The following is a 72,089-nucleotide window of genomic DNA, read 5'->3' as shown; positions in this document are numbered from 1 at the left end:
TTTTGCATATTATAAATACACAAATAAAAATAGATATTTAATGAAATAGAGAACTTTCAAGCATTCCTGAAGAAAGTACCAGAATTTAATAGAAAGGCAGACTTTCAAATACAAGATTGAAGAGAATTATAAAATGGCAAATATGAAAGATAATTCATAAGAGACTCAATAAGGTTAAACTGTTTTCATTTCTATATGGGATGATGATACTGGTAATTTCTAAGAACTTTTTCATTATTAGGGTGGTTAGAAGGATTCTACATAGGAAGAGGGTGTGGGAGTGAGTTGGTTATATTGGGATGATGAAAAAAAATGGATAGATGAGAAAGAGGATTACCCTAAGAGAAGGTGGAAGGGAGAGAAAGAATAGGGAAAATTATCTCACATAAAAGAAGTATTCAAAGAAGATCTATATAAATGGGGGGATGTGTGTATGTGTGGGGGTAATAAGCAAGGCTTGAACCCTATTCACATCTATGTTTAAAGTATATACATACACATTAATATACAATATATATGTAATATATAATATATGTGTGTATATGTCTTAGAAATCTATCTTACCAAACAGGGAAGTAGGAAGGGAAGAAATCAAGGGAAAGAGAAGGGAAAGATAAAAAGGAAGGCAGAGAAAAGAAGGCAGAGTTCAGAAGCAAAATAGACTTCAGAGGAGGAATGAGACAAAAAGAGAGAAAAAGAACAAAATTGGATGGAAGTAAATGCACAGTTAGTAACCATAACTGTGAATGGGAATTGAATGAACTCACTCAAAAAATGGAAGCAAATAGTAGAAGGATTAAAAACCAGAATCCAATAATATGTTGTTCATAAGAACATACTTGAAACAGAGAGATACACAGAGCTAAAATAAGGGGCTGGAACAGAAATGATTATGCTTCAGTTGAAATAAAAAAGGGTAGAGGTAGCAATTATGATCTCAAGCAAAGCAAAAAAGTGACCTAATTTAAAAGGACAAGCAGGGAAACTGCATATTTGTAAAAAGGAACCACAGACAATGAAGTAATAACAATACTAAACATATATTCGCCAAGTGTATAGCATCCAAATTCCTGAAGGAAAATTTAAATGAATTACAGACAGAAAAAGACAGTAAAACTAAACTAGTGAGGGACTTCAACTTTCTCCTCAGAGTTAGATAAATCTAATAATAAAATAAATAAGAAAGAAGTCAAGGATATAAGTAGAATTTTAAAAAATTAGATATGATAGACCTCTGGAGAAAACAACACAGAATGGAAATGTTTGATTATGCAGAATGTCCCAAAGATGTCCCATCACACACATATGTTATATGGGACACACACCCAAATAGATACATAAACACACACATGAGGAACATTTTGAGGACTTCTTGGGAGAAACACACATATAAACCCACATTTACATTATATATATATATATAGCATATATATATATATATATAGTATATATACACACACACATACACATAAGTGTGTTCATATATATTTTCCCAGCAAAACAACTTTCTACATTACCATGTTGTAATGCATGCCTCTTCCTGTATTTTATGCCCATAACATACGTGTCAAGAGGTGAGTGTCATGTTTAATTTTTGTTCTTTTGAAATTGTGGTGTATTGTTGCATTGATCAGAATTCTCAAGTCTTTCAAAGTTATTTTTCTATATATTGTATTATTGTTGTGTAAATTACTCTCCTAGTTTGGCTCACTTTTCTTTGCATTTGTTAATAGAGGTCTTCCCAATTTTCTCTGAAACTGTCCATTTCATCATTTCTTCTAGAACAATAACATTCCATTGTATTCATATACCCCCAATTTGTTTAGCCTCTTTCTAAGAAGGAGACTCTCCCTTGGTTTCCAATTTTTAGTTACCGTGAAAAAAAAAATGTCATAAATATGTTTTTGTATATATAGAGAGGCTTATCCCCTTTCTTCAATTTCTCTGGCAATAGGCCTGGTAGTGGTAAAGTGGGGTCAAAGGGTAAACAAAGTTTGGTAACTTTCTCAGCTACTTCCAAATTGTTTTCCAGAATATTTGGACCACGTTACAACCCTATCAAAAGTGCACTAGAGTACCTGTTTTTCCATAGCCCCTCTAATATCTGTCATTTTTCTCTTGTGTCATTTTGCCAATATAATAAGTAAGAGCTAGCACCTTAAAATTGTTTTAATTTGAATTTCTCTAGTTATTAGTCATTTCGCAACAAATTTTTCTTTGGGTCAAATAGTAAGTCCTTCCCTCACTAACAAATCTTTGAGTTTATCAAACATTGTTCTATTGTGTTTGATTTCTTCTGTATGAGATATGTCTAATTTACTTCATTCATTGACCTCTCCTTTTATAATCAGTACCAAATAATTTGAAATATTTACTGTTTGGAAGTCGAGTTTGGGGGCGGCTAGGTGGAGCAGTGAATAGAGCACCAGCCCTGGAATTAGGAGGACCTGAGTTCAAATCCAGCCTCCGACACTTAACACCCACACAAAAAAAACTAGCTGTGTAACCTTGGGCCAGGTACTTAACTCCAATTGCCCTCCAAAAGGCAAAAAAAAAAAAAAAGGAAGTAGAGTTTGATATCTGATATTTGTAAATCCTCTTCCTCTTCTTTTTTTATTACTTGAGATTCTTAACCATTTGTTCCTCATGTGAATTTGATTTTTTTTACACCATAAATATCCTTTTGCAAATGTCTTGGATAAAGGCATAGATACATGTGAATCAAACTTATAGATGACATAAATCTAAAATAAGCAAAAGCAAAATTGTGGGATATAAGCAAAATCTATATGTCACCAGCATTATTAAATAAAATTAACAGAAACTAGCAGAAAGTATTAAAAAGAGAATTTCCTTCAAAATAACTACAGAAGCTATAAAATACTTGGTAGGATAACTTCCAAGATTTACCCAAACACTATATCAATCTAACTAGAAAACACTTTTTTTTCAGAAATACAGACCTAAATATTGAAGAAAATTTAATTTTTCATTGTTAGTTTGAGCCAATATAATAAAATCACTAATAATATCTAAATTAATTTACTTATTCAACACTACACTAAGAAAATTCCCCAAATAATATTTTATGGTGCTAGAAAAAAATAATAATGAAATTCACATGGAGGAAAAAGAATTTCAAGAGTAATAATGAAAAAAAGGAATGGAAAAGAAGCGAATCTATCCATAACAGATATCAAAATGAAGTCAAGAAAGTAATCTTTTAAAATTATTTAGTACTGTTTTTTTTTAAAGAAAGAGGTCAATGAGTAAAAAAGGTTAGATAAACCACATACAGAAGAAAAATAAACACAGTAGCAGAGTATCTGATAAACCCGAAGACCCCAGTCAGTGAGGGAAGGATTCACTACTTGAGAAAAAAAATTGTTGGGAAATGTGGACAACATTCTGGTTGAAATTAAGTCTAGAGCCTGGGATGGGATACCAGTAGCCTCAAGGCCACATGTGGTTCTCTAGGGCTTCAAGTGTATCCCTTTGATTGAATCCAAACTTCACAGAACAAATCCCCTTAATAAAATTATTTGTTCTGTAAAACTTGGACTCAGTCAAAAGGCTGCAATAAGGACCTAGAAGGCCTCATGTGTCCTGGAGATCGAGGGTCCCCAAGCCTGGGATCAATATCTTATAGCATAAACAGTGGTGTCAGACTTAAATAGAAATGAAGGCCATTAAACTGTAATAAGGATTCCTGAGAGCACATATTAACTTTGAAAATTACCTGTTAATATTGTGTTTTTTCATATTTTTATTTATTTTAAAAATATTATCCAATTACATTTTAATCTCGTTCAGACCAGACTCTGGAATGTTATAGGTCACATGCAGCTCACAATCCATGTTTAACATCTCTGTAGTGCACCAAGAAAATCTCCAAATGGATACAAGAGTTAGATATTAAAAGGCCATATGATAAACAAATTAGAGAGGCAAGAAATAAATTGCCCTGTGGATCTATGCATAAGAAGAGTTCATAACTAAGCAAGTGATAGAGTGGCTCTCTCAAGATTAAATGGAAAATTTTTATTATCCAGGATATCCCCAAAGTCTTAGTGCAAATGCTAAGCTTTAACAGCTCAACAGTCTACATATATTATATATGAAATATATAGGTATTGTTCAAATCTACATACATGTCACATATACATATATACATACACATATGTGTGTACACACATTATGTATGCATTACTTAAGCGTAGCTCTGGGCAAACAGACAGTCTCTAGTGGCCAGACCTCCATCTGCTTCAACATAGTCCCAGGCAAACAAGTAGATGCTGTAATGGTAATGGGAGTTTGAAGATCTTCCCTGCCCCTTAATAAGCCTAAAGGAATTTGAAGACCTTCCTTGCTTTGAAAAATACTCTACCCCCTAACAGGCCAAATGTAATCACATGGAGCCTGTGGTGAGAGGAGTTTGCTGAAGAGTAGAGCAGAACCCACAGGAAACTGGGAATCAGAACAGCTAGACACAGTAGGAGGAGAGGATGCCTCCAAGGGAGACAGATAGACTTGTGAGTAAATATTGGTCTTGTGTTGGTTTGTGGGAAGGCTAAAGGATGATGTGGCTCTCTGCTACACTGTGGTGCATTAACTGCTATGGTATTATGATGGATTTGGTTTCCTGGTGTTGGGATTTGGTTTTCTGGTATCTGAATAAATGTTTTACTTCTGTCTTCTATATGGAGAGTTTGTTATATTTTGTGATTGAGCACCATGAAGGTGTATTTGTAGTGACCATTGGCACTATGAATATTACCTCAGCACTACAGATGCCAACCCTATAGATACTTAAGCAAATAGGCAATCACCAGCACCAGGCCCCTGCCACATACTTCAGTTTAGCCCCAGGGAAATTAAGTAACACCAGCCTCAGCACATGCCAGACACCAACACTAGGACCCTGGCTCAGCACATAATAAGCTGCTAGATCCCTACAGCCTCCAGCAGCACCCCCTTCCCAATCCACCTTTCAGCACAGCACCAGACATCTGTGGACCTCAGGATGACATCAGTTTAGCAGTAGGTAAACAGCCAGTGCCTGCAGTCCCCGGCACAAGAAGCCTGAGATAGTGCCCCTTCTACCCTGGAAGCAAAGCTCAAACTTTAAAAAAGGGAAAAAGGCCAAAAAATTGAGCAAAAACAACAACAACAACAAAAGAATCTGACCATAGAAAGTTATTATGGTGACAGGGAAAATCAAGATACAAACTCAGAAGAGAACAATGTCAAAACACCTCTGGACAAAACCCTAAAGAAAAATGGAAGTGGTCTCAATCCCAGAAAGAATTCATGGAAGAGCTCAAAAAAGAGCTTAAAAATCAAATAAGAGAGGTAGAAGAAAAATTCTCAAAACAAATGAGAGTGATGCAAGAGGAAAGTCATTCAGCAGCTTGGAAAAAGAAAACAACTGCTTGAAAAGTAGAATTGGCTAAAAGGAAAAGGAGATACAAAAAATCCACTGAAGAAAACAATTCCTTAGAAAGTACAACTGAACAAATTGAGAAGGAAATTCAAAAGCTGACTGTGGAAAACAACTTCTTAAAAGTTAGAATTGAGCAAGTGGAAGCTAATGACTATGAGACAGTAAGAATCAATCAAGTTGGGGTGGCTAGGTGGCCCAGTGAATAGAGAGTCGGCCCTGAAGTCGGGAGGACCTGAGTTCAGATCTTGCCTCAAACACTTGACATAATTACTAGCCATGTGACTTTGGGCAAGTCACTTAACCCTAATTGCCCTCCAAAAAAAAAGAATCAATCAAGTTAAGAAGAATGAAAAAATAAAGGAAAATGTCAAATGCCTCAGTGGAAAACAACTGACCTGGAAAACAGATACAGGAGAGACAATATCATTATCATTGGACTACCTGAACATCATAATCAAAAGGAGGATGTGGACAGAATCTTTCAGGAAAATATCAAGTAAAATTGCCTTGATATCTTGGAACCAGAGGACAAAATAGACATTGAAAGGGTCCACCAATCACCTAGGGAAAGAGATCCCAAAATAAAACTCTAAGGAACATCCTAGTCAGATTACAGAAAAATTACAGGAAAACAGGAAAAAATACTGCAGGTGGATAGCAAGAAACAATTCAAATATTGGAAAGTCATGATCAGGGTGACACAAGACTCAGCTACTGCAGCATTAAAGTATCAGCGCTCATGAAACATGATATCCCAGAAGGCAAAGGAGCTAAGACCACAACCAAGAATTACCTATTTTATGAATATAAGTAAAATACTTCAAGGGAAAAATAGTCATTCAATGAAATAGGATTTCAAGCTTTTATAAGGAGAAAAACCAGAACCAAAAAAGAAAAATTTACCTCCAATATCAAGACCCAAGAGAATTATAAACAGGTAAAAAGGGAAAAGGTAACATAAGGTATTCAATGGCACTGAACTTGTTTATCATGGGAAGATGATACTTTTAATTCTTAAAAATTGTATGACTAATAGTACAGCTAGAAGGAATATACATAGACAGAAGGTATGAATATAAGATGAATTTGAGGGAATGGCATAAAAAATAATTAAGGCATGAGAAAGAAGAGTACTCCCCATGTGGAAGGAAGGGAGAGATAGAAGTGTGGGCAATGTGCATCACTTGAACCTTACTCTTATCAGTATTGGCTCAAAGACAGAATAATATTCACAATTAGTTGAATATAGAAATCGATCTTACCCAACAGGAAAGTAGGAGGGGAGAAGATTAAGTAAAAGGTGGAGGGAGTGACAGAAGAGAGGGAAGACTGGGAGAGTCAGTAGACAGAAGCAAAACATGGTTGAGGAGGGAAAGGGTAAAAGGAGAGAGAAAACAGACTGGAGGAAAAATAGTTTGGAGGGAAATACAGAGTTGGTAATCATAACTGTCAATGGGACTAGGAAGAACTCTGTCATAAAAATGGAAGGGGATAGCAGAGGGCAGCAAAAACCATAATCTTACAACCTGTTTACAAGAAACACACTTGAAGCAGAGAGACACACTTAGAGTAAAGGTAAGGGGTTGGAGCAGAATTCCTTATGCTTCAACTGAAGTTAAAAATGCAGGGATAGTAATCCTGATCTCAGACAAAGAAAAAGCAAAAATAGACCTAATTAAAAGAGATAAGAAAGGAAACTTAATCTTACTAAAAGGTACCATAGGCAATGAAGTAATAGCAATACTAAACATACATGCACTAAATGGTATAGCATCCAAATTCTTACAGGAGAAGTTAAGTGAGTTACAGGTTCATGACCAAACAAGAGATAGAGAGCATTACAAATGTTAAAAATAAAAAGATAATTTTGATTATATTAAATTTAAAAGATTTTGCACAAACAAAACTAATGTAACTAAGATTAGAAGGGAAACAATTGGGAAACAATCTTTATAGCAAGTATTTCTGACAAAGACCTCATTTCTCAAGCATATAGAATACTGAGTCAAATTTATAAGAATACAAGCCATCCTCCAATTGATAAATGTCAAAGGATATACAGGAAGTTTTCAGACAAAGAAATCAAAGTTAAAGTTATCTGTAGGCAGATGAAGAAGTACTCTAAATCACCTTGGATTGGAGAAATACAAATTGAAACAATTCTGAGTTATCACCTCACACCTATCAGATTGGTTAATATGACAAAAAAAAAAAAAGAAAACGATAAATTTTGGAAAGGATGTGGGAACATTGGGACACTAATGCACTGCTGGTAAAGTTGTGAACAGATCATTCAGTTGTGAACTGAACCATCCTGGAAAACAATTTGGAACTGTGCCCTAAAGGCAACCAAATTGTGTGTACCCTGGAATCCAGCAATACCACTAGTAGTTCTGTATCCCAATGAGATAACGAAAAAGGGAAAAGGACCTACATGTGCAAAAATATTTATAGCAGCCCTTCTTGTGCTGGCAAAATATTGGAAATTGTGGGGATGTCCATCAGTTGGGGGAAGGGCTAAACAAACTGTGTTATATCAATGTAATGGAATACTATTGTGCAATAAGAAATGATGAACATACAAATTTCAGAGAAAAAAAAAACAAAAATTTGGAAAGACACAGGAACTGATGCGAAGTAAAATGAACAGTAGCAGGAAAACATTGTATATAATATTAGCAACATTGTGTAATGATCAACTATGAATGATTCAGCTCTTCTCAGAAACACAATGTAAGACTATGACTTGTACAAAGGATTCATAAAGGAAAATGCTATCCACATCCAGATAAAGAACTGATGGGTGATGAATGCATATTGAAGCATACTTTTTTCACTTATTTAATTTGTTTTGTGGGGCTTTTTTTCCCTTTTTATATGTTTCTCCATTCACAACTGTGAATAATAAGGAAATGATTTATATGATAGCGCATGAATAACCTATATCAAATTGCCTACCATTTTAGGAAGAGGGAGGGAGAGAGAAAAATTCAGAACTCAAAATCTTGCAAAAATGAATGCTAAAAATTTTCTAGACATGTAATTGGGGGAAAATAAAATACTATAAATCTAAAAAAAATTACTATACTTAGCTGGAAAAAAGTTCAAATTCCAAGGAAATACATGGTTAAGATGACACAAGACCTAGCAATGTTTACTCTATGAAAGGTCTTGTAATAATATTTTCCAGGTCAGTGGTTATTCCCATGAGATATTTCACATTGCCTTCTATTCTTTCATTTGTTTGGATCTGTTTAACAGCATCTTGATTTCTCATAAAGTCATTAGCTTTCATTTGCTCCAATCTAATTCTGAAGCCATTATTCTCCTCATTGAGCTTTTGAGATTCTTTTTCCATCTGGCAAATTTGACTTTTTAAGCCATTCTTCTCCTCATTGTCTTTTTGAGCCTCTTTTGCCATTTGAGTCAGTCTGTTTTTTAAAGTGTTTTTTCCCTCAGTCAGGCTGTTGATTCTCATTTCATAATTTTCTTGCATTGTTCTCATTTCTCTTCCCAATTTTTCCTCCACTTCTCTTATCTGCTTCTTAAGGTCCTCTATGACCTGTAACCAGCTCATATTTTCCTTTGGAGCTTTTGGTTCAGGAGTTCTGACTTCACTGACTTCCTCCTGTTCCATGCTTTGCTCCTTTTTTCCCCCAAAATAGGAGTCTAATGTTGGAATCTTCTGTCTCCTTTGTTTCTTTTGCCTGGTCATGTCGCCCCTCAGTCACTTGACCCCTGGGCTTTTTGCCACAGTAGGACTCTGCCAACAGACAGGGGAACTTTTGCACCAAATATTGTGGTTTTCTCAGCTGCCAGAGGTATTAGATGGGTGCCCTCTCTGAGGCCTCCACAAGCTCTAGCAAGCTGGCCACTCACCCCAGGACCTCCACCCTAGACTGCAATCCAGATCCAAGCAGGTTAAAGCAAGAGTGATTACCTCTCAGACTCATGCTTGGTCCCCCTACACTCTGCAGGCCAGGAGCTGAAACTGCCACGTAGAGCTGTGTCTCAGAGGCTTCTCACCCCGAGGACAAAAGCCACGTACTCCCACTTACTGGGTCCCAAAGTCCAGACTGCACTGACCTCTCACTTTGTCCTTTGCATCTATGTGTTGATAAATCTGGAAACAGCCACAGCTGCTGCTGATCTGGAGTCCCTGAGGCCTGGGGCTGCTCCCCTAAAGCCTCAGGGTGGGGCTGGGCTCGGCTCCCAGAGCACTGCACTGGCAGATTCCTACTGGCCTGCTGTGCTGCCCTTAGCGGGAGATTAGCTTCTCTGTGTCATTTTGTGGGTTCTGCAGCTCCAAAGTTTGTTTAGAGTCCCCTTTTTACATGGATTGGGGAAGGTGGAAGCTGGAGCAGTGGGGAGGGAGGTCCTGCTTCTACTCTGCCATCTTGACTCCACCCCCTTTCTTAAGTGACTGTTAAGCCAGAATTGAGAATGTATTTAAAAGGTACTAACAAACCAAAATGTTTTCTCTTTCCTGCCTGACTGCATTTGGGTAAGAAGTTAAGGACTATTGTAAGGCTCCAGTTCCAGGTGGGGAGAGAAGCATTAGACCTTTTAACTTCCCACTGTCATATGGTCCATGAGCACATGGCCCTACTGTTGCTTTTGTCTCTATTCCTTGCCAGTCTGGAAGTCATTAATCTGTGACCTTATGAGCTTTGAAAGGTTGAGAAAGTAGGCTTCTACAGGTCCAGGAACAAGAGTCCAGATTATTTTGCCATCCACCAGCACAACTTGAAGGAGTACTAGAAATCAGTCCAACAGGAGATTGCCTCTTCAGCCAAGAAGCAACACAGGGAATGGTTGCCCAAATGGGAAGCTCAAAGCCCAGTGCCTCTACCCAGTTTTTGTCTACCCATTTAAATGAAATCTAGAAGGAAAGTTTTGGCTCAGCACCCAATAAAAACACTCCTTTCCTTCATGTGGTAAGAGACTAGAAATAAAGCTTGCACATGCTCTGAATTCTTAATTGAAGTTTTATCAACAGAGCATGCTACTTCTGAAACAATAACAGAAATACCTCAGAAGACTTTTTGAAATAAAAAATAATAAATGTAATTTTTATGTATAAGTAACAAAGTTCAGTAGATTTTATTATTAAAAACGTTATATACAAAACTAATCATATTAAGAGGAATTTGGTCTTTTTATTCTATTCCCATATTTGGAATCAATTGCCATGAACATTTGTAGAGTACCTGCTTTCATCAACCATTTGACGTGTTGTTTTGATATTCACTTGTGAGCTGTTGTCCAAGGGTCAAATTGGAAAAAAAAAACTGATTTGAGACAGAATGCTACAAAAAAACCCAAGAATATAGAACCAAGGTGTGCTTGATAAACAATCAGGATAGAGCTGCATGCTTGAGATAGTTGTGTGCTTAGAAAGTTAGTGAGGGGTTTGATGTTAACAAGAAGGAATTGGAGAGTTTGACAGAATCCCAGTATCTCAGTCTGATGGATCAAACTATAATCAAACAAGAATTCTCCTTTACAACATCCTCATAAATGGTCACCTAGATTTTGCTTAAGGAATTCCAGAGAGAGGAAACCCCATTACCTCCCAAGGCAGACTATTCCACTTTGGGACAGTTTTATTTCTTTATGTCAGACTAAAACTTGCTTCCTAGTATATTTGACTTTATAGCTCCTAGTTCTTTCCTGTGGTCCCAAGCAGAACAAATCCATTCCCTCTGCTATATGATGGTTCTTCAAGGATTTTACGGCAGCCAACATTAAAAAAGCTTCTTTTCTATAGGATACATCCTGTGTATCCCAAGTGTCTTCTATGGATCTGCATATTGCGTAAGCTGAAGTCCTTTTCTCATAGTTAGCTCTTCTCTAGTTTCTGTTCAACTTATGTTAACCTCACTAAACTGTGTCTAGAACTGAACATAATCTTTCCAGCTGTAGTCTTATCACCTCCTTGTTGTCCTGTGTTTCTTGATGAAATCAGTCAATATAATAAGAACAGAGGTTTTACTATGTTCCAGGGATGGTGTCATGTATTGGAGAGGGGAAAAGGCAAAAACAAAGACAAAAACAAATTTGAAAATGTCCCTCTCTTCAAGAAGCATACATTCTAATAGGGGAGACAATATGTAAATAACTAAGTGCACATAAGATAACATCGGGTAGATGAAAAAATTCTGAAAGAGGATTCGAAGACATTGGTTTTCTCATCTGAGAATGGAAAGAAATTTGTTTACATGTTTTTCCTGCCTATAGAAAATTAAAAGTAGCAAATCAAGTAGACAGTGGGGATGGGGAACCAGCTAAAGGCAGAAAACATTAGGGAGAAGTGATTATTGAAAGCGTGATTACAATGGAAGAGACCAAAAAACAATTAAGAAATAGATATGACTAAAATGTAGGGGAGCCTAGGACCCTTTAACATAGTTAAAAGAATCCCTGTCTGATACTCAACAGTCCCTAAAAGCATCATTGTATTACAATTCAGTGAAATATTTAGACTATTAAGATGATCATGAATCATCAAAGATTGCTTTTTGTTGAATGTCAATCATTTATTTGTTTTGCTTCATGATAGAGAAGCAAATATATATGTGCCTATACGTATATGAATATATGTTTTATATATATATATACATATGTGTACATATCTATATTTTTCCTTCAGAAAAAATATTTACAGCAAAAGAAAATTCAGTGAAAAATATTGAGGGTAAATAGGAGTTACTAGAAAATCTTCTTAGAGATTACACCTTATCCCCAAACAGTAATGGATTGATGAAGCATTATCATGCATGGTATTCCTCACAATTTGATAGTGACTATTCTCCAGCAACCATTTCTCCATTTGATTCCCTTTTGTATTCATTCAGTCAGTTAGTAATTTAGTATTTAGTATTTAAGCATTTAGTAATCTCTTACTCTGTACCAGACACCTTGTTAAGTATTGAGGAAACAAAGAAAGGTGAAGGACAGTACCTGCTCCCATTGAACTCTCTTCCTTTTCCACCTCTGACCATACTTGACCTGAGCCCAACTCCACTTTTTTTTCAATGCCACAATTTTACTAACTTGGTGAGTGTATATTTGTTCAATCTCTTAAAGTTTTCATGACTAAGACCCTTCTAAATGTTCTGTTTTTTTCTTTTAATTTTTTTTGCAACCATAAAAATATGTTCTACTTCTGAGTCTCTCACATCTCTCCTGGCTCCTTTCCAGCGTGGTTTTTATGTTAATATTAAACCAGATGAAAATGCCTATAAATTTGCTGTGAGCAAGTGCCCTTATTCATTTTATTCAACATCATTACTAAACCTAAACAAACTTGTTCAACTCTATGAGGTAGTCCATCTAGCAAATAAGGAGAGGAAAAAAATAAACAACTCTGAAACATGAAGAATATCAATATATTTATGGGAAGGAAAAAAACAGTAAATTCATGAGCAGGAAAAAAATACCAAAAATAAAGTTTAACAGCTTTTTAGTCTTAAAGCACAATACATTTTTTCATAGAAACAAACATAATATTACCATTATATGTTTTTCATATACCATAATATGGTAAAAATTAATGCATGAGGACATTCACCATGAAGAAAATCAATGGCAATGGTGAAGCAATTAAATGAATTCATCTTCATAAGACATTTTGTCTCTATACATCCTGGCCTGCAGGAGTATTTGCCAGGATATAAAACAAGAAGATATGATTTTCATTTCAAGAGTACATAAAATGTTCAGTCTTGGTTACTCTTGTATCTACTATATATGCTATATGACCACTATGCATATGTTTACATCATTACTATTGTTTTATTCCACCTACCATTAAATACACGGTCCATTTGGGGCTATCTATTTGATCTGAAAGATTTGGAGGCATCTAATTATTTTTTTATCTACTTTTTTAGGTAGATTTATTTTTGAAAATTAAGGAAACTGTTTGCCAAAAAAATAGAAAACCAATATAAAGTGTGAACTCAACTCATGCCTAAACCTAAAAGATGAGAAAAAACTGTACAGAAATAAAATTTGAATAACAGTGGAGCTTATTTGGGTAAGTAATAGCAGACTTCGGAAAATGCAAATAGTAACAGCACAGTTTCTATTCATTTTCGGGTTATTTTTAAATGCACAAGGTGATCTCTCTGAGGTCATCCATTTTATGCTTTTAGATTTATTATATTAGTGGCATACATAAAGCACCACATAATAACATTCAGACAGAGGAAAGGTAGAACATTTATGACTATGTAATCATAACAGAAATAACTGCTAAGAAAATATAGCAATATTTAACACAGGATTTCTGAAACTCTCATATTCAAGATATTTTTTCCAATAATATCCCATGTTTTTATTTTACAGAATTTATCCAGATTTACATTTGGGGGGCACTTTAGGGGGCTACAAATAGTTGATATCTTCTATACAACAATGTTACAGCTTTATACAATTTAGAAGTACAGCATAGCATTCTGATTCATCTTTACCATCCCCTTCCAAGTGCTCTTTTTAACATTTTGCATTTCATTTGTCCTGTTCAAACAACAGCAAATACTCTGAATGCCTTCCCTCCTGGAGGATTCTGCAAACTGCAAAAGAAAAAAAAGTATGAATTATGGGCATATGTGAATTCTCATGTTCATGAGAATGTCATCATAATTTCCAAATTCTCATATAATTTCCTCCTTAGTCAAGTTAGTAAGGAAAACAATCGAATTTTCCCTTGGGGTGTGACTGGAACTTTGGGAAAAATCAAGTTTAGTATTTACCTTAAATATTCACGCATACACACACACACACATACACACACACACACACTACATTAGCCACACAGATTGCAGTAAATTTAGACGAGCCAAATATCTGTCATTCTTATTCTTATTAAATTATTCATAGAATAATTTAAAATAATTTTAATCTGGAAAATCCTTGAGAGTGAAGAAAGCATCTTTCATAAAACATTTCTTGTAAATCAATTAACAATAGAGTTGTTTTGATTTGTAATCAGCTTTTCAGGCTATGAATTATAAGCTTACAGGAGACAAGCAGTTCTGGTACTGCAGCTTCTCCAGTAATTTAAGCGCCAACTGTTATACAAGTATGATAAACCCACATGCTGCCCTAGTCTCTTGACCTTTAAACCATTGCAAGAACCTATTAACTGAGAAATGAGTAAATTACATTGGTTGATAAGTATAGGTTTTACCTTTCTGAGAAGATGCCATTCTGAAAAGACGCAGTGTAAACTTTTCTCTTGTCTACTGGCATGACATCAACATAACCACCCTGATTGCGAACTACACCAGCATGAACAGCTGCTCTGCAAATACTAGATACCTGAGGGGGTGAAAGAAAAAAATTCATCTCATTTTGCAATTAAGTTTTGCTATATTACATATGACAATGGATAGTAAAGTTAAAGGTATATTAACTAGGTAATTGACAAGGTATATTGAACATCCAAAAGATAAATCAACAAATTATATAGGTTCATGGATGTGAAGCATGAAATGATCTTCAAGGTCATCTAATCTATCTCTACTCTGCAGCCAGTCAGGGAACTAATGTCCAGAGATATGAAAAAGATGAAACAAGAAAATTCCAAGGTCAAACGATCCATAGGAATGATTGAAATGATGAAGTGGACCATCCTACAACCTAGCCATTTAGCATAGGTAGCTACTGCCTAAATGGTCCCCTGGCCAAGCAGATCCAGTGACAGAAACCAGTTAATTAAACTAGTTTATTTGCTCTTCTTTCAAGAACATTCATCATGCTTAGACTTGGGATTTTTAATTAACTCATACCAATGATATTCAGAATTAATTCTTGGTTTGGTCGTTTCATGTACTCAATCAATGCTTATTTTTTTTGGGGGGGGTGTTGTGGTACATTTGGACATGGCACTTCCTATAAGTAACAGCACAAATAAGGAAGAAAGGAAAAACAGTCACAGCTACTAGATCTCTAATGACAGGTGTTGACTGAATAGTTGGTTTGAAATGGAATACTGAAAATGTCCTATAATTACACTGGGTACAGTAGAATTTCTAGTACTTTTCACTCATTATTTTATTAAATTAGCATTTATCATTAGTTTTCACAAAAAAATATCTTGCATGACCTTCAGGTATAAACTATTTACTAATGCTTTCAACTCAGTATAATCTTCTGGGCAGCAGCATAGTGCTATGGAAAGAACAGTGGGATCTAGAATGAAAGATTAGGTGATAATGGAAAAATCAGAAGACTCTTCTCTGTTTCCTTATCTGGCTTACTCTGATGCCCCATCCTGGCATGGAGGTGACTCTGGGTACTTAAAGGCTATGCCAACACAATGCAATGTCTAGCGTGTTCTACTGTGATGGAAAACCATCAAGAAGAGGCCTAGAAACAGAATGGAATTCTGTTGACCAAGGGCCAGATAGGTTAAATGTAGAAAAGCTCATCATCAAAAGACTGGTCATTAAGTGGTTAATTTTTATAGCCACAGCAAGTCATGAAGACTATCTAGTAGGGTAGAGAGGGCATATGACATGAATCACTAATGATACCCAGGGGCTATGATCAGTGAAGTAGAATTGCCATATATACCCTTAATAATATTTTAATCATCCATTACTAAAAAAAAAAAAACCTGACAAACCACCTTCTATGAGGTAGAATTCATGTGGAAAACATTTACTGGTTGAATGGAAGATGTTTGCATTGTAAATCCCTTCAAAGTTATAAAACCAATCCTATTCCAAGAGCAGGGAAATATTAATTTTTTTTTGCATATCATGCATGCCTCTGGAAGCACAGTGAAGCATATGGACCTCTTTAGTCTTAGAATATATTCTTTAATAAGTAAAATAAAATGTGTAGGATCACAAAGGAAACCAATTACATTGAAATAGAGTTACCATAACATTTTAAAACTATGTTCACAGATAGGAGCTGAAGAACTCTTTCAAAGACTAAATAATAATCTTTGAGTTCTTCAAAGTATTTTGTGCTCAGCATTTCTCTTCTTCCAATTATTCTGCTAAAATATTTTCATAGTTGAGTGTGGTTAGACAAAACTATACATCCTTTGCTTGACGACTCCCCAATACCCCTAAACAAGATGATAAAACCTTTGCCCTGTGCCCTCATGAATCTTTAATCCTTACTTCATTGATTTAGATTCCTTCTTTTTTTACTTTCCACACATATGGTCTGTCTCATGAGCATTATACATGAACATAAACATTTCTTCCACAATTACACAACCTTACTTTATTGCTACACTCTGAACTTTCTGTTATCTTTTGGTATTTAACCTATCAGAGAATCTAAATGTCAAACTCTTTAATTATTTCTCCCCTTTGGTAATACAGTGAAATAGCTGCTATCTACAAATGTACATCATGACTCTGCAAAGGCATTTTAATCATACTCTTAAGCCTCTCACTCAAGTAATATTTGCATTCGATATAATTCATAAAAGATGGGATTAACAGTAATTCAGCACACATTTCACGATTTATCCTGTTCTGTTAGAAGAGAATTATCAACATTTTCCAAAGGCAATAAAAAGTGCTTGGATATACCATTCATTAAACTTTAAGCACTTTAAAGTATTCTTAAGCAATTGTCTCTCCTATGCTTGGGCAGCTGGTATGCATTCCTGATCAAGTTCAAAGGTCAAAAAGGATTTTCTCTTCATAACCAGTCTTCACCAGAACAAAGATGCACAGTGTGAAAACAATGAGGAATTTATAGTGGAAACAATGGCACTCACTTATATTGAACACAGAGAATTTGCAATTAACCAGAATGAAAGTCCAAAATCCTTCTGCAAGAATTAAATGTGTGAACGGTATCTACATATATAGTGAACAAAGGCAATTCAGTTTATAAAAAGATAGACATAAATATAGAGCTGAAATGAATTTCAGAGCCCCTTGATTTTACAAATGAGTAAACTGAGATCCATGGAGTTTAAATGACTTTCCCAAGGACACAGAGTTCAGGGCCAGAGGCAGGAAAATTGTTTTGCCTCTTATGAGTCTCTGGGCTTTTACCTGTTACCTCATGGCCCTAACCCTGATGTCTTTTACACTATTTAAAATGAGACTGTGCTCCTTGGTAGCGAATGGCATATTTTAAAACTTGTTGCTGAATTTTCTTATTTATAGGGTTCTCAATTTCTCTATCTCAATTTTCCAGCTGAAAAGAATTGAGCTTATACTATGTGCAACCAATTCATTTTAGTGGAATACTATGAGAATGGTAGAGTTTTTATCAATTGTAACCTTAAGGAGACAGATATTTCTATAAAAGAAAACTTTATTTAGGAAACCAATACATGAAAATACTTCAATATAGAAATAATAAAAGTTTTTTGATTCAGGTATATTTTTAAAAATTCATAATTAGTCTCGTGAGAGATGCTCAACTGAACTTTTTCAACTTATAGAGAAATTTGGAATTTTCAGCTAGAGGCCATATTTTACTAATCAACAATCCAGAAAACTGCTACAGACATAAATAAGCACACCCCTAAAAGATTTCCAAGCAGCCTAGTTAATAAGAAATGTACATTATTCATAAGAAGTGGCTGAGTCACCCACCTTCTGTTTATACCCAAATACAGTTAATAAAAATATGGGACCATATAATAAAGATAAAAGATGCAATGGAAAGTAGAACACAGATGAGAATAGAGAGAGTAATAAGAAACCTATGAATCTCTTTAATTGACCAGGAAAAAGAAAAGGTAAGCTATTGCCCAAAGATTATATTATTAGCTATTAGGCAGAACTGGAACAAAACCCAGCTCTCAGTTCCCAATTTGGTACTTTTTTCTATCCTCCCATAACTACAGGAAACATAAAGAGAAAGAAGAATGTCCTTCTACACAAACACACACACACACACACACACACACACACTGCAATTATCTGGGATATGTTCTTTATAGAGTTTTTCATTCTCTGAGAATGATAAATTTTTCAATTCAATACATTCAGGATGTACTAAAAGTCAGTGCAATTTTGACCTATTAAAGTATAAAACTGTACTAAGACTCTTTGGGAAAACCTGTTATTTACAGAATTTGTACAGACAAGGCAAAATCCTGCGGCATAATGATAGTAACAAAAGACACATTGGAAAAATTAGGCTGAGGCTGGATAATTAAGAGCTTTTGAAATCTTAGAAGGTTACTTAGGTAGAAAAATGGACCCATTAAGATGGTTTTAGAAGAAGAATAAAATAAAAAGAGCTTTGTTCTGGTGTAGAGGTGTTGTGTGTGTGTGTGTGTGTGTGTGTGTATGTGTGTGTTTAGATTAGAATAAAGTATAGAGAAGGAAAAGGAGTAATAGTCCAGGTAACAAGGATAGTAGCAGTGGAAACAGAAAGATGGTGAGGAAGGTAAGAAGATAGCACCAATAGAACTTGGTGACTGATTGTATAGAGAATGAGAGGTGTCAAAAACGACTGCTACTGTTGGACAAGTAAAACATTACTAGCCTAATAATCATCAGAAGATAAAACATCTATCCCCAGTTCTAATCCTCAGTAGCTATGTGACAGGGGACAAATTACTTCTCTTCTTTGGGCATTCAGTTTCTTCATCTGTATAATGAAAAATATTGTCTAACTTTTAGCTTTAACATTCTAGGAGATTAACAAGATAGATGAAGTTTTCATGATATTCATTGCTAGAAAAAACAATCTTCCTCAATTATTGTTTATGTGACTTATAATTGCATAAAATCTATAATATGTCATAAAGACCCTCCATCTACAAGTTTCAAGGTAGCAGTTCTCTCCTCTTTGGAACTGCCTTCAATTTATGCATATGGGGGTTAACCAAGCTTATACTTTTCATCGTGGGCAAGCAAACCACCTTGTTGTAAACCCTGTATGTAGCTTGCTTACCTTTGATTCTGCAACTTACCTAGAATGCCTTCATTATACCTTTTAGCTAAATTGTATTTCAAAACTTGGTCTAAGTATTTTTTTTCCTGCCATGACAGCTCCACAGCTAAGCCTCCTTAACCCTAGTTACACCATTCATTTCTACATACCTCATCTGTCTGTTCTTTTTAGGTATTATCTTGTATCCTCCATTGGAATCTAGGCTCCTCATATGTCATAATAGCAATAAAAGTATTATTAATACATGATAAATTTCATTTTCCCCTAGCATGTAAACACCAAGAAATGACCTGTTTTGTTTTCCTTCCTAATAACCTCACAGGAAAGTTTTCTTTATGAGCCAGGGAATAACTGGGTAACAAAAAAGTGATTTTTTTTTTAAGTTTGACTCTACGTTCTTGGTCTTAGCCAAACATAGATTAGTTCAATCCTCAGGAATAAATAGCTTAGTAAAAGGAGGAGAGTATCTATAATCAGAAAACAATTATGAATGAATATTTATTTTGTAACTGATGTACACTTGCTTAAAATAGATGTAATTATTTAACCTATAATTTTCCCCTTGCTTTGCCAGGTGAAAATAAAAAAGGTAGTACTATAAAGTTCATATGCATAACTACTTTAGAGTTAGATGAATTAGGCTACTTACATCATAATAAATTCGAGTTCCAACTACACGAGCATAGTGTGGGTTCGCTTGCATGCAATTGCGAGGACAGTATACCCTGAAAAATACATTTTATAAATACATTTTGTAAAGAAAATACATTTATAGATAAAAAATAACAAAAAAAGTAACCCTATACATATTTATTTTTCTTTCCTATTCATTTTTATGAAACATGACAAGTGTGTGAATCTGACAATAGAGATGATTTGTCCAAACTTTCCCTAGAGTTTGGTATAAATGTATTTTTTTCCCAGTTTTCTCCTACTTCTGTGGGTCAAGAAAACAAACAAAAAAATACCAAATTTCCTGCATGTTATTCAGGAAGTAGCTTCCCCATACATCTTTGGAACTTAATAGGTTTTAAAAAATTCATTAAGAATATAAGCTAGGAAGCAATTCAGAAACTTCTGCCCGCCTCACTCATGGCCTAGAGATGTTATATGCGTCAGTTTAAAGAGACTTTGCAGGTCTCTACTGCTTACACAAACACTATCAGTGCTCAAGTAACCACTCCAAGTTAAAGATGGCCTATACTTTTTCAGCTCAAAGAGTTGTCAAGGGCAAAGAAAGTTCCTTAGGCATGCCCCAATTTGAATTTTTCAAAAGAGAAATATAAAAAATGGCCAAAATTCAGCAAACATACTTCTTATAGACAGGCAAAGACATAACATCAAAACAATGAAGGAAATTCTTATAATGCCAAAGACTTTGCTAAAAAAAATAAAAAGAGTAATACCTTGTCAGAAAATGATCACATGTAATTTAAATATTTTTTTTCCTTTTTTTGGAGGGCAATTGGGGTTAAGTGATTTGCCCAAGGTCACACAGCTAGTTAAGTGTTAAGTGTCTGAGGCCGAATTTGAACTCAGGTCCTCCTGACTCCAGGGCCGGTGCTCTATTCACTGCACCACCTAGCTGCCCCTAATTTAAATATTTTAGATAATGCTTTCAAATATTCTCCCTCAAGAGGAATGGCTGATTAATTTTTCAGATTGAAATAGCACTTCTCTTCAATACATGTACATTCACTTGTGTGTGTGTGTGTGTGTGTGTGCATATACACAAAACTTTAAGGTAATTTTAAAAGTAAAATGTAATAATATGAGCTAGTTTGGGGACTTTGGGTTGGAAAGTGAATTTTTAGAAACCTGTAGGGAGATATTCTGTGATATCTCCCATAATGAATGTCCCACTAGAAGAGTTATTTTGAGGAAATGAGGCACTGAATGACATTTTCTTTCTAATTCACTATGTATTTATCCAAACAAACAATTACTAAGTACTACTAGGACAAGTCACTGGGGAAACAGAAATAACTCAGACATAGACCCCAGCTCTTAAATAATTTACAAAACAATGGTGGTAGGGAAGAAAGAGTAAACAAATAATCATGGTACAAAGGAGAGTGATATGAGAAGAATTTGCTCCACAGAATTTGAAGATGAAATCGCTTTTACTTGTGAGGTGAAAAGTATACCAATGTTTTAGAAGGAGGTAGCATTGGAGTTGGGTCCTAGAGGCTGGGGGAGTCTATTTTAGTCTTGGGCTAAGTAAAGCGACATAGAGACAGAAGAAAGAAAGATGTGAAAGTAGGAAATGGCTGATTCATTGGGCAGTGAGACTATTCAGAATCTGAAAGCAGATTTTACTCTGTTCTCTTTGCGTTTAGTGTTCAGATAATTCTGCTTTGGTTGGGTGAATGCTGGTTCCTTGACAAAAGGTTCAATGTACAATGCATGAAAGCAGTGTCTCCTCAGATTGAAGTGGTCATGTAAACTGTAGCTCATGTAAGCTTCTACGGGGCAAGGATTACTTTGCTTCACAATAAAGAAGGTGTATAAGAAAGGCTTAATGAACTGAGTTACTTCTCCTGCAGAGGTCATACTGGCTTGTTTGCAAAATCTTAATAGGAACATAACACATGATAAAAAAATCACTAAAAAAATAAATTACAAATGAATCTTTTTAGATAACAGTTAAATATTTAAAAAATAAAAGTTTTCCAAAGGCAAAAAGGGGAAAATATTTTATTTCAGCCAACTACCATTTTATAATATACCTGTATAAGGAAACTTCCTGACAGAAGACATACCATATAATTCTTAATATAGTCATAAAATATCAGCATGCTAATTTTTAAGTGAAGTATGAGGCCTCCCTTGATTTAAAAAAGTACCACACAGTCCAAAGTGATAATTAACTCCAAAAGTAAATAAGATTTTGACATTATTGGCAGTTTACATATTTCATACATTGGTATTATGAAAGAGGACTATTACTTGCCTTAAAAGTTTATCAGATTATATTAGACCCTTCCTTTGTGTAGTTATACTTTGGGAAACATTATATGACTCATCATATTTTTTAAAAAATTGTTAATGAACTGTTTTATAACTGAGGTCTTCAGTATTCTGGTGGTACTCCATTTATAATTATCATTCTTATAAAGAGCAGATAGGGATTTATGCAAATAAAGTAAATGATACTTACAACTTTATAAAATATATAACACATGTTTGATTCTCCTTAACCTTAGGTTTTCTTATGCTAAAGTTTTTAAAAGTTGAAAATTTTAGATTCAAATTTCAATAGAACAAAACAAGTTTCTCCATCATCAAGATTACAATGACTGAGTGGCAGTCTAAAGAAATCATTTCAATGTGTGTCCCAAAGTGGCATAAATTTGTCATTTAAAGAAATTACCCCTTAACTTGTTTATTTTGTTATTTCTTTAGAATAAATTACAGGTAAGGAAAGCCTTCAGGGAAGGGAATGACTAGGGGTTAAAAAAAAAATCAAAGAACAGTGAAGCCACCATCATTTAAGACTTTCAACTTTGTTGGAATGATTTCAAAACCCGACTGCTTCAGAGTACTCAAAATAGTCCAAGATAAAACTGATTGTAGCTAAACAGTACTTCAGTGGTTGCGCAATATTTATAACTACGCAGAGAGTCAAGACAGTCTTCAATATTGATGCCTTCTCTGCTACCCACAAGGTGCTCCACCCACCCAAATATGAAGTTAGAAGTACCAAAGAGCATGAGTCTTCTTTCTTTTTGATGTTATTTTCCCCCCAAAGAATCTAAAGGATGATGGCTTTTCTAAGGTTACCCGCAATATTATGAATGCAAAAAAAGGAAGGATTACTTAACTAAAATGTACTTGTTTTTTACCTGACTCTCCCATTACTTTAGTAACATATATGATGTGATTACAATGTAACAAGATGACCTTTCTTCTCTGGTTTATAGAAGTTATACTGTACAGCACATATCCTTCAACTTAGTCTCAGAGTACTGCAGCCTTTGCAAAGGATGCTTTTATTAATGATAGAATGTCTTTTGAAGACATAAAATTAATAAAGTAAATCTGATTCAAAAATTCATATGATATGTAAAACAAGCTGAGATTATAGTTTAAATATTTCAATCACAAGACAATCCAAAGAACGCATGATGAAAAATACTTTCCACTTCTAGCAAAAGAAATGATGTTGTCTGAATGCAGATTAAAGCATACTATTTTTCCTTTTCTTTATTTTTCTTGTGTTTTTTGTTATTGTTGTTCTGTTTTATTCTGTGTTTTCTTTTAATGTCACTAATATGGACATTTAAAAAAAATCAATCAGTAGCTAAAACTAATCACCTACCTATGTAATCATTATGAAGTGGCCCAAAGAGCTTCTTTCTTTTGGCATACAAAAGATTTATAGATATAAGTAGATAATTATAATTTATCTGGTCTAATTCAGAAATATTTACTAATCCGTTAATTAGGTTTAATGAATTAAAGAAAAACAATCACAAAATTGTGAACTTTATTTCAATTATGTTTGTACTTTTGAACAAAACATTTATCCTCCATATTAATGTTTGCATCTTCAGCAGAATATCTCTAACCTAAAAATCTAAGTAGCATGTATATTTGGGGGGGGGGTTGATATTTACTGTAGAAGTTAATTCAATTCAAGGAATATTTATTAAATACATTTTAAGTACATGTACATAGTATGCATTTAATAAATATTTGCTGGATTAAACATGAATGAAAAACTCTCAACACTGAGATCTTTTGCACAAATACCACTTTTCATTCTTTAGAATGTAAGCTCCATCAGGGCGCTAAGTATTTCTTTTTTGTCCCCTATATAATAACTATCCCAGAGTAGGTACTTAACAAGTGCTAGTTGATGACCTTTTTATTTTCCCCACCTAAACTTTAGAAGAGGATAATGGGCATTTATACTTCCTGGTTGTTTTGTAGCAAGAATTAAATTTGATTGTATTTTGGAATTTCAAAATACAGAAAAAATAATTAAGTTAAAGATAGTATGGTGAAACAGTTAATCTTATATAGCAATTAAATAATTTTCAAAAACAGACTATATATGTAGTCATATCTATTTTTGTAACATGGCAGCTAGGTGGTATAATAGATAGAATGCTAGGTCTGAAGTCAGGGAGACTATTTTCATGAGTTCAAATCCGGCTTTACACATTTTCTAACTGTGTGACTCTAGGCAAATCACTTAACCCTGTTTGCCTCAGTTTTGTTATCTGTAAAATGAACTGGAGAAGGAAATGGTTAACCCCTCCTACATTTTTGCCATGAAAACCTCAAATGGCACCACAAAGTGTCAGACATGACTCAACAACAATAACAAATGCCACAGAAAACCCATCGATCCAAAAGCATACATTTATCTCCTACTATGTGTATGAAAGGCACTATGGTAAAGAGAAATATGAAATAGCTCCTGCCCTCAACAAACTTTACAATTTATTAAATGGATCTATAGAATGAGGGAGAGTAAGGAACAGATAATTACTCAATATTGTGACCCTAGATGATTAGATGGGATAATGAATGGTGCCCTTAACAAAAATAATGTGTAGAAGAGTGGTTGCTTTGATGGAAAAAAAAATAATGAGTTCAGTTTGGAGCATACCAAATTTGAGACAAGTCATCCAATTTGAAATATCCAAAAGTCCATTGGTGATACAAGACTGGAACTCAGAAGATATTTGGCAGTATATATAGATGTGGGAGTCACCTGAACATAGATGAAAATTACACCTATAGAAGATAATAAACTCACAAACATAAAGAGTGTAGAGAAAGACACAGTTCAAAGTTGTTATACAGATAATGATCCAGCAGAAGAAAACAAGTAGAGGTTAGACAGGGAAGGGAGGAACCAATGGAGAAGTGTCACAAAAACCCAAAGAGAAGACAGTGTCTTTGTGGAGAGGTCATTCAATAAATGGCACCATATGGAATAGTCCTACAAATTCTAGGTCTCACATGACAGAAAAAGAATTATCTTAATTTTCCAGTAGGTTTAGGGAAGTACTCTAATAATGCAAAAAGGTTCAATGTGTATGTCCCCAAGTACTACCTATAGAACTATAGCTACAGGTCCATATGGCTTGTGAGTTCCATGGTATACATTATGGACAGTCTAGGAGACATCAGAGCGATGGACAATCTCAATAATCACAACAAAGATATGTACAACTCTTCCATGGTAACTTCCAAGAACTAGAGCTTTCTTGTGCTTTATACAATACAGAGCTTTTAAAGTGGACATTAAATTACAATAAAAAGAAATGATAGTAACAACATTAGAACAACAATACCCACAAAAATTATATAGTGCTTCCTATGTGCCAAGGACTGTGCTAAGTGTTTTGCAATTAGTATGTTATTCTGTCCTCATAACAACCCTGGGTGATAGGCACGATGATCTCCACTTTACAGATGAGGAAACTGGGGCAGACAGACACTAAGTGTCCCAGATCCAAAGCCCATGGTCATACAGTTAAGTGTATGAGGCAAGATACAAACTCAGGTCTTCTTGACTCCAGACCCAGTACTCTACCCTCTGAATCATTTAGCTGCCTCTGGGTAACAATAAAATTTAACAGTATTTATACTATAACATACTAAAAGTAAAAATAATTCTTTTCTAAATTTTATTTTAAAAGCAATTGGGGTTAAGTAACTTGCTCAAGGTTACACGACCAGTTATTTTTGTGTGGGTGCCGAGTATCTGAGGCCGGAACCGATCCCGGGTCTCCCGATGCTGGGGCCGGCACTCTTACTCACTATACCACCTGGCTGCCCCTTAAATAATTCTTGAATTCGAGAAATGTTCATGGAAACTTTCTAAGTTTATAAGTTACAGAGAAGGTGCCAACCTGCAGTGATAGATGAAGTTCCCTCATGGGGCAGTTGCCAGTACTACTAGAATCACAGATCCAATCCCAAATTATCATCACATTTTCAAGAACATTACCTTGGACAGTGAGAAGCAGGCTTGTGAAATGGGCATAACTGTTCCACAGTTGTTTCACAAGTGACGGCTTGAACTAAAGAAATTCAAATACAAATCAATAAATGCACAGGAAAAGTATCACAAATCAATAGTATTAAAATTAGGTTAAAAACATAAATGCTAACCTGTCACTTTAGAGACTGTGAAGGAATTAGCAGATTGATATTTACTAAAGACAAAAAAAGAGAGAATGAATCAATAGTTTTCTTAGGTATATCAAGACTATCATTAATACTGATAATAGTTACTAACATAACCTTTATCAAGTTTCCTGCTAAAATGTAAGTGAATTACATAATGTACAAAAATCATCCAGATATGTCTGGGAATTCTCAATGGGGATATTTAACACAACATAAAGAATAATTCAAAACAATAAATTACATGTAAAATGAAAAGTTTAGGATTATCTTATTCATACTAAGTTCATGAGATATCAAAAGTAAAATTCTTTTTAATATTCATTTTAAAATGTGTTTAACAGAATAAAAATAATGTATATTTGTGAACTTTCACTACAAAGGAGAACCAAAGTTTACTATAAATCTCTAGCATACTGTAATGAAAATCTTTTTACAGTCTTATCACAAGGATGATATAACAACTTTATGTAATTGAAATAGCATCAACTTTGGAATTGAGTCTTCTGTTTAAGTACTGACTAAGTATTTAATCAATATAGTCTCTAATACTATAACACAATTCATATTATTTCTTAGGCCATATCAGTATGTTCTGAAAAGTTAGATAAAGTTTTTTGACAGTGAAATTATTCAAAAACCTCTTGATATGTTTTTGACAGGTAGGTACAAATTTTGTATAAACAGGTTATTGCATGAATGTAATATGAAAATGATAACAATTGATTTCATATCACACTTTAGTAGGACTTTTCACAATTTATGTCATTGCATTTCAGATCTCAAGTTGTATGCATTAAGTAAAATGTGTAATGGGAAGAAATCTATATTAAATCAATCTCAAATATCAGATTTCTTAGGAACTTCATGCAGGTCTACATTCTTTTAAGTAAATCCAATATTTTCACAATGAGATATGAATATAACAAATGAAAGCATTTTTGCCTTATAAAAGCTTCCATTAAAGATTTCATTAAGTATCAAACTTCCCTAGTAAGCAAAAAATAGCTTTTAATTAACCCAATTTTCAGAGATATAGTTATACTGAAAAGAAACAATAAAATGCCATATAGAAAAAGTGCTTTAGGTTAATTATGAAAAAAATTAACTCCCTAAACCTTCATTTCTATCTACCTCAATACTGCATAGTATTCAATATTACATAGTTACCCTCTTCCTCCAACCTCCACCAAAAAAAAAAAAAACTCTCAATTTTACATAAATGAAATATCAACTACTGAACACAGACAAATATTTCAGGGTGGGGGGAGGGTTTGGGAGTGAAAATACTCTATTATAAGCATTAACATAAAAAGAAAACAAAATTCTATTCTGCGAATGAGGGTGATCTATTTTTAAAAAATCAGTACTAATGATGATAATTACTAACATACAATACAGCAAATCTCTGAATCTGCCTATATCCCCAAATGAAAATTTGTACAAAATATACTCTAATTATTAAGTACTATATCTAAGGAACTTTTATGGGTGAGTATTTTAATCCTATGTGAATGGAGTAAAAATAGAATTGCATTGTATTTCATGAAGAAAATATTATTATGAGACCATAAAAATTTTCACAACATACCCTGTAGGAAAGAAAAAAAAAACCTCTTTGCGAATTTATTTCAGAAGCAGTACTTTATTCTATCTTCTACACTACATACATATAAATATATATTCAATATTTTATAATGTGTTACTTGCTTTACTAAGAATAAGAACCTAAAGTTAAATCAATAAAAATGAATATGTTGCACTAAATGTAAATGGACACAAAGATTATAATAAATTCTGCATGATAAACAACTTGTAATTTTATCACTGGAATTTTAAAACTGTCAAGTCTATTAACATCTATCATTTCACATCTACCACATCTATTAATCTTTTATGTCTCATTAATATATTGAAGAAAACTTTTTGTTGCTGTTGTATATGGAATTCTAACTAGAGCTGAAAACAGAAGCAAGGAAATACTAAAGGACTTCTCTAATGATATTTTATGCAAGAGTTTTAACTCAAATGGTATCCAAATAAGTTATGGTTAAGTTTTTAAAAAAAATTTTGCATGGCTATAAATGAAACCTCTGGGTATTTGCACTTTTAAGATAGCACATTATTAGTAAAATGTTGAAAACAGCATAGTGAATAGAGTCCTGGACTTGGAATCATGGAACACTTAAGTTTCAGTTCTGCCTCCAACCTTTCCAAGATGCACGATCTTGTCATCCAACCTCTCTCAGCCTCAGTTTCCTCCTCTCTAATATGAAGAATCCAATGTCTTTTAAGATCTCCGGTAGCTCTACATCTATGATCCTATGATCCAAATGAAAAAAATCTTTCCTAAAAAAAGACAGATCTAAAACAAAAAAAGTAATTCTTTCCAAAGAAGATATTTTCCAGATAACATGCTTCTTTTATGGAATTTTTCCCCAAACTACTCTATATTCTACATTATGGGAAAATGATGCTCTGATAAAAGATATAAAATTATGGTAAAAATCATTCATCACTACCAGTTCTTCAATATCTTGAATGCCAATATATTACATATGTAGCAAATAGAACATCTTAGATATTACATTGAAAAGAGTATACCTGAACCTATGACAGTCTATAGGGATAAAAATCTTTTGAAAATTGACTTTATTCATACATAAAGTAAATTCATTAAAATGTTTCTGAATATATAATTATTGTCATCATGAAAAGCAAAATATGTAACTTAATTTTTTTTTGCTTTTTGGAAGGGCAGTTGGGGTTAAGTGACTTGCCCAAGGTCACATGGCTAGCAAGTGTTAAGTGTCTCAGGATGGATTTAAATTCAGGTCCTCCTGACTCCAGGGCCGGTGCTCTATTCACTGCGCCACCCAGCCACCCCATAACTGTTAATTTTCAAAATAAATTTTAAAAATCTAAATCTGAAGTCTTAAGTATAAATTTTAAATTTAAAACATGAGAAGTTTGGGGTGGCTAGGTGGCACAGTGAATAGAGCACTGGCCCTGGAGTCAGGAGAACCTGAGTTCAAATCTCACCTCAGACACTCAACACACTTACTAGCCATGTGACTTTGGTCAAGTCAATCCCCATTGGCCTCCAAAAAGAAAAAAAATGACAAGTTTTCTTTCAAATAAATTTTGTAAAAATATCATACTTTGCTACTTAAATTAAGTCTGTATATTTTCCTATGTCTGAGAAGAACCTTGTTCTCAAAATGAATTTCTGATCATGAGTTCAGAAGTTTGGTCATAGTAGTGGACATGTGGATTCTAGTTTTACACAGATAACTATTTCTGATAAAGATATTTCTGTTAAACATAAAAGTATCAGGTTATCCTATAAACACAATTTAAAAATAAATTTTACAATTTAGTGTTATATAGATAATATGACATAACCATGGATAGAGAAATTAAAGCAGCTGTTCCTCAAAATGAAAAACCTAATTTATCTTCTAACCTCTTTAAAAAATAGTTCCTTAATGTTCAACAGAAAAAAGTATATTCTTATTTTTAAAATTTTTTGTACACTTCTGCAGCCAGATTTCCACCAAGTAGCTAGTCTATGGATACAGATGCGTGTACACACACATACACACACACACACACACACACACCTACATGTAGAGGAATCAACTTTACAGTAGCATTTCAGCATACCTAAGTTTGAAAATAAATAAAATGCTATTTAACATAGAGAAGAAAATTTCCAAAAAAAAATTCTATTTATAACATACAATAATTTGATTCTAAATAATTTTTTCACTTACCCAATTGACTGAACACCATTTCTATAGGATTTAATGAAATAATGTTTTCTTCCTTGTCTAGTGATATCTACCCAACCACCATCATTGTCTATTATTCCATAATGTATTGCAGCTCTACAGATGCTTGATTGCTTGGGGGGAAGAGAAAGGGAAAAGCAAAGGGTAAATTATTTCCATGATGAAAAACTACCACACTTTAACATTGAAAAGAACATGAAACTGTTTATATGACTTGAGAAAGAACAATGGATTCACACACCAAAATTATCAGATATATGTAACCTTCATTTTAAAAATTTTAGTGTCTGTATATTTATAGAAATTTTTCTCTTTAATTCTAATTAATAGATATTTATTAAGTGCTTATGCTAGGCACTGGGGATACAAACAAAACAAGCAAAAATCTCCGTCTTCTAATATCTTCCTTCTATCATTTCACTTGCTTTAAATATCAAATTGTTAAGTAATTGTATTTATTATATTTACCATTTCATAATGTACACTTCCAATAACTTTGGCTTTGCTGTCCAAGCAGCCAGCAGGGCATTCATATCTAAACAGAACAGTTGAAAAGAAGTTAAATTGCCTGTATTTGAAAATTATTTTGTATTGTTCTACATAAAATCTTGAGAACAAAATATAAAGGGTACCTATTACATGTCGTTCCTTTGCACTGGTCCCTTAATCTCACTTCACAAGCAACAATTTGAGCTAAAGATAAGAACAAACCATCACAAAAATATCTGAAGTAAGAAAATGAGATCAAAAGTTTTACTTAAGACAAAAGATCATTTTGATTTAAAAACGTTTAAATGTCTGCAAGCAAATAGTTGAATCTTTTGTGAAAATATCCATCCTATAACCAAAAATTTCAATCCTGTATAAAACATGAGGATTAAATTCCATTATCAAGTAGTAACATCAGAAGGAAATCTTTAATTAAATATATTTCAGAATTCCAATGTATCTGTTATCTCAATTATAGGTATACACCCCCAACCGAATAGCCCATACATAATCCATCTATAGGTTCTTAGTCTGTTAAAGTCCTTTCATAAATTCTCTAGAGAAGAATCATTCAATGTACTAAAAGGTCTTCTCTGGATCTTTTATATTATATAGGTATTACAATAATACTTGTATTTTTTCATTGTCTGACTACTCTCCTTACCATAGGCTCCAAGATCGCCCCAGTTTCTTTTCCAGTCAAACATATCCTGGATTATTATGTATTTCATTCTTTCATTTATTATAAAACCTATTTTGAAATTCATTCTTCTACACACATATTACATATATGTTTAATATATACCATAATATATATAATGTCACACACATATATTGTCAGAAAAAAACAGAGTTCAGTATCTATAATCTGAGCTATGCCCATTTGAAAAATGAAAAATAAAAGATATGGATGTCAATGGCACTCAATATAGCATTCTTATGGTTTCAATTTTATGACTCCAATATTTTATAGTTGATGCTACATAGATATGAATCATCTACCACCACAATCTCAGATGAATCAAAATTGCAAAGGACAGTGGAAAGAAAAGTGGAGGATCTAAGTTGGATACAGGATATCACCAAATCAAAACAATTATAAAGTCCATCATTAAGTCCATGTATGACCAGAACCAGAGGTGAGTCAATCACAAACAAGGCATGAATCCAACATGTTGGGTAGACCCTATGAAAAACACTCTAAATTTTAAAGTGTTTTTCATATGTTGGTGCTATTATTTTGGTAAACAGGCACATCAGGAAGTAGGTAGTAATTGTACAAAATGAAAAATTACAAATATATTTTGAGCTTTACCAGTGGAAGAAATCTCCATACTAATGGAAAGCATCAAAGGTTTTTTTTTTAATTCCAATGTAATCATTCCCTCTAATACAAAGGAAAAGGTCTTACACATTTGCTGTGTACTTATAACTTCATTTCTGTTACTGTCATCAGCTCTCGTTTGAATCTGAGGATCATACACTTGTGACTGCTGTCGTTCAATTTCATTTGTTTCTTCTGGTTCATGAGGAGAAAAATGCCTTTCTGAGCCTTCTATTAGAATGAATCAAAGAGAGAGAAAAAAAGCCCACTTTACATTTATATCAATTCCAGAAACTTGCTTTGTAAGGATATTTTTGTAAGGATGTTTTTACAAATACTGAGTAAATCTGGGGAAAAACTAGCTGGAAAAAAAGTTATTGCTCAATTGTAGTTATTGAGATACAATATAGTAAAGCAGAAAAAGAATTAAAACTATAATCAACTTAGAGAGACCTGAGTTCAAATCCTGCTTACAAACGATACATGTAGGGGCAAGTTGCTCAGCTTCTATAAACTTTATCTGTAGAACATGGACATTCAAATAGTATGGTAAACTTTACATATATCTTCTCATTTTATCCCCACAATAGCCCTACTTAGAGTGTCAATTTTCAGAGTTACAGAAAGTTTCCAGATGTGGGAAATATTTAGGACAGAGGTGTCAAACAAGGTGCTTGTGTTCTATATGTAGCCCATAATCCTCCCACATGGAGCCCAAAACAGATGAAAATGTAATTGGGAAGTATTTCACAAAACAAATAATAGCAATATAATAACATATAATAACAATAATAATAAAATATTTCATTTTAAAAGTGAGTCAAAATGAGGACTACATTGATCCTTATTTATGGAGTAATGGCTCCCTTTCTATTTAAGTTTGATATCACTAATTTTGAACAAAAAGAGAGTAAGGAATGGGCACTAGAAAAGAAGAAGCGCTTGTGCCTAAAATGCAACTAAGTGACAGTGTGGATAGAGCACTGATGTGGAGTCAGGATGTCCTAAGTTTAAATCCTACCCCAGACACGTGTGACTCTGGGCAAGTCACATCCTCTGTATGCCTCAATTTCTCCATCTTAAACTAGGAAAAAATAACAATCATGCCTACCTCCCAGAGTTGTTGTGATAAAATGAGATATTTGTAAAGGGCTTTACAAACCAAAGTCCTGTGTAAATCCTCTTGATTATCATCATTATTATTATTTTTAAAAGTCAAGAAACCAGGAAAATTCATTTTGACTTATTGTGCTCCTCTAGCTAAAAAAGTCTAACCGTAAATACCTTAAACCCTCCAAAAGAATAATCCAAAAAGGGTTTCATCTACATCCTCACTACTACTCACCCTTCACTATTCTTAATGTTTGGTGAGTAGCAAAAATGTAGAAGGAAAGTTATGTGTACAAAAATATCAGGTTATATTCCTTGTAAAAATGAGTATGTTGGGGGTGGCTAGGTGATGCAGTGATCAGAGCACCAGCCCTAGAGTCAGGAGGACCTGAGTTCAAATCTGGCCTCAGACACTTAACACTTAACTAGTTGTGTGACCTTGGGCAAGTCACTTAACCCCAATTGCCCTCCCCCCAAAAAAAACGAGTATGTTATGAATTATATTTTAAAATGACAATTTGTTTTTTTTCTAAAGCTGTTTAAATTCTATATCCATATTTTATTTTAAAGATAGGAAAGCATATTTTCACAAATCCTTCAATAGAATCTAAATTCCTTGAAGAAAGGGGTTGTTTTATTTCTGTCTTGGCACAGTGCCAGCAGTCACTTAATAAATGTGTATTTAATTGAATTGAAATAACATAATCTGTTAACTTCTGTGTGGGCTTTTTTATTTCAGGGAAAGGGAGTGTGGTAGGGCAGTTTAGGGCCCAGTATCAGGAAGAGCTGGGTTCCAGTGTCTGTCTCTAATACCACTTTGTGACCACAGCAAATCACTTAACCTCTTTGGCAGGCAGCTATTAGGGCTGCAAGTTATAGACCCAGGGAGATTGCAACATTGACAAAAATACAGGCTTTTAATATTGGTTTAAATAAATGTTTCAACTCATTCATTTTATAGCACCTTTTTATTAGATAAATCTGACTTTTTTTTTTGCTAACTCTACTTCTACTCAGAACTTCTCACAATTCTTTAAAAGGCAAAACTTTTATAACTGATGCTTATTCCTTGTAATATTTCAACACTAAAAATTCTGTATTCTTATTCCTTGAGTAAAGGGACATGCAGAGCCATTTTCTGGCCTCAGTACACTAAAATATATACTGTATGAGATGCCTGGCACAAAATCTACAATCCGATAATTATGTTGAGGAAATTGTGGGTAACAGAGCCCCAGTGTGCAAAAGCAAATCACACAAATTAATGCTACTAATCCAATCCCACAATATTACAAAAGCAATGAAAAGTAAAAATAAAGGGGGGTGGCTAGGTGGCATAGTGAATAGAGCACCAGCCCTGGAGTCAGGAGGACCTGAGTTCAAATCCGAACTCAGACACTTGACACACTTACTAGCCATGTGACTTCGGGCAAGTCACTTAACCCCAATTGCCCTCCAAAAGAAAAAAAAAAAAAGAAAAGAAAAGAAAAGTAAAAATAAATCAAATTGATATTAAAAAGAAATAAATAATAGTTTATGACTTTTTGAAGTATATAAATATGCTTTCCTCCCTTGGCCATTTGGAATAGCCATGAGAATTTCCATCCATCAATTTCACACAGTTATTACATCTTAGATATTTTACAGGTAATTCTAAGTGTTTATCTTACAAAACTTTCCTATATTTTCTATAGTATGGCTATGGTCACTTTTGTGGCATGCATGTTAGCATAATATGAAAGCCCAAACTGCATTTTGTTTTAATATAAAAGTTGCAAAAAATAATAACCTCAATATAGCAATAGTAATTAATATACCTTTGTAGCAAAGATTTTCTCTACAGCTCCCTCCAAAACTGGGTGGACATGCAGAACAGGGCCGACCATGTTTGTAAGGTGCATGGCCCCACCAATTCCCCCTTAAAGAGAAAAATATAACACCAAAAGTTTAACTTTATAATTATGAAGAGTTGAACAACCTAATATTTTAAATTCTCCCAAAAGTTAATGGACTAGATTTGGTCAGTTGGTTCATACTCAACCTTTCACTCTACAATTATAAAATATAGATAACTGCCCTACCTATACCTTTGGAAATGTGCAAAATAATCATCTGAGTGTATACATACATATATATATGTATATATATACATATATATATATGTATATATTCCAACTATGTACCACAGGACTAATCCTTGCCATTGAATGTATACCTATATGCCATTCCTTGTAACAAATCTGCTAACCTTAGAATTAAATTAGCTATGATGTGACTGTGTCATATATACTGAAGTGTTTTCCAAATGCTGTTTATGTTCCTTGTGAAATAATACACATACTTCTACTGCATTGACATTAGAGAATAATTCTAGAACACGGTATATACTGAGTAAAAGGGATCAAAAATATGGTCTCTGTATTAATGGAGTTTACTCCTAATTAATGCTAAAGACATTAACCTACTGAATTTGAGAAGTGATAACTACACTTGCCTTTTAAGATCTGTATAGTGTGAGCACACTAAAACATTTTTAAGAGTACAAGCTAAACAGTGGTCTGACAAATGAAAGCATTTTCAAGTTTGAAACATAATTTTAGAAATTCATTCCTGTTTCTATACTTACTTTGGAGAATAATTGCACACTAAATAAACTGCTTTAGGCCATATCTGTCCCCAGATGTTCATATTGTGGCACAAATTAATAGCACAACCTATTCTGCTACTTGTAGCCCAAACAACCTACATGACAGGAAACAAAGTTACATCCAATTAGATAAAGTACACCAACGTTTCTATGAATGAATTGCTGAAGACTGAATGTGGGAAAAGCAATTGAGTATTAATCATGTAATTCTGACTGCTAATCAAGAACTATGTGTGGCCTTTGGGTCCCTTATTCTTCCTAAGTCTCAACTTTCACATTTGTGAAATGGGAATGATAATATTTCTGGGCCTACTTCTAAGGGTTGTCCTGACAAGCAAGTAAGATGATAGATGTACATGTCTTTTGTAAACTGGAAGATTATATGAATGCAGGGTTATCAACAACTATCATCCCTATGTCTAAGGCCAAGGACTGATTGGAGCATTGTCACATAAGAAGACTTAATGAGTGATGCACTTTTTTAATCATTTACCTACAGGTGCTATTACTTACAGATATAGCACACTTTGCTACTTATATCAAAGGAACAACATTTTTCAGAAGAAATCAGTGGAAACAATGCTGACAAAAAAAGGAAGCATCTCTGGTTGCTTATATAATTGTTTTCTTATTCTACTGAGGTTTAAAGGAGGACGACATGTATTAAGAAACTGAAAGAACCAACTGGTTATTTCACTTTTTAAAGAATTCAAATAATCAGAAGCTTCAATCAATCCACCAATAGATGAAATCTCCTCTGGATCTAGCATAGTGCTTCCATCACCTAGCATCTAGGGTAATTATTTAATGAATAGCTGATGGACTGAACTGGTCAAGAGTTACAGAAAAAAATTAATGTTACATTAATAAACAAGTGAATAAATAAAAATAGCCCTTCAATTTTGTCCACTAGACAGAATGCTCTAAGACTACAGAAGGAGGTCAAATAAGTTTCTATTTGGGGAAAGAAAAAAAAATAAACAAGGATTAATCTCCTGATTTGTAGGCCACCAAAGTGAAGCATGGAAAAAAAATTTATAGATGTTCTAGCTCAATCACATTTATTTTATAAGTAAAAAAAATGAGAACTACAGAAAAATGATTTGCCTAATTACAAAGCAAATTAGTGGCAGAATTGAAATATGTACTCACAAACATACATGTGTGTCTATTCTTAAAAGACAAAAGACTAGACAGAAACACGTGTATGTATGTGTATCTATAAAGTTCTTAGCACACTTTTATGCTTTAGCATATTAGAACTGCACTATGACTTTTGGGATACACTATAGACACACATACATCCTACTGAAACATAGGTTTCTCAACTACCAGCTCAATGTATTATTTCTACTAAATCATGTTTCTCCTAGTTTTGTCCTATTTGTGAATGTTTTATTTACTCCTTTTTTTTTAATACCATGATCATTTTTTACATATGCCTGACACTGCTGAATCCTCCCTTGTCATAAAGAAAAACACAGGCAAAACCAACATAAAGATCACATCTGATAGCGTATGCTGCATTAAATTCACCTACTTCCTCACCAATTTATTGACAGAAGGAAGGTGTGTTTCATTATCAGGTCTCAGAATAGAGACCAACATTCATTTTGAATAGATATAGCTGCTTGGTCCAATCTTCTATTCTGCATATTGTGAGAGAAGTGGGAAAAAATGGCTTACAGAAATTTAGACTTAGATTTGCCTTCTTTAAAAATCATTTAACAAGAGGCAGCTATCTGGCACAGTGAATAGAGAACTGGTCCTGAAGTCAGGAAGACCTGAGTTCAAATCTGACCTCAGACACTTAACATTTACTAGTTGTGTGACTTTGGGCAAGTCATTTAACCCCAAATGCCCTGCCTTACCCCTTCAAAAAGACCCCAAAAAATCACTTAATGAAGAAAGAGCCTAGACACATCAAACTCATCAGAGCAATGATAAATACAAGTCTTAATATATTGTGACCATCACATATCTAAACTTTTTTTAAAAAAATAAATTTTTTTATATTCTCAGGAACAAAAAAAAATGAAAATTCTTGCTTTTGTATAAGTGCTGTAAATAAATGAAAATACCAATTAGGGTAAATGAACAATAATAAAAAGAGAAATTTATAAAATCCACATTGACTCATATATAATATGTATATTTCAAATTATATCTCTACCATTTCAATAGTAATAAGTCAGAGGGTAGCAGTATGGCAAACAATAGAAAGAATGCTAAATTTTGAGTCAAAGTACCTGAAGTTCAATCCCAGCTCTGTTCTTTACTATCTTTATGACCCTGAACAAGTCATTTCACTTCTATTGGACTCAAAGTACTCATATGTAAAAATAGAAGGCTAGAATAAATAATTCCTGAAGATCTTTCCAGAGGTAATGCTAAGTGGTAGAACTGGGAATTGAACCTAAATTTTCTGGTTCCAGATCTAATGACCTTCCCACCTTATCACAAATTCAATTACCTTTCCTAGAATAACATTGATCTAACCCAGAGGTAGAGATTTAGTCTATAGCCAATAAACATACCTGCGTATAATGTGTGCAAACTGGACCAGAACATCGAAAGGGGCAATATGGGTTACATTCATGTGGATAAGGATAGGTAAAGTCTCTCACTTCATCATACCATGCTTGGACATGGAATGTTGGAGGCCTGTATCTATATTAAATAAAATCAGAATTTATTAAAACCTCAAATTAAGTATGGGAAAATACAAAATTAAATATTGTATTGAGCCATTTAATATAGCCTTAGAAATAGATTTTTGAAAGAAATTATAATCATGTTTCCAAGAAGCTTGACTTTTCTGTCACTAATGACTTTCTGTCACTAACCCATCTAACAGTGGAGCTGTTCAGGTGCTGATATTGTTACTTTTTTGTCCAATTTAATTTGGTTCTAAGATTACATTAGTTTGCAGGGATATTTTCATATAAATCTGTACATGAAACATTCACATTTTGTAAAACTAAAAGTTTTATTTTAAATTACCTTCCCCAATGTGCCCCCAAATTTTGTCCAATTGATGGAAGCAGGCTTGAAGGTCCATGTTCCCACAGGCAAGTTTCAGCCCAGGATTCTGCAGATCTCTCCAGCTCTACATCCCATGTCTACAGTTAAAAAGAAAAGTTATATGTATGTATACACATGGAGTTTGGGATTTTAGTAAGAACTCATCCCATCCTTCTATCTTTTGCACTGAGGTTTCATTTTATAAATGTTCCAAATGTAAGAATTTTTTTTTCAAAAGAGGGTAGGCAAATTACATTTAATGAAAATAAATATTTTAAAGTCTTGAAATATATATTTGAAGAAAATAATTTAAAATTATAGAAATAGATTCTTCATAATAAAGAAATACTACCAAAGTTTCTCCATTCACTGACATTATTCAGCAATTAGGTGGCCCAGTGTATAAGAATACTAAGAAAGATCTCAGTTCAAATTCCACTTCTGACACTTGTTACCTGTGTGACCCTGGAAAAATCACTTAACCTTTGTTGCCTCAATTCCCCAATCTCTAAAATGGGAGTAGTAAGAGCACCTACTTTCCAGGGTTATTGTGAGGATCAAATGAAATATGTTCAGCATTTTGAAAATCTTCCACGTTATGTGAATTATAGTTATAAATAATATTAACATTATTAACAATAATAAAATCATAATAAAGGAAAACTAAACAAAATATTTTGGCTTTTGCTGACAAATTCAATACAAAATATTTCCCCCAAGGTCTCAGTGTAATATATACATACATACACAACAAATGAACATAAAAAGACATAAGTTACTTTTACCATTGTAGAATAGAGGTCAATTAATTAATGATTTTTTTTTATTTGACCTCATGTATTTATTAGTAATTGAGGGATTTTAGATAGATAAAACATTTGGGTTTTTGACACAATTTTGTGATTACTCAGCATCAGATACAGCAGATTTTAAAACTGTATGCACTATTAAATGCATAGATTATGAACTAAGTATTTTATGTAACATGTATGATTTTAGATTCAAAGTTTTTGTTCCAATGTAAGATTCAAATACTTCAAAAGTCTCTGAAATGTCTTATTTTAGTATGGAAGTGACCCAGTTTTCTAGAAAGCTATGCTAGGGAAGTATAAGCTTCAGAATGTTCTAACCTAGAAAGTTTCAAATATAGGCCCAAAGAGCAACCTAGCTAGGTTTGTAAATCATTTCCATATGGTGATAATCTTTTTGGTAACAGCACAGATCATTGAAACACCAGAATAAAGATAAGCTGTATAATTCAAGCATTTCCATTCCTATTTCCATTTTCCCCATCTATTCCTTTAATAGTTTCCTGTAATATAGTTTCCATGTCTAGCACTGAGATAAAACAGTTCTTAATCTCAATGAATATCTTATTTAATCTAGTATCCATTATTGCTTCAGTTCCCTCAACTGTAAAATGGTGATGGCAGCATCTCCTTTGCAGGGTTGTTGTGAGGATCAAATGAGATATTTGTAAAGTGCTTACCGTGTTTCCCCGATAATAAGACACTGTCTTATAATTTTTTTGGACAGAAAAACACCAGAGGGCTTATTTTCAGGGGAGGGCTTATTTTAATGAACATTGACAGCAATTTTAATAAACAGGTAAATGTGAACAAAAAAATGTACCAGCAAGCAAATCACTGGGGAAGAACAGGATGACACGCTCACTGCTGCAGCTCTGATTGATATGCAGCTCGGAGTGCAGCATGCGTTTCACCGGGGTAGGCGGGGGGGACAATAGCAATCTCAATAGGGCTTATTTTCGGGGAAGGGCTTATTTTAGAGGAATCTTACACAGTAAGGAGAGGGCTTATTTTCGGGATAGGTCTTATTATCGGGGAAACACGGTAGTACAACGATTGTCCTATACTAGGTGCCATAAAAAGGCCTATTCCCTTCTCTTCCCTCCTTCCCCATCATGCAGTACTCAGTATGTCAGCTGTTTTCCCTATACTTGTGGTCATTAGAAAACTTGATAAGCATGCATTCGATGCCTTCATCCATATCACTAATTTAAAAAGAAAAATGCTAAAACATCACAAAGTCAAATAGCCATCTCAAGGACACTTTGTTGGAGGCCTTCTTCAAAGCTGGCATCAAACCAATGAGTTGATCCAATCAGTGACAAATCTAGTATTTTCTCAAGACTATCTTTAGAGGTGAGTAGTGAAATCATATATCCATTTTACAGTTGAGAATACTGAGGTCTAGAAATCTGGAAAAATTTACCCTTTAAAGTCATTTACAGTAGGTGATAGAGTCAAGAAATAAACCTAGGACTTCTGTAAAAAAAAAAGGAAAGTGCTTTCCATCATACCAAGTGGTAGAAATGTCTTTATATTAAGTCAAAATCATGACTTTTTAAATTTTAATTCTATCCTTTGGAGAAAGATGAAATAAATCTACTTCTTCCTTCACATTACAACTGTTTATATTATGTATTACATAGCTATCCAGTAGCAGTGCAGTATAGCAGAAAGAACATTATTTATGGTGTCATAGGACCTGGGTTTGAATTATGGTTCTACTACTTACTTCCTCTTCATGACCTTAAACAAGTTGCTCCCCCTGAACTTTAGGACTCTCATTAGTCTAATCTGTACAGTGTATGAAGTGTTTTGGGAGGGCTAGTACTGCTGGCATGAGGGCTTGATGAGTCCTTTTCAGGGATACTCAACTACCTTTGACATCCACCTTTACTCAACTTACTTGTGGCTCCAAGAAGCTATAGCATGCACAGAGGCCACACCCCAGTAAACCATCTTCACAGGTGGGTTAAACCAGGTTGAGGGTAATCAACAGGCTCCAAACCTATTGGTAAGTTAAGGGGATGTCCAACCCAAGAATGTGAAGACTTTCCCCAGAAGAGTGGGTAAATGAGGGCATTTTCTTTTTCCACTGGGCCACAAAGGTGGCCGAAGCAAGCACTGTGGAATACTTAAGAGCTTGGTAGTACATTAAAGATGCCAAGGTTATCTGCTGACATCTTGACTTTTGCCCTACCTCATTTAAATACAATTTACCCATAAGTAATCACCTGTGATGTCGCTGATCCCCTTTGAAAACAAAGGACAAACAGAAGACCTAGTTCTTTCCATCTCCAAAGCTATGATTCTATGAATTTTTTCATAGAATTGCAAGTTTATCAAATTCCTCTTTTTCAAATTCCTTCCTTGAATCCCTCCTCTGTTTTCACTCCAAATTATCAATGCCCCCTCTTGGAATGTGACATATAATATAATTATGTATGATCTAACTAGTTAAGAGAACAGTGATGTTATTAACATGCTGTACTATTTGGCCACCAATAGACAGGTTTATGGTATACAGAATAACTTTCTTGTTGGGGGTCAACTTTGGAAAATCAGGGAAAGCACTGAATTGTTTAACAGTACCAGAAGCCAAAGTTAAGATTTGTGAATACACAAAATTGTGGTTCAACAACCAGGAATCTTCCAAAGTTTAAAGAGTCCAGGAGAAATCCTTCAGGTTGGCTTCCATAACAATAGATCAATTAGTCAAATATCACAACCATGCCAGAGAGGACTTAGCCTAAATCAGGGTTCCTAACAAGTCATCAATGACTTATTAAGGTTCCTATGCATCTGAAACAGGCATGCCCAGAAGACATTAGAAGTTGCTGTCATGGACACAGTTCATGACACAAAGTCATCATTGTGAACAGCTCTTTGCTGTTTTCTGAGTCAGGAAACTTGCAACACAAGCCAATATGCAAGACTTTTTGACTCTAAATGTAGAACTATTTCAGATTTGGGGGGAATGGGAGAGAATAAGGGAAAGGACTTTTGCTTCTCAAATTCAGCTATTCTTCCTGACTTGATATCATTTGAAAATTTAATAATAATAATTTCTAATCTTTCATGAAAGATACTGAAAAAAGTATTGAAAAGATAAAAATCAATGATAGAGCTACAATAAGCAATTAAAAATCTCTCTCTGGGTATAGAGTAACTACTAAATAATCTTTGAATGTGACCATTCCCCTAGATTTTCTTGATTTAAATTTACAATCTAATAATTATATTGATTGGTCAACTGTAATTTAAATACAATGCTAAAAATTCAAAGCTAGAGTTCTATAAAATAACTCTAGTTAAGTAGAATAAATCTGAAACAATAAACCCTAATCCTTCTGGTCCTAAAAATCTGATTTTAAAATGTGTCAATGTTGAATATGTTATAGCTAAGTTTTCATTTTCAAAAATATCTGAAAAGTGACCATTTGTTAAGCAAACAAAAATGAAAGGCTTTATCAAAAGCCAAGGTAACTACAAAATTATGGACTGATAAGCAATTCATCATAATTTAGAGGCAAAGTGGTAGAGTATTTGGGTCAGTATCTTTGTCCCTAAAAAAACTAAGATATATAATGGACTTATTTTAATGCTTTAGCAACATTTACTGGTATATACAATATTTTTAATTATCCTAAAATTATTAATTTACAGAGCTAGAAGGGCCATTAGAAGTCATCTGGTTCAATTCTTACCCAAATCATGCCTTTCATCTATAAAGCCTTTGCTTAAAAACCTCCAGTGAAAACTCATTACCCACCCTGAGGCAACCTAATATATTTCTGGACAACTCCAATTAATGTGAAGTATTTTGCTATAGTTATTCACACTTTATCATCTTGTAACTTCCACTCATTGGTCTTAGTTTTGCTTTTTAATGGCAGATGAGGAAAAATTAATGCCTCTTCCCTGTGACCTATCTTTCAACAATTGGACAATTGTTATCATGTCCTATCTAGATCTTTTCTCCAGGGTCAACATTTCCAGTTCCTTCAACCAGTCCTCCTCTATATAACACAGTCTCCAGTTTCCTTTTCTGGATACACACCAGATTATCCATATTCTTTCCAAAATGTGGCATCTAGAATTGGATACATCCTTTTGAAATGTTCTCTCTATGAGACAGTACAGTAGGATTTTTTTTTAGCTTCTTTTTTTTTTTTTTGCCTTTTGGAGGGCAATTGAGGTTAAGTAACTTGCCCAAGGTTACACTGCTAGTTTTTTTTTGTGTTAAGTGTCTGAGGCCGGAACCGAACTCAGGTCCTCCTGACTCCTGGGCAGGAGCTTTACTCACTTCGCCACCTAGCCGCCCCGATCATTTTTTTCTTAATGAAAACATTATACCTCTATTAATGCAATTTCCTCTTGGTACACTATGCTAACTAACTCACTGAGTTTCTGGCAATACAAAAAGGAACCTTTTTTCACATGAACTGCTTGGTCACTATATCTTGCCTAACATATACTTAAGCAATTTATTTGTTTTCAACCCAGTGATCTCTTTAGTGCCAAATCCCATGATTCTCAGTACTTCCTTGCCTTGACTTCTCTGAAATAGCTATTTGATCAACCCCTCCTCATGAGGATTCTTCCAGCTCTTTTTTGGTTTTCCTCTTACCTGTCTGGTCACATTTCATTCACATCTCCCCCCTCACCACAGATGTTCCCTAAGGCTCTGTTTCAGTCATTCTAGATCCTAATCCTATCAGTCAACTTATGAAGAATATGTCTCCAAGCTTTGAACTATCCACAAAGGTGCTTTCTATGTATTCCCAAAACACTGAACAGAACTGACTAAGGAAGGAGCACCTAGATATCTATTCCAGAAATCTCCTACTTGATTATTATTCCCTAATAAATCATCTTTGGGTTGGATCAGGCAGTTCTGAATCCACCTCACATTATCAGAATTCAAGGAGTGTCAAATGCTTTTCTAAAATCTAGATATAACATGGCCCTGAAATCCTCCTCATTTATTGGTGAAAACACAAACAAGCAAACAAATATGAAGTTAGTCTGGTATACCTTGTTCTTAAGGAACACATCCTTTATGTTCTAAGTGCTGATTCTAAGTCCTTTTCTAAGTTGTAAATCTTTTTCAATCTTTATTCTCTAGTAGAATTTTACCAGGAATCAATATTAACTTTATTGGCCTATCATTTAAAGTATTCAGCTTCTTGCTCTGTTATGAACATTAGGTCATTTGCTCATCTTTAGTTTTAGCCATTTCTCCTGGCTTTTAAGATTCCTCAAAAGGACAGCGGATCATCAACACATTCAAAAATCTATCAAGTGACTAAACATGTAGCTCATCCTTACCTGGTGAAGGCATCTAAATTCTTATTGTCTGCTAATTTATATTATGTTCCCCATACTTGTTAACATTTTTAAAAAATTTATGGTTCTTCACTTGAATATCATTTATCATGATAGAAAAAAACTCTCTTGTTCACCCATCTTGATAAGTCAACTCAAAATATGTCTCTCCTTTGATGCACGAACAAAATACTTTGAATGGTGCCCAAAATAAAGGTTTGCTGAAATATTTTTGTAATATTGTAAGGCAGCAACGGTATTTATATACTGTAGGTTAAAGCTACCAATAACTCCTAACCACCTCTATTTAACTGTTGGTTAGTTCCCACCAATTCCTGCTTAAATGCAGGTTTGCAAATCCAGGCAAAATGTTCAGAAAATTTATTTTCCCCAGCTGTTCACTAAAACTTACTTTAAAGCCAACCAGGCTCTAAAAATTATGTCACAATAGATATTTGACTTGAATGAAACTTCCTGTCATAACTGCATCCGTAGTTCAAACTTTCTTAGAATAAAGCATTTTTGTCCAAATAAATTTTGTTAATCTCTCTGTCCCCCAATAATATTTTCCTGGAAAACCATCCAATTTAAATAGAAGGCATTATTATCTTCTTTTTAGAATACTTGAGACAGCACTTTTAAAATTAAACATACTCCCATCACAGCTGGTGATTTTGGTAGATATATAGCCAACAGAAGTGGGGGGTGGCAACTGGACCAGGGGTGCTGTCTGGATGCTGTCTATTTTTCAAAGGCTTGCCAGCTAAGGATAATTTTTACATTTTTACATTTTTAAATGCTATAACACTTTATTTACACATGTAAAAACCATTCTTACCTCACTGGCCTGACAAAAACTGTAGATTATAATTTGTTTACCCCTGATCTAGACATATGCATCCACTTTTAACATCAATAAAACATTCAAGGTCATCCCTCATGACAAGAAATACATAATTTATAAAACATCCATAATAATTCTTATCCTATACCATTACTGGCTGGTCAAAGAACCAGAAAAGACTCAAAATTTTAATTTGCAATTAAATCAAGATATAAGTGGTACAGTAAGAAGAATGCTGGTTCTGTAGTCAGGACCTCTGTTAAATCCTCTGGGGTACTTATTACATTGTAACTTTGGTCATATCATCTGGGCTAATTTTTCTCTTTTAAATGAGTGGATTGGACAACATGGCCTCAGAAATCCATTCCAATTGGTGCTCTATGAACTGATTCTCTTGCTCCTCACAATGGTTAGCAAGGAATAGTTAATAATGTGAATATTTCCTTTTGTTCCTCTTTCCATTGAAGAAGTTAAGGTAACATTTTACTAGTTCAATTTACAACAAACCATTCACTTAACCAGGTTTAAAATAAATGATCTGTATGACACTGACATATTTCTCAATGGACCTACAATTTAATAGGGGAGGAAGCAGCTTGTACACTAATTTTTTTTTGTCTTTTGGAGGGCAATTGGGGTTTAGTAACTTGCCCAAGTTACTTACCAAGTTACATGGCTAGTTTTTGCATGTGTGTGTGTGTGTGTGTGTGTGTGTGTGTGTGTGTGTGTTAAATGTCTGAGGCCGGAACTGAACTCGGGTCCTCCTGACTCCTGGGCCGGCCCTTTACTCACTGTACCACCTAGCTGCCTCCATGAATTTTTTTTAAAGGATGAAATTTGATGATGGAAAAAAATCTCTCAACTGGTTGCTACAAGAAAGCTGAAGAAGGTAAAAATACTTTTACCTGGGGTGTAAAGGAGAATGAAAGAAAGTTTCATAGAAGAGATAGAATTCTAGCTGCATCTTGAAAGAAGGAAATTAAAGAGGAGAAAGAAAGGAGTTGGGTATGGAAGGAGAGTTAATTCTATCCAAGATAGATAGAGTAAGCAAACATGGGAATAAGAAAGGGCAAGTTGAGAACAGAGAAAAGTGCTGAGTTCAAGTGAATAGTTCAGTTTGCCTAGGATACAGAATACCTGAAGAGAATACTATAAGATAAGGCTAATGTCAAAATGGGGGGAAGAAGGGAGGTAAAATATTAGGATCAGGAACTTATGGTTCATTCAGGAGGCAATGAGAGGACATCAAAAATTCTCAAAATGAATGAACATGCTAAGATCTGAGAGCATCAGAAAGTTACTTAAACAGTTATGTTACATAGAGAGGGAATACATATGGGAAGGAGTAAGGCCAGTCAGTACATCACTACAATAGTCTAGCCAAGAAATCGTGAGTGTCTGAACTAGAGTGGTTGAAGTAGGAGTAGAAACTATACTTAAGAAAAAAAAGAAGAGGAAAAAAATCTCTAATAATAAGAGTAATAAATTTGTTCCTTTACTTCTCAGAGTTTCATGATACGATCAAAAGAAAAAAAAGGAGAGGAAGGGGAGAAAAAAGAGGAAAGGAAAGGGAAAAGCAGGGAAAAGTCATATAAGTCAACAAGTGAGGATACATTAAAACTTTCATTGGACATTTCATAGCATAAGAGATCCTGATGAATGGAAGACAAAAGACTGGAAAATGGCATGTTAAAAAATTAATATTCTTTGTAGTTTAACAATAGACAATAATAATTCGTATTTATATTGTATTTTAAGGTTGGCAAGGTGCCTTACATTTATTATTTCATTTTATCCTCACAACAACCCTGGGAAATAACTGCTATTATCCCTTCCATTTAATAGACAGGGAAACTGAGGTAGGCAGCCATTAAGTAACTTTCCAGGAAGTCTGAGACTGGATTGTTGTCTTCCTGACTTCAGGACAGCACCACCTAGCTGCTTTCAAAAGCAATTACTTTTGAAATTTCACCTCTCCTCAAAAGGTGGGATAAATACCATCGTCTTTTTCTGATTTCTCCTTGTTAGTCAGTTAAAACTTTCATTGCCTCTCTACCACCTCTACCCCTAGAATCTTGCATATGGTTCTTTACTTTCTAATGCAATTATAATAACAAAAATACAAATAATAAATGATTGCCCCTACCTGTCCCCGGGCCCCCCCCCCCACCAGATTCTAAATTCCATGACAGCTGGGCCCAATTTTATTTTAAAAAGTGTGTATCCCCAGCACTGAGCATAGAGGTCTACACATAGTAAGTACTTAATAAATGTTGTTAATTTATAGTTAAAACCAAAGAGTAATGATTTAGCTGATAACTGGCAATTTTTATATTTCTTATACCAGTTTTCTATTTTGCTCTTTCATACCCACACTCACACACATGCACACACCCATTATAATGTATGCTAAGGACAGAAACTATTTTGTTGCTACTGCCTTGTTTTGTTTTTTAAATTTCATTGTATTGATAGCACTAGCACACTGCCTGGAACATAGTAAATGCTTAAAAAATGCTTGTTGATTAATTTGAGTAGGATAGCTTTAATAGCAAGAATGTTTTAAATTAGTTGTCTTACTTCAAAAAAAAATTTAACTCTCCGATGACAAGAGATTTATTTTTACAGAGAATACTGTATTATTATCCTCAAGGGTTTCCATTAATTGGCCAATTAATCTGAAATAATATAGGGACATAGGGCCAAGTGCTGGGACAGAATTGTGTGGTTCCAAGTAACAACTGTGCAATATCTGACCCTTTTACATTTAAGTTCCTTGATGATTTGCTGATAATAATAAAAGAAGTAAATGCATCTGTGTAAATACTACTATACTCCTGGATCAATGGGCATTTTAAAACTGTAATCACCTGAAAACAGGTCAGGTGTTTTAAATGTGATTACATCCATGCAGACAGCACCATTTGGATCTATAACCCTACACCATCTCTGCCCAGATGGTTGCTAAGTCTTCAGGGTCTATGGATGGAAACTCCATTAGAGGCGAAGAAAAAAAACACATCCTACTGGCAGATAGGCCAAAATGGCCCTGGGCCTGTATACACCACCCACATATGTTTCTGTTGGCAGCAAAATCTTATGAGATTTCATGGCCAACAAGTCATCTGTGGTGAAAATATTATTTCCACATTGGGGAAAATACTTCTGGCAAGATGCCACCACTGTCCTAGAAATCTACACCAAAGAGAATTAATCCAGTCAATGACTTGAGTGTGGAAATGAAGTGTACTATATTAAAGGTAGAGGGAAAGATTGGTATAATGCATTTTTGATAATTTATTTAAACATTAAAACACATTAGAACTTACTCTCTCCCAGTTAATGACACTGACTTGGAAAAAAAATCATGATGCTTAGCCAGAAATGAAATTCTTACAATAAATAATTGTTCTTCAAACACAGAAAGGTACTTGAAGCATAGTATTATGTTGTTTGCAACTCATCACTTGTAGCTACTGATGACTCCATTAAATTTAAACCCCCTCTAAAATATGCTTTAAAGTAACTGAGAACAGTGCCAATGTATTATTATAAGACAGCACTAATTCAGGAAGCCAGACAAAGTGGAAAACAATGAATTGGAAATCAGATAGAAAAGGATACCCGCCTTAGCTGTATAAAGAATGTTGCAATGAGTAAACTGTAGCATTAGCTGTCTTTGAGGTAGCTAGGTGGCAAAGTGGTTAAGGATTTACTTTCCTGAGATTAAATCTATCCTCAGACATTTATTACCTGTGTGACCCTGGGCAAGTCACTTAACCTCCATCTTCTTCAGTTTCCTCAACTGTAAAAATGGGGATACCTCCCAGGATTGTTGTGAGGTTCAAGTGAGATAATATTTGTAAAATGCTTATCACAGTGCCTGGCACATAGTATACCCTTAATAAATGATTATTCCTTTCTCTCTTCCCCTTCTAAGATTTAATAGAAGGTATTAATGACTTGATGGAGGCAGCATGGTACAGTGCTTATATATTGTTGAACTGGCTGCCAATCCTGCTTCTAACTGTGTACAATCTTAGCTACATCAAGTAACCACTATGTGCTTCAAAGCATTTCCATAGAAATTATTTACTACGGCACACACAAGTTGTAATCTACTTTAACAGAGGAAACTATTATACTAGGAACTCCCCAAGATAATAAGCCTTACGGATTACATTATAAGCATAGATCAACTGAGTCATAATTACCCACTCACACACATATTTCTTAATAATACTCTACGGATGCAATGCCTGCTGATAAAACCATTCATCAGAATGTAGATTCGGGGTTCTAAGAATTCTTTATTGCTATTTTTTTTTCTTTTGACAGCCATGAAAGACTGACCCAAAAAAATTATATCGAAAAGTATTATAAGTTTTGCCTGGCAAAGTAAAAAACAAAACAAAACAAAAAACCTCAGTGTATCAAGCACTCCTGGCAAGGGATTAATACATGATAAACTGAAAAAATCTACTCTTTGTTATCAGGAATTTAATATTCTTTCAACTAGAAAGATATCACTCCTAGACTGTAAGTTCTATGAAACATGGGGCTGATAGTACCTACCTTATAGAAATGCTGTGAGGATCAAATGAAACATAACTGTAAAGAGTGTAGTGCAGTGCCAGACACACAGTAGGCTCTATATAAATGCTTATTCCCTTCCCTTCCTCCCAGGGGAAAGAAGTTTCCCCCTCAGTATGTGATTTTTCCCTTAGAATGTATGAAGAAAAAGTAATTATTACATTTACTAAAGAACCTCATTATAATTTTTTCCTTGGTTCACAGACATTAGAGCTTGGAGATTAGTTCCCAGTTTTACAAATGAGAAGTGAATTGAGGTCTGGAGCAGTAAAGTGTTGTCATACCCTGGGTTGCTCTGGTTCTAGGCAATAAAGGAAGGAGATCTCCGATGCCAAATCTGCCTCCTTAGGGCCCACACTATGTGAGAGGGTTGTTCATGTAGAATGTAGAAATTCCCTAACAGGAACCTTAATGCGTGGAGTAAATAAAAGTCTTAGATCTTCCCTAAGGCAAATCTTTACTATAATGAACTCTGAAAGACTATATTCTTCTGCCTATCATACCTCAGGATACAATAAAACAAACAAATGTCCATGAAATGTCCAAGGGAGAGAAGGGTCTATTGTACAAAGGCTTAAATTAGCCTTCTTCTCAACAACTGAATGGGATATGTAGTTAGCATCTGCTATGACAAGAATGGAGTCAGTAAACATGAACTTATGAGTCAAATCCCATAATAACCAAATTCTAAAGTAAAGAATTCTCTCTTAACATTAGATGTAAGCAGAACCAGAAGAATGCATACTATAGCACTGACAATGCAAAAAACAAGTCTGAAAGACTTAAAAACTCTGATCACTGCAATGATCAATCATGATTCCAGACGACTGATGAAGAACTCTAACCAAGTATTGACAAAGAGATGATGAATTAACATACAGACTGAAAAAAAAAAAAACATTTTTTAATGTGGCCAAAATGGGAATTGTTTTCTTTGACTATGATTATATGACATAAGGGTTCTATATTCTCTTTTTTTATTGGGTTAGAGGAATTGAGAGGAGAAAAACATTCTCGATAATCAAATTATTTTAAAAAGAAAAAGCTTAAATGTAGCAATTTTAGGAAAAATAAAAGTTATTTTTATTCTACAGCAGGTCATAGGTAATTTCCTATCTCAAGAGACTGGACAGATGGAATATATAGATTCCAGAAAGGGATAGACAAATGCATAATAACAAAGCCATGATGATTTACAAGGGAAAACTAAAGTTGTTCAGGGCTATGTCCCAAACCTTAAAGAATGATATTAATAGAGTATCAAGGATAAACTATGCTCTTCCAGAATATGTCCTTTAGTATAACTTAGATTTTACAGTATATTTTCAAAACACAAGAAACAATGTTGCTGTCCTTGAGATAGTGACTTTCTATTCAGAAGAGTCAATTCACAATGTAAATAAATGCATTTACATTTACAACAGACATAATTTCATCCCCAATATCAATGTTATTCTCAATAGAAGCATTTCTTCTGATGGGTAGCTATGTTATCAATTACAAGACTCCCCTGAAATGCTTGATGTATTAGATGTTCAATATGTTTTCCTTTGACTAGCAAGATGGCGCAGTAGAGAGAGAGAACCAGGCCTGGAGTCAGGAAGACCTGAGTTCAAACTCAGACCCTGACACTAGCTGTGTGATCCTGAGGCAAGTCACGTAACCTGTGTACCTTAGTTTCCTCATCTGTAAAATAAACTGGAGAAAGCAATGGCAAACCACTCCAGCATCTTTGCCAAGAAATCTCAAATGGGTCAGGAAGAATCAGTCACAAATGACATGACTAAACAACACCATCCATTAAAGGAAAGTAATGATTCTGCGGGCCCATTAGTAATTTGATTAAATAATTAGAGCAGTTAGGAGTAGGATAGAACACTTATAACATGATGATGATTAAGAATTTGTCACTGTTCATTTTTTTTTTGAGCAGTGGGAGGTCCAGATAATTTGACAGAGGTAGGAAACTCTCTCCACAGATGCGGATATGTAAGCTGTCTATAATTTAGTGTTAGGTTGTTGCCTGAAACACAGGGGTTAATTGACCTATCCAGGGTTTCATTGGTAGTATTCATCAAATGTAATACTCTAATATGTGTTCTTTACTCCAATTCTGGTCCTTTAACCAGTAAGACATACTTCCTCTCATTATGATTTTAACTAGAGCTAAAAAATATTCCTTGCTTTATGGACTAGTTGATTTTAATAAAGGTAAATATGAAGTAAACAATTTCAAAGCAATACCTATTTTCCCTTCAACTGCTTAAAAAAAAACAAACAACAAAAGACTGGGAATTTCCCTTGGGAAATTTCCTGGAATAAATTAATTAAAATATTTTTATGAGAAAGATTAAGATCAAGGACCTCTTTGTGGAATGCTAACATTATAGCAATGGGACTACTTTCAAAACATTTTTTACAATTTTACATTTTTCTCACTCCTTGATTTCTCCTCTATCATCATGGTTCTCCAACTTCTTTCCTCTCCTTTCCCAGTCCATGCCATAGGAATCTCTCCCATTACCTACCAATCACTGCCTCCCACTTAAAAACAACTGGAACTTACCTTTAGCCTTATTCATTCCATTGTCCAGGGTTTCATGACATCTAATAGAACTGTGCTATAATCACACAACTTTGCCAACATGTGTTGCTATCTACCTTATTATTTAATATAGTCTGAAAATTCCTTAAAGTCTTCAGGTTCCATAAAATGAATTCCTGCACTACTTTAGCAGTTCTTCAGGTTTTAAATTCTGGTCAATAGCTTTATTTTTTTTTAAAGGACCTATACCTATGTTACTACTAAACAACTGATAACAAATCGACAACTTAAAAGAAAAACTAAACAAATTAGCTTCCATTTAAATAGACATTTTCTAACTGGTAAAGAATTAACGACTACTGGGGTGGGTAGGTGATGCAATGAACAGAGCACCAATCCTGGAGTTAGGAGGACCTGAGTTCAAAACCAACCTCAGACACTTAATACTTACTGACCATGTGACCTTGGGAAAGTCACTTAACCCCAACTGCCCTGTCTCCCTCCCCCCCCAAAAAAAAAACAAAAAGAAAAAAATAGAATAATGACTACCTAGAACATAGTGACTTTCACATAGTAAACACCTAGCAAATATGTTTAACTGAATTAAGAAACATTATTTTGACTTGTTAGATTGATATCTATATTGATGTCTGTATCTACATTACATTACATCAATGAGAGAAATATTTCATTCCTGAAAACTATAGAGTATATACCAAAATATATTAGGAAACCATAAAATCTTTAAAAATTCATTAAAAATTTCAATGAATGGGGTGTCCAGGTAGCACAGCAAGTAAGAACACCGGCCCCAGTGTCAGGATGACCTGGGGATCGAATCCGGGCTCAGACACTTAGCACCCACCCAGAAACACCTGGCCATGTAACCTTGAGCAAGTTACTTAACCCCAATTGCTTAAAAAAAATTCAATGAAATATTCTACAAGTTTTAGTAAGTGAAGAATAAAATTCTAAAATCTGGATTAACTAGGCATGATTTAATAAGTTCTTTTTGCTTTGGTTCTACAAGGGAAACACACCAATGAAAAACAGTGTCAAAAGAGATTGAATTGATGAGAGGAACCACGGTAATTCACAGGCTAAACTTTCACAGGTTTGGGCAGATGCCATATTGAGCCAGAGGCAGGATACCAACCACACTGGCACACAGCAAGGTCAGCTCACTACCCTGTGCCATCCCATCCCTAAGCTTCTAGGATTGCTTGGTGAGTTGTGAAGCATAAGAAGGAAATTATATCCACAGTAACTTGGAAACACTCAAGTTCTAACTGAGCCTTCAGAACTATCAACATGGGCTCTGGGCTGAATTCAATTCAATTCGACAAATATTTATATGACTGGTTGTTTGGCTTACAATAGAAAGTTAACTAGTAAAAAGAACAGTGGAGTGGGAATCAAATGTCTGTATATCCTTGAAAAATGCTATGCCAAAATTCTAACCCATTTCCTCCAGGTGTGCCATAAAAGAAAGGGAGAATAGAATATGTGCCAATCAATATCTTTCCCAGCTGGGAGGCTAATGGTAGGGTTTTAGAAGTGATGTATAATCAGAACTGTCATTGACAACTGTCTATGTTAGTGTACCTGGCATAATTTGATAATGTTTATTTTTAGATTCAGGTCTATCCCATTATCTGACCTGTAACAAAGCTATAACCTATGATTGCTTTGAGTTCTTGGCAAGAATGCATGGGATGATGGGGCAGCCAGGTAGCACAGAGAGTAAGAGCACCGGCTCTAGTGTTGAGAAGACCTGGAGATCGAATCCCGGGCTCAGACACTTAGCACCCACCGAGAAACACCTGGCCGTGTAACCTTGAGCAAGTTACTTAACCCCGATTGCTTTATGAAAAAAAAAAAGAATGCATGGGATGGAGGAGTGATAACTTAGAATCAGAACTTAGAACTCACAAGTTATTTTCAAATCTCGATTTTTAGAATGTAAGCTTATTATCTCTACTTAATTATAGGTTAACAACTTATACCTTAGCTCCATGGACCCACAAAACAAGTCAAAACTAAAATGGTTTCTTTCACTATCTACAGCACCATTTTCATATCCATCATCCAAGTTCATAACTTTTAAAATTATTTTAATATCCCTCTCTTATCTGTCATCTGCATCCAATTCTTTCCCCAAAAAATTTCATTTTCTATTCAATAGCATGAACTATCTTAGTCTAAGCCAACATCATATCACTTCTGGATTCTAGCAAAAACCACTAAGATGGACTAACTCTTCTGATCTCTCTCCATGCGATCCATTCTATACACCCTTTCAAGAATTTTCTTCCTCAGGTAGATCATGACATTCAACATGCAACATGTTCCAGAGCATCCATCATAAATAAAGCCATAAATCACTCCCTTTCATCTTAATATCCTTATCATGAAATGCTCTGATCCAACCAAGACAACTGGTTTGTTGTACCCTGCAAAATACATGTTCATTTATGACTCAGTCATTTATTCAATTTCCTCCAATTCCTCCCTAACCATCTAAAACCCAAACTAAAACTCATCTCCTCTAGAAAACCTTTTCTGATTATGTGGGTTATTGTCTGTTATTCTATACCCCCTCAGTTTAGGCATAGTTTGAAAAAAAAATCCAAAATCCAAAATCTTTTACATGTGTACTTGTCTAGTCTTTCCAATTACATTAGAGTCTCTTTAAGAACAGCAAATAATTACCAGTTTTTCTAGTGTTACTAATTGGATTTCAGCTCATTGCTAGTGAGTGCAGGTCTATCTTGACTACAAGTGTATTGAAGGGCCTAAATGTGTCTAAAATAAGTGTTATTTTTAGAATGATATTAGTAATCATCCACCAGGTTAAAAGTGGGTCACAAGGTGGCTAAAATAAATATTAAGTATATTGCAATAGATTTTAAACATTGAATCATAATTTAACCTACTTTTAAATAAATGAGTTATTAAGTAACTAGCTAAGAAAAAAAAATCTCTTCACAGTGGATCAACACCTGTAGCTATAAACTTATTTAGCATTAATCCAAAGTATCTCAAAACAGAAGCACAAGTACTGTCAGACTCTTCCTTAACTTTGTAGTCTGGAAAACATATTGCAGTATTAAAACCTGGTCTCTTACTTTACTTTGCAATGAACTCCTCTGTAGTCAAGTTAAAGGCCAAGTCGTGGTTCCAGAGCTAATAGTATCTAGGGGCAACACAACATAAATCCTGTCTGGTTTCTGGATCTCCATTTCAAGGGTAGGATAAAACCAGTGAAACTGAAACTGAAGGGCATATAAACTTCTTATACCAGACTTCCTACAATAGGCATTTGTTAGCATTGGAAGTTTGCTATAAAACACAAACATACACACAGAAAAAAAAAATACTCTTTTATACCTTCTGTCTACTTCTGCACCGAACTGCAATCTATATTACAATTTCTGGGATCATCTTTGTAGATGCCTTCCTCAACCTCCCCCCCTTCCACAATCTTCTTTCAGTTAGAAAGCAACCTGATTCTTCAGATTCCCAGAAGCATATATAGCACAAGTTAAAAAGAATATTCCTATTTTTCTTTCCACTTAGAAGAGCATTCTTGGAATTATACAACAAAATACAAAATAAATGGTGTACATTAAGATTCACCAAACTGTAAATGACTTTAAATACCTTCACCTTCAGACCTTAAGAAAGATCATCTAAAGTCAAACCACTGTATTATGACTTCAAATTAAAATGTGCATGTCCTGAAAGCTCACTGAAACCAGGAACAGATTAAGCCTCATAATTAAAATTGATCAGACTTTTCTAATGCTAACACTACCCCCTAGATAACAGTATTTTCAGAAAGTGCCTAATGCTCTAAGTCTCTAGGGTACCAAGTAGTTTCTTTACTTACAGGCACCCTTGTGGCTTTACAGAGTTAAATCCATTCCCTCATCTTTCTTATTTTGCTCTAGAAATGGGTTAAACACTTGTGGGAGAAGAAAGAGATATGTTTTCAATGTAAGGTCTATATTTGATGCTTTACTTGAAATGTTCTCACATTATAAATATTCACAAATCAGACACGGTAGATAGATACATCAATGTGACACATTCCTAGATAAATACTCCTTATAACCTGTTGAATTTTTACCAGAAGATTCATATTAGTGACCTGCATATAGAAATGCATATGTGTATATACACATGTGTATATATATACTTTATATATACATATTTGTGTGTATATATATTGTATATTTTTATGTATGTGTGTCACTATTACAAGGTCCTAACCTATTCAGATATTCTAGTTACTTTAAAGTATTAGGGGAAAATGTCTCAACTGAGTCAGTAAACAGAAAATAGGCCAGCTGTTCAGTGGCTTCAGATACAAAATAATTTAGCTGGATAAAACTTCTCATTCATTTTGAAATTTAAAGAGTTAATACAAAAAACAAAAATCCTATCACAAGTTAATATTTAAAAAAAAACAATAATGTGAGAGCTTGCCATAGACTTTCATACTTCTTACAAAGCAGGTAAAAACTGAAAATTAGCAAGTAACACTAAGACATTTAACTGTGGTGCTGAAAGAAAGCATCAATGAACATTGCTCTGTGAAAACCACTCGCAATATGTCCTTACCATATATTCCATATTAGAAGCTGGTGGATACACCTGACTTCTTAACTTATTATGAAGGTCCAAGATACTCTGCATATCATTGTCTGTGATCGCCCTTTTCCCTCTTTGCTTGGCGATCCACCACTCACCATCCTCGTCCATGTACTTTTCCAAAAGTTTCTCCAAAACTGTTGCATTGGGAACAACCATTGCTGGGATGGCATTAGCAATGAATAGCAACGAAGTTATTCTGAGCCACTCTTGTACTGCACACTTCATCATGAATGACCTCTGGATTCCCCTATGATAAACTCCAAGATAAAGTCTTCCTTCCACTTCTTTTCACTCTAAAGGCAGGAATGAGAGTTCAGCAATTAAGGTAAAAGTTCAGATGATATTAATTTTCATTATTTCTTTAAGTTAAACTGTAGTTAGAAATGAATGAAAGGTGCCATTGTAAATTGAAGGGGAAAGGGACACCCATTATTTACCGTCTCTAAATAAGTTATCCTTCTTATCATAACTTTATATTAATGTAGATTTCACAAAATCCATTTTGTGCAGCTATGTGACAAACTCTGTACCATTAAGTTTAAAAATTAAACAGATTGTCCTCTAATTGTCCTCCGAAAAGCTAGGAAAAAAAATAAAGTTTTAATTATAAGATTTCAGATAACACAAAATGGTGGTGAGGGTACAAGTGAAACCCTAAATATGATCATCTGTACCACCAACCAAAATAGTTTTATTTTAGGCCATATTTAAATTCGAAAGTCAGCAATAAGAATTTAACATTCTCGGATTCGTTTTAAAGATGCCCCCAAATCTGGGCAGTCCCATTACAGAGACTTTAAATTAAATGTTGGCTTTAATGATCAAAAGTTTTGAATTTGGGGGGGGGGGGGGGAAGATGACCTAACGTTTGGATGGAGTTTGTTGTTTGGGAAAGCTTTGAAAGAAAGTTTTTTAATCAGCCTTTGGTGACAATTACCAAAAACATTGCGTTTTGGGGAACTGGAGTGAGAAATTGTCACTACATCACATTTGAACTGTACTACCTACAACTACCACTACCAACTCAAAGAGCAGGAATCAGCACTGTTTTCTACCCACATGTATCGTTTTTTTCCTCCCCAAAGGATCGAGAGTCCTTATTCCCTGGGCGGTGTGTTCCTCTCTCGTCGTCCTCACCCGAGTTTGCCTGTGGGTCCCTTGTGTCACAAGCTCTAGCTTTCTCTAAGGCAGTTGGTTGTTTCTGATGCTCTTTCCTCTCTATGCTCCCCTGGGCACGCTCCTCAGATCCAAGGTGGAATGTGCAAGACAAAAAAAGAGGAGCTGGAGACCTACTCTTCCAAGATGAGAAAACTCCTGAAAATCTTCACCTTTCTTTCCTATGTTCCAAGGACCGAACCCTCCGTTGTCTTTTAACTTCCTACAGATTAACTACCTTAAAACTGTAAAAATATAAAATAAAATAGGTAAGCAGGAAAGTGTAGGAAGAAGCTACCTCCACAATGTACGTGGAATATATGGCAGAAAAAGCCCTTACCTCTCCAGCGTGAAGTCCACAGTTAAGAACTAGGAGGCTGTATACTGAGCTCCCGCCTGCCTGCCTGCCTGCCTCCCCCAACTACAGCCGAGTTTTCCGATTCCTTAGCAACCCAGATTGAAGGTACACAAATGACAGTGATCAAGGATGCCTTCTTCTTTCAGCGAAAGCCCAGGCAGGGGCTTTTCTGCTGTGCCCGCCTGGGGAGGAGGGGAGAGCCCTCAGTGGCAGCCTTGGAAGAAGCTGGTTGGGAAAGAAAGTGCTCGGAAGTTCAATGTCAGGAGTTGGGGCAGAGCGGGGACTGCTTGGCTCCGCTGCCAGGATGGGTGCCCCTATTTCCTGGGCGCTTTATCTCTTGAGGTTCCCCGGGGAGAAAGCAAGGCAGGGGCCGGGGTAAGCTCGAGCGCCTCTCGTCCCTTCTTTGCACTCAGGCTCCTCAGTTCCCAGCCCCTGCTCTGAGCTCTTCTCCAGGGCTCCTTCTTGCTCCTGGACATTTATCCCGGGCCCAGGGAGCGTGCACGTGACGTGCACTAACCCTGTTCGCCCACCCCCACCTCCACCTCCAACCCGCGCCCTGGCCGCCTGCCCGCCTGCCCGTCGGCCCGCCAGTCTGCCAGCCTCCGGGAGCTAGGAGCTCACTCCCGCCTTCGCCAGGCTGGACCTCTTCTCTTAACTTCCGACTGGTTGGGTTGGCTGAGGGCTAGAAGGAGGAAGCGTAGGAGGTCTGGAATTGGGGCGGGGGAGGTCTGAGAGGAAGAGGTGAGAGAAGAGAGGGGGCGGTGAGGAGTGGGGGTCTATCTGGAAGAATTCTGCAGCTATAGGCTCCTTTGCGCCCCTCCCCTGGCAAGAAGTGGCCCGTACTCACACTGGGGCAGAGGAGGGATGAATGGCCTCTAGGGGGATTGAGCAAGGAAACTCCTTGGGACCCGGGGAATGAGAGCGGGAACCAGAGAAAGGCTGTTAAAAAAGGGAAAGTGGCCCCTCTCTTCCTCTAGGCTCACCTGGGAGTGCACTCTAGCTCCCTGCGACATGTTAATTCTGGAAAACTGCCTAATGTGACTTCGTTCCGCTCTGGTAACCTGCAGGGTGAAAAGGGGAAGCGCACCAGGACAGCTAAGGTTGGAGAAGGGGGACTGTGAGGAAGCAGTCCTTGGGATTCATTATCTCTGAGGACTGAGGATTCACAAGTCTTAATTAGCGCCTCCACTTTGGCTTCCACCAGACCTCTAACTGCGTCACTCCAAGTGCCTGGGCATACACTTTAAAAAAATCCAGGTATTGTGCATTTGTCAGTTTGAATATGTAGTAGAGTATGGAACCTTTTTAAAAACTACTTGTTCAGTTGACTGATTAAAGCCTCAAATTCTAGAAAGAACATTGAATGCATAGATATTTGCACCCTTCCCCCTGCAACCAATTTTCTTCTTCTCCTCCATGGTAAGCATCCATTGAGATGCAATGGAAAGGCCAACCCGTCCGAAATGTCTATGCTTTGTGTTGCTTCTAGAACCACATTAAAAAGATCCCCAAGAAACATCAAAGATTATCCAGTCCAAACCCCTAATCCTACAGATTGGGAAAGCTGAACACAACAAAGCCAGGAGCAAATATTCGTAGTTCACAACAAATAGGAACAAAAAAGTCATCATAAACTTGCATTTGCTTCTTTGTAGTTTTTTTTTTTTACTTTTTCTTCTATATCATCTTTTTAGTTTTAACTTTAACAATATGAAAAATGCAACATAACTGTCCTGTAATACATTATGAGAAAATAAAATCTTTCATATATGTATATATACCACATATAATGTGAGGTAACTCTTAAGACCACAAGTTGCAAAGAAACTGCTGACCTAGATGGAGTAGGGGGTCTCTTCCCTTTGCAAATAACATCACTGGTCAAGCCTGTAACCCTATATATAATTTCATTGCCCATGATAGTCTTTGGCCTGGTGAAAAATGCCTGGGAGCACATTTTGGGCATTAGCTCTAAATTAAAGTATTTTCTTTTGTTGAAAATTCAAAAGAATATGAAACAGGAAGAAACAAGTGACCTGACTCACTTTTTAGATAGTGTCCTCTTTAACCTTTAGTAGGTCACCTTTTGTTCCCCCACATGCTTCCTGATCTACCCCCTTTTGCTTATCAGACCCAGAAGCACCTTCCAATGACTCAAATCCTGTAATAATCTTTTTCCCTCTCAAAAATGAAGGGCCCTAGGGTGAGACCTTTGAGTAGGGTGTAAGATAGTAGGCTGGTACATTCATAATAATAATAGCTATGATTTTTATAGAATTTTAAAATTTGCAAAGCCCTCTACATTTATATTACTTAATCTTCACAACCCTGGGAGTTAATCAATGCTTAAATTAATTTAGGCTGTTGACTGTAAAGTCTGATCCTAAAGCTGACGCTTAAATACTTTGACCACATAATGAGAATATGGGACTCATTGGAAAAGACCTTGATGTTGGGAAAGACTGAAGGAAAAAGGAACAGCAGATGTTGAGATAAACAGATAGTGTCATGGAAACAAAAAACATGAACTTGGGCTGACTTCAAGAGACAGTGGAGGATAGAAGGGCCTAGGATGGAATGGTCAGCAGGGGTCACAAAGAGTTGTACATGACTGAACAACAACATTATCCCCATTTTACAGATCCAGGAACAGAGAAAGACAAAAATAAAGTGACTTACTTGCTCAGAGTCACACAGCCAGTCAATATCCGAGGCAAGACTAAAATTCTGTGCCACCTAACTGCACACATGTATCAACAAAATGACTCACATTTCTGAAGGACTTAAGGCTTACCAAGCAATCTCCTTAGCACAACTCTGTCACATAATTCATAGGCATTATTCTCATTTTACAAATGAGGGTATTTTGCATACAGTAATAGAAAAGTTAAGCTATTTACAGAGGAATACACAGCTTTGTCTACTTCCAAAAGCATTGCTATTTCCACTGTGTTATGAACCAAGGCAGGGGTTGTACTCACATGGAGTTTTTTGTACTTTAAAGATAGTTATACATCTTCATGCACACACCACATCACTAGATTGGATACATAGACTCTGCTTCCCTGCTTGCCTTCAAGCTTTTACCTCAGAGGTATAGTGTGCATAGAATATTGAATATAGAGGTATTATGGTATTTCAAAAATTAAAAATAAGAGTAGAAGTAAGGAAAAAGAGATGGATTGATAGGGTAAGTATTTATGACATATTTACTGTGTGCCAAGTACTTTGCTAAGCACTAGGGACACAAATGCAACCTAGCAAGATGGTCTTTACTCTCAAAGAACACTTGTTCTAAAGAGAGAAGACACACAAGGAGGTGCTGGAATTCTGGGAAGCAGGAGAAGGGTACAAACTGACTCTCTCTCTCTGTCTTTCTATATACACACACATATACATATATGTATGCATATATATACATTATGTGTGTGTATATATGTATCTATGAATATTTATTATAAAATGAAATGAATGCCAGGGCCCTGGGAAGATAAGGTAAAAAAAGTTATCTAACACTTTGTCAGTACCTCAGTAGCCTCTGCTCCTCTGATTAGATGGCTGAGGGTGGACCAAAAAACTCCTCCCAAACCTTCTATTTAAAGATGACTCAGAAACCCAGGCAATCTTCATTTCTTCTACTGCTCATATTCAACTTTATCATCATCATGATGCTCTGGGGTAGCTGCTTCCCACCCTTACCCCACTGCACTTTTCACCTTTTTGTGTATTTACTTTCTCCTCCAAATTGTAACTTCCTGAGATCAAGGACTGCCTTTCTTTTTCTTATTTGTATCCCCAGTGTCTGACACATAGTAGGACTGTGATGTTAATGGGAATGGGAAGATCTTTCCCATCCATTAATAGGCCTGTGGGACCTGATTTGAGCCTGAGTCACTTGAGCCTGTAGTGGGAGGAGCTTGCTGAATGGATGGAGCAGGAGGTGTGGGTGAGGCAGAGCTGAGAAGGAGTGAGATAGAACTGGGAGAGAGAGAGAGCAGGCAGAGCAGAGCAGAACAGCTAGTGTGAGTGAGAGAGGGAGTGATTTTGCCTAAGGGGACTTGTTTTGTGGGGAGGTCTAATGGAGGGAAGGCTTGGGATGTTTGTGTTCCCTGCATTGGCAATGTGTATAGATTTCTTTGTTACTATGTTTGATTTGGCTTTCTGGTGTTTGAATAAATGTCTTGGTTTCATCTTCAAGGAATAGAGTCTGTTATATCTCACGATTCAAACCTGGGAATACGTCTGCATATTCATAGCAGCTGTTGTGGGTATTGCATTGGCAAAATATAGACTCTTAATGAATGTTTACTGTATTGTATATCTCTTCTTGTCATCTGTCCTCTGAAAGATTTCCTGCCCAAGATTTACTAAGTTGCATCACAGCAAGAATCATATCAGTGGTAGTTAACTGACTGTTGATTAATTGCTGATTACCTCATTGTTACATTATTATACTCAAAGTATTACCTACAGTTTTAATGTATAAACTGTAAAACTTTTAATAACAGGTTTTAAACATGACAGAAATACTAGTCTTTCTAATACCATCTGATGTGGAATTCAGTTGTGTTCAGGAAAGAATGTAATTTATTTCTATGGACCTCTTTTCCCAATTTTTTTCCTAGAATCTGTTTATGCTATTATATATTTTATAATATTGTAGTCCTAAAGTTGTATGGTTAAAATAGGGTGGTCACTGAGATCCCTTCCAGTTCTCAAATTCTGTGATTCTGTGACTTAGGAATTTTCTTTTAAATATCACTAACAGATGACAACAATGGTTGAAGAAACTTGTAGAGAGCTAGCTAGCATTCACAGACCTTGAACATGGCTGAAAATCAACAAGTAACCATTGAACACAGAATGCTTAGAGAAGACATGCTGTAGATACTGTAAGTTTCCTTTGTTTGGGTTTAAACATCTGTTTAAAAAATAACTAGTATTAATCACTTTTTTTCATAAGTCTTATGGAAGATGCACTTTTATATTCACACACTCAGAAAATTAGGAACCTAAGGTATATAGCACATTGTAAGCACTGAGTAAAATTGAATGCAGGATTAGTCTAAAGGCACAAAGCTAGAACCAAGGTCTAATGACTCATTGACCAATGCCCTGTTACAATATGACTGCATTTCATATGTTGTATCATGTTAGCACTAAATCTGACAGTAATTAAATACAATAAATAAGTTAATGATTTCAGAATGTAGCAGCAAGCACCCTAGCATATCCAGGATGGCTGCTATCACAGACTCTTTGATCTGCTTTTCTAAAGGAAAGCAACTCAAAAAGGGGTTAACAATCTTACTTTAATCAAACATATATCATTTACCTATTTCAGGGGAAAAAGTCAACACCCTGAACTTCAGAGAATACAAACAGAAGTTACAAGCAGACAAAAAAATACAGAGAAACAGATCAGCAGACAAGGCTTCCAGCTATCTGACCATTACATCCATACCTAGTTACTTACCAGAGACAGAAGCACCAACATCTGGATTTTCAAAGCTGGGGGTGCTGAATGGCTGCCTCATCTTGGCTGATCATACAGCTCTTCCCAAGACTGAGCCCCAAAGCAAAACCTCACACATATCAGGGTATATATATATATATATATAGCCTTCTCCAGGGTCAGAAAACATCACAACCCTCATGACCCACTGCCCAATCACAAAGTAACAAGGTGTGGACTTTCCTGAAAAACAAGTCTCTCATCACAAGCTCCATGTGACCACATGCAGCCTATTAGGGGGCAGAGTATATTTTCAAATCAGGGAAAGTCCTCAAATTCACTTAAGCCCATCAAAGGGCAGGGAAGATCTTCAAATTCCCTTACCATTACACAGAAACAAACCAAGGAGAGTTTTTCATCTTAAACCGCTAGTGAAAATTATATTTTAGTACATCTTTACTTGATAGAATGCATGCTCTCTGTTGGCAAAGGGCTTCATTTCTGCCATTGTTTCTCCAGAGCCTAGCACAATGCCTAATAACAAATTTAGTAAATGCTTGTGATTGATTATTTGATTAGTTTTCAGTTGTTCAAAAATCTGATTTTATCACGACTGATGCATCTAGTGAAACACACTGCAAACTCTCTTCATCTTGGTTAAAAATTTTTGTGAACTCTTCTGAATTCATTGTCCTGAGGCTAACTTTTTTATTCCTCCAATTACAGACATAAAGTTTATCACCAGATTCATACTCCAAACCTTTCTGATTTTATAAGACTTGAAAGAATGTCTGATTTATTGACATGACCTCCAGGAATTCAATCATTACCCCTTCATGATGTAGCACTTAGGTAAATCACCTCCCTGAGAGGGAAGGAGAATGATGTTTCTAAAATCATGTAATCTTTTCAAAATAAGTTTTGTCTCTAGTAATAATAGCTAATGTTTATATAGCACTTTAAGATTTGCAAAGCACTTTTACAAATGTTTTCTTACTTTATCCTCATAGCAGGCCTGAGAGGTGATTGTTCTTTTTATCCCCATTTTATAGAAAAGAAAAAAGACAGAGTGAGGTTGTGACTTGTCTAGAGTCACAAAGCAAGTAAGCATCTGAGGCAGAAGTTGAACTCGGTTCTTCCTAACTCTAAGTCTAACACTCTATCCACTGATTATCTACCTATAATCTGTAATGAAAGTCACCCATTGCAGATTAATCAAATATTTCTTTGCAAGATTCTTTCCCCCAAATGACTTTGTAGCAAACTATTTCTAATAAATACATTTCATTCATAAATTATTCCAATTCACATACTTTTAGCTAGAGTATATACAAAGAACTGCATCATGAATGAACTGGCATTTGTGACTGCCCATCAAAGCTGGCACAAGAGATGTAAAACCAAAATTTGTTACTTAGCAATGAAAAATATAAAAAAGAGCAAAACTATGCATTTCACATTAAAGAATATATACATATATGTGTTATGTGTGTGTATGTGTGTGTACTTTACTCTTTGTAGTCAGGAACAATTAGCACAGTAGAAATTCTTGAGAACTGAAAATCATAGCTTTGAAAGCTGGTTGCTACTGCATTCTTTGATGGATACTCCTCTTTCCAGAAGACATTGGTCTAGAGAAGTAGTTCTCAGTAGATCTAAGTTAGAGACTGCTTTTAGAATTTACAGAGGACTATTGGAAACAGAACTTCCTAAAAGGAAAAGTGTCCAAACTTTCAACTTCTAAATACATTCTCAGAAAATGGCTATTCCTGTGTCTTGGGGCTGACAGAATACTCAAGTGATATGAGTCTGCAATAAGGGAGTTAGTGAAAACTAAATTTTTAAAAATCCACATGTTTAGCAAAAGAGCAATAATTCATTTCCTTTGAGTTCTTGTGTAAAAATATGTCATGTACATTTTAAGGGAATATTTGCAAGATTTCAACAAGATTTGTAAAGCAAAGATTTGGCAAAGTCAAATGCAGAACTCATAAAGGAAATTTAATCCATAAATGTGTTCAGTTATTGAAAATTACTTTAAAAACATTGTAGAAAGATTAAGGACATAAAAATAATTGAGTGAAATGAAAATTGACCCCCACTGGGATTTGAGCAAATGCCAGAAGTAATTTGAAGGAGGAAGTCAAGAAGACTGAAGTTCACCTCTTTGCACTGATACATACAAGTGGCCACATAAATCACTTCACTTCTCAGTAACCCAGGCAGATAAGTTGAAGTTATAAACAAGTTTCCAATTTACATCAGTGGAAGGCATTTCCACATGAGATACTTCCCTTGTTGTTGTTTAATCATGTCCAACTCTTCATGACCCCACTTGGGGTATTCTTGGCCAAGATACTGTAGTGGTTTGCCACTTCTTTCTCTATGTCTTTTACAGATGAGGAAACTGAGGCAAAGTGGGTTAAGTGACTTCTCCAGGATCATACAGCTAATAAGTGTCTGTATTTTTATTGTATTTTTCCTTAATGGGAAGATCTTTCCCATTTATTAATAGACCTATGTGACCTGTTTGAGTCACATGAAAACCTGAGTCACATGAGTCTGTAGTGGGGGGAGCTTGCCAAGCAGGGGGAGCAGGAAGGGTGGAACAGGAAGAGGTAGGGCTGGAGGAGAACCCAGAGCAAGTTGGTCAGAGTAGTTAGAGCTGAGGGAGAGAGAGGAAGCAGGCAGTAATCTGTGAGTGTTCATTTGTGGGAAGTCCCTATCAGGGGGAAGGCTTGGGGAACACAGTGCTCTCTGCATTGTTATAGTGTATAGATTTCTTTGTTGCTATGATGGATTTGGTTTTTTGGTGTTAGACTTTGGCTTTCTAGTGTTTGAATAAATGTTTTGGTTCCATCTTCCATGTGGAGAGTCTTATATTTTTTGATTCAGAATTATGCCAGCATATTCATAGCCGCCATAAAGCACGGTGAATATCGTGTTGGGACTACAGTCTCTAAAGCCAGATTTGAACTCAGGAAGATGAGTCTTCCTTACTTCAGGTTCAACACTCTTATCTACTGTGCCACCTAGACATTATAGGTGGGAATCCCTCTAAAATAACAAGTGTAATATTTAAACATAAATTGAAGTCATATATTGATCCAGAAAATGCAATATATCAATATATTGGTTCCTTCCCTATATATATATAGGGAAGGAACCAATTTGTTTTATACACAAAAGTGCAAAGTCATTCCCAGAAATGCATCATTGAGAATGTATGGCATTGTAAAAGTGACTTGTAAAAGTTGTTTCTTTGTTTTTTTCTGTGTTTTTTTTTTTCCTGGAAGTCCACCAAGGAGAGAAGAGTTTTGTGACCATGCCATGTGTTGAGGCTGAGGAGACCCAACTGCAGACCCTAGAGCACCAGGAGGATGAGCAAAAGGAAGAGGAGGAGGAGGAGGAGGAGAGACCCCTGACAGTGGGCCTAGGCACCTGCAGGCCAGAAGTGAGAGGAGAGAATGAGGAAGTTCCTGGAGCTGCACTTGAAATGGAATGAGGCTGGAAAGTTAAATCTTCAGGAGGTTGTGGAGAAATCTAAAAGACTTAAGCTGCCTGCAAGCTGGGAGTCCAGCAAGGGTCCTTCAGAATGGGAATTGCATACTAGAAAAAAAGAAAAAGAATGTGCTGCACGGGGCGGGGGGGGGGGGGGAGATTATGAATGAGTGAAACTACTGGAGATCAGTGCTGAAGACAAAGAAAGATGGAAGAGGAAAAAGAGGGAGAACCCAAATTATGCACCTCCTCAGTTGTCATTATTATAGGTTGACCACACAGATTTGGAAACATATGAAAAACTTATATAAAAGCATGGAGAGGAATTCAGTCTAACATCTCCCCAATAATAGTCTTCTTCATGGAACACATGTACCTTCTACAGAGGAAATTGGTAGTGAAAAGGGTCACCATAAAATGATGAGGTTTAGTCTAGGGGTGCTTAAGTCCCCAAAATACCAACACACTGAGTCCTGCTGAATGAATTTGACTCAAGCCTTCTCTCAGCCAAAGAAAAGCAAAGTTTACTAAAAGTTCGCCATATTGGGTAGACTCTTAAGGAGCCTCCATATCTCTGAAGCTTGTATTGGACAAGCAGGCCAGAATAATCTGACACAGAGTGAGTCTGCCCTATATCATTCTCCAGCTAGTTCAAGGAGGCAAGATGGGTCTGATATGCAGAAAGGTTATAGGAGGAATCTAGGGGTGGTCTAGAGGAGGAGTTTGGGGAGGGTCTTCAGGAGGAGTCAATGAGGTCAGACTCCAGTAAAGAGTGATTAAGGGTGGGAAGTTGCTGGAGGCTACCTGGAGAGGATAGACAATGGTGGGCCAGGCAAGTTCAAGGGTGTAACAGATTTGGATATAGATATTTTGGGAGGATCTAGGGTGGGAAGTTGCTGGACAAAGGAGGGCTAAAGATTTGGGAAGAGCCACGGATGAAAGGCTTATGGCCTAGTACAAATGCCTCTGTGGGAAGATTCAAGGAAAGCTCAAGGGATTTCCCAGAGCCTATACCTCAAGGATTCAAGGAGAGCTCAAGGAGGTTCCCAGAGCCTGCACCTCATCAGTAGGCTGGTTATACATCTAGAAAAACAAATCGAAAAAGGAGAAAATACAGTTGGAGAGGTACTTATAATGATGACTCTGATATCTACTACATTAATGAAAAATACCAAATTCAACAAGAAGGCAGAGAGATTGTGTGGAAAATATACAATTGAAGGGGGCAGCTAGGTGGCTCAGTGAGTAAAGCGCTGGCCCCAGAGTCAGGAGAACCTGAGTTTGGTTCTGGCCTCAGACACTTAACGCCCACACAAAAAAACTAGCCTGTAACCTTGGGCAAGTTACTTAACCACAATTGCCCTCCAAAAGGCAAAAAAAAGGAAAAAGAAAATATACAACTGAAATAAAAAAGAATTTGGAGAGAGGAACAGCTATCTAAACTTCAGGAAACATCGAACATAGTAGAAAATTGAACCTTGGGGTAAATTGCTATAAGTGAATTGTACCAATAAAGGAGAATTTTTACCCTTGTATTCAACACTCATGCATTTATAAATTTATGTATTTTCATACTTCAAAATAATGCTTTTTATTTCAGGGAAATTGTAACTTCTATAGGTTTGACCCATTTTGGTAAGGAAACTTTTCCCACCTCTAATACTTAGCAGGTGGGATACCATGGACAAAATTATTCAAACCCATATTTCCAGTTGTAAAATGGGCATTATAAATTAACCTTATAGGTCTGTTGTGAGGCCAAAATGATAATATGCTTTTCAAATTTATATATAAGGTGCTGGGGTAGGGGAATGCACAGGACATTGTTAACGAACAAGTAGAAATTACAAGGAAGCAAATAGGACCTCCTGGGTATTCATGAAATAGGTAGGATGATATCCATAACTGGTATATGGCAATGGAAGTGCCCATAGCTTGTTCAAAAAGAACAGAATTGGTTAAAATGAAGGAAGTGGAAGAGAGGATAAAGTAACATTGCATATTAAGAAGATACACTTTAATGACAGAAAATTTAGGCTAGAAAAGGTAGAAACATGTTGAAGATTCAGTAAAAACCAATAAAGCAGAATGCCCAGCAGCAGTTAGGACTTAATAAAGATTAGTCAACATAAATTTTCAGAAACAAGACAACAAAAAACAAATAATAAGGATAACACAGAGTTGGAGTTTAGAAGGACACATTCACTGATTTTACAAAGTTTTATGGCAGTGTAGAGTTGAAGGAGTTGACCATAGGGTTAAGTTTGGGTTGAGATTAAAGTGATTCCAGAACAAAGTTTAAGCAATTGCAGCTCAAGGTAAGATGGAAGTTTAGGAGTAATGAGGCATAAGGAGAGAGGAGAAGAGAAGGTTTGAGTCAGAGAGTTGGGGAAGGAACATTGCTAAGTAACAGTGAGATCTGGGCTATGACAATTTAAGTATGGTCTGAGGTAGATTGAAAGTATAAGTCATGGGACTTGAGAAACTTCCACAGTGACTTGAAGTGCCATTAATATTTATATTCAAGGCCCCAAATATGAGGGCAAGGTTTGGAATGGAGTAAGAAACTGTGCCCAGAATACATTTAAAAGGGAGAAAAAATAACCAGTAGAAAACTGCCACTGAGCTGAATAGGGCAGTATATCTGTGTATCCTTCACATCTGTCTGTGTGAAAAGAGAAGGTCAAGGACTGCTTTGTCTCTGACCTCTACTTTAAAAAATGGGAATTGCAGGCCAAGTTCAAGCACCCATTCCCTCTTCTCACTTGGTAGTTTTTATCCCATTGTTAACATATTCCACTCTATTCCTACAAAGAACTTATTCTGCATCAGGGAAAAGGGAAGACACAAGTGAAGAAATGATTCAGTTTACATCTTGTCCCAGATACAAAATAATGTTCTGAGTCATTCTGATCCTAGAGCAAAAAAACAAAACAAAACAAAATAAAACCTTAATCCAGTTTAGTTCCATGTTTTTAGCAAGTTTATAAAAATCAATGAATCAAAACAATATTTTCTCTCACTTTGGATCAACCCCTAACCAAGCCTGGAACTACTGGGGACCAGAACTCAAAATTTGATCTTTCTTGTGTCTTTGTTTTTCAATATTACACATTTCCTCTCTGCTGAAATCTCTTCATAAAAAAGGAAACCCACAACTCAAAAAAAAAGCAGAATGGAACATAAGTCACAAATGAGCTTTATCTGATACAAATTTAAAATATCAAATAAACAACTTTTAAAAAATAGAAAGGGGTGGAGCCAAGATGGTGGCATAGAAGCAGGAAAACTCCCTGCATTGCCCCCATAACCACCTGAAATACCTATAAAAATGACTCTAAACAGACTTTAGGCTACAGAACCCACAAAGTTACAAAGAGAAACAAACCTCCCACTGAAGATAGCCCAGCCAGTGGACAGGAAGAGTTCCTCCACAGCCAGCTGGGAGCAGAGCCCAGGCCTGCATGAGTCTAAAGCTGCAGCTAGAGGGTATTGGAGAGAGTGGATCACCAGCAGCTGTAGTGGTTTCCAGAATTATCAACCCATAGATGTCAAAGACAAAGTGAGAGGTCAGTGTAGACTTTGAGAACAGGGAGTCTGGGAGTGTGGTCCAGCCTCTGCACCTTGGAGGGAGAAGAGGCTGAGGTGTGGTGGCCTCTGTGTGGCTGCTTCAGAGCTCCTGGCCTGCAGATTGTAGAGGGACCAAGCAACCATTCTGAGGAGTAATCGCTCTTGCTTTAACCTGCTTGGATCTGGATTACTATCTGGGGTAGAGGTCCGTGACCAGTGAGCCAAAGCATGTGGAGGCTTTTGAGAGGGCACCCAACTAATAGCTCTGGCATCTGTGAAAACCCCAGTGATTTGGGAAAAAGCTTTCCTCTCTGGAAGCAGAGTTCTACTGTGGCAAAAATCTCAAAAGTCAAGTAATTGAGTGGCAACATGAGCAAGCAAAGGAAGTAAATT

At 35.5% G+C, this 72,089-nt stretch overlaps 1 protein-coding gene and 1 pseudogene across 2 annotated transcripts; one reads left to right on the top strand and one right to left on the bottom strand.

Moving 5' to 3' along the window:
- Positions 1 to 12,820: 12,820 nt before the first annotated feature.
- Positions 12,821 to 59,958, bottom strand: CRISPLD1 (cysteine rich secretory protein LCCL domain containing 1). Of its 2 annotated transcripts, XM_069100143.1 has the most exons (16): positions 59,153 to 59,958; positions 58,717 to 59,057; positions 57,625 to 57,950; positions 38,859 to 38,977; positions 38,393 to 38,525; positions 35,835 to 35,950; positions 35,026 to 35,126; positions 32,186 to 32,329; positions 30,918 to 30,978; positions 30,754 to 30,820; positions 30,268 to 30,398; positions 26,477 to 26,520; positions 26,313 to 26,385; positions 19,992 to 20,067; positions 14,640 to 14,770; positions 12,821 to 14,022 (listed from the first exon to the last, which is right to left on the bottom strand). In XM_069100143.1, the coding sequence occupies exons 3-16, from the start codon at positions 57,883 to 57,885 to the stop codon at positions 13,971 to 13,973; spliced, it is 1,509 nt and encodes a 502-aa protein (XP_068956244.1). In that variant the 5' UTR covers positions 57,886 to 57,950; positions 58,717 to 59,057; positions 59,153 to 59,958; the 3' UTR covers positions 12,821 to 13,970. The 2 variants fall into 2 exon arrangements, with proteins under 2 accessions (XP_068956244.1, XP_068956243.1); XM_069100142.1 differs by lacking the exon at positions 58,717 to 59,057 and having other exon boundaries at positions 59,153 to 59,957.
- A 7,992-nt stretch (positions 59,959 to 67,950) lies between these two features.
- LOC138170285 (pre-mRNA-splicing factor SYF2-like) lies at positions 67,951 to 69,567 on the top strand (annotated as a pseudogene).
- Positions 69,568 to 72,089: the final 2,522 nt, after the last annotated feature.

The sequence above is a fragment of the Petaurus breviceps genome, unplaced genomic scaffold (genome assembly GCF_028583685.1).
Source record: "Petaurus breviceps papuanus isolate PSGF00001 unplaced genomic scaffold, PetGlider_PUasm1.0 38, whole genome shotgun sequence".
Lineage (NCBI taxonomy): Eukaryota > Metazoa > Chordata > Mammalia > Diprotodontia > Petauridae > Petaurus > Petaurus breviceps.
Note: the sequence above shows the minus strand (reverse complement) of the source record. Positions and strands in the feature narration are given on the sequence as shown.

What these genes read in the sequence shown, in the direction of transcription:
- CRISPLD1 (XM_069100143.1), bottom strand. Translation starts at nt 57,885, where the DNA reads ATGATGAAGTGTGCAGTACAAGAGTGGCTCAGAATAACTTCGTTGCTA. An exon ending in GTGTGCAATTATTCTCCAAA is followed by an intron (nt 35,127 to 35,834) that starts GTAAGTATAGAA and finishes TTTCTCTTTAAG; the next exon opens with GGGGAATTGGTGGGGCCATG. An exon ending in GAACTCGAATTTATTATGAT is followed by an intron (nt 14,771 to 19,991) that starts GTAAGTAGCCTA and finishes TCACCCCCTCAG; the next exon opens with GTATCTAGTATTTGCAGAGC.